This window comes from Dromiciops gliroides, chromosome 4 (assembly GCF_019393635.1).
Source record: "Dromiciops gliroides isolate mDroGli1 chromosome 4, mDroGli1.pri, whole genome shotgun sequence".
NCBI classification, from domain to species: Eukaryota; Metazoa; Chordata; class Mammalia; order Microbiotheria; family Microbiotheriidae; genus Dromiciops; species Dromiciops gliroides.
Window position 1 is genome coordinate 454,925,610 of NC_057864.1, and position 69,360 is coordinate 454,994,969.

The 69,360-nt window shown below is 41.7% G+C and overlaps 6 protein-coding genes across 7 annotated transcripts; all 6 read right to left on the reverse strand.

Annotated features, from left to right (window-relative positions):
- Positions 1-6,822: 6,822 nt before the first annotated feature.
- On the reverse strand, positions 6,823-7,465 carry LOC122755266 (NADH dehydrogenase [ubiquinone] 1 alpha subcomplex subunit 3-like). The gene is made up of 2 exons (XM_044003586.1): positions 7,450-7,465; positions 6,823-7,080 (listed from the first exon to the last, which is right to left on the reverse strand). Exons 1-2 carry the CDS (start codon positions 7,463-7,465, stop codon positions 6,842-6,844), a joined length of 255 nt encoding a protein of 84 aa, XP_043859521.1. The 3' UTR covers positions 6,823-6,841.
- Positions 7,466-29,278: 21,813 nt separating this feature from the next.
- On the reverse strand, positions 29,279-30,971 carry LOC122755422 (C-C motif chemokine 4-like). Its single transcript, XM_044003849.1, has 3 exons — positions 30,723-30,971; positions 30,006-30,120; positions 29,279-29,615 (listed from the first exon to the last, which is right to left on the reverse strand). Exons 1-3 carry the CDS (start codon positions 30,793-30,795, stop codon positions 29,528-29,530), a joined length of 276 nt encoding a protein of 91 aa, XP_043859784.1. The 5' UTR covers positions 30,796-30,971; the 3' UTR covers positions 29,279-29,527.
- A 6,702-nt stretch (positions 30,972-37,673) lies between these two features.
- LOC122755421 (C-C motif chemokine 4-like) lies at positions 37,674-39,446 on the reverse strand. The gene is made up of 3 exons (XM_044003848.1): positions 39,255-39,446; positions 38,519-38,633; positions 37,674-38,089 (listed from the first exon to the last, which is right to left on the reverse strand). Exons 1-3 carry the CDS (start codon positions 39,325-39,327, stop codon positions 38,002-38,004), a joined length of 276 nt encoding a protein of 91 aa, XP_043859783.1. The 5' UTR covers positions 39,328-39,446; the 3' UTR covers positions 37,674-38,001.
- Positions 39,447-45,771: 6,325 nt separating this feature from the next.
- On the reverse strand, positions 45,772-47,140 carry LOC122756280 (C-C motif chemokine 4-like). 2 transcript variants are annotated; one of them, XM_044005475.1, is made up of 3 exons: positions 47,068-47,140; positions 46,324-46,438; positions 45,772-45,847 (listed from the first exon to the last, which is right to left on the reverse strand). In XM_044005475.1, exons 1-3 carry the CDS (start codon positions 47,138-47,140, stop codon positions 45,772-45,774), a joined length of 264 nt encoding a protein of 87 aa, XP_043861410.1. The 2 variants fall into 2 exon arrangements, with proteins under 2 accessions (XP_043861410.1, XP_043861409.1); XM_044005474.1 differs by having other exon boundaries at positions 45,772-45,859.
- Positions 47,141-51,702: 4,562 nt separating this feature from the next.
- Positions 51,703-53,119, reverse strand: LOC122756151 (C-C motif chemokine 4-like). The gene is made up of 3 exons (XM_044005296.1): positions 53,046-53,119; positions 52,263-52,377; positions 51,703-51,839 (listed from the first exon to the last, which is right to left on the reverse strand). Exons 1-3 carry the CDS (start codon positions 53,116-53,118, stop codon positions 51,752-51,754), a joined length of 276 nt encoding a protein of 91 aa, XP_043861231.1. The 5' UTR covers position 53,119; the 3' UTR covers positions 51,703-51,751.
- Positions 53,120-59,900: 6,781 nt separating this feature from the next.
- LOC122756103 (C-C motif chemokine 4-like) lies at positions 59,901-61,189 on the reverse strand. Its single transcript, XM_044005217.1, has 3 exons — positions 61,117-61,189; positions 60,408-60,522; positions 59,901-59,988 (listed from the first exon to the last, which is right to left on the reverse strand). The coding sequence occupies exons 1-3, from the start codon at positions 61,187-61,189 to the stop codon at positions 59,901-59,903; spliced, it is 276 nt and encodes a 91-aa protein (XP_043861152.1).
- Positions 61,190-69,360: the final 8,171 nt, after the last annotated feature.

Sequence of the window (69,360 nt, forward strand, 5' to 3'; positions counted from 1 at the left end):
CTTTTGAGGGGCGGGGGGCGGGGGGGAAAGGAGCATACCGTCACTTTATGTGCCTACCTGTAATTAAAAGGTCTGTGAATCCAGGAAGAACCAAAAAGTAGTTGAGTTTGATTGGAACATCTAGTTGGATATTTACAGTCTTGCAAAATAAAATAAATACTGATCAATTTTAAAGTCACTTTTAAAATTGGTGTACGTGTGTTAATTACATGACACTTATACATGTGTATCTCCTGGTAAACTTTTTTTGCTCATTACAACTCCATGAAAGTAGAAATTTGCTATTTAACAAAATATTATGGGACTGTAATTGATATCGTTTTGAGCTTTGAATTCAGATCTAGCTGTCTGAGGGATCATTAAGTCAGTAATCCTCCACTGGAGAGAATGCCACAAGTTATTCAAAGGGAATGAATGTCCAGCTATAGGTGAAGGTATCTGAGGAAAATGTAAGAGGAAGATCTTGTTCTCACCTAAGACAGGATCCTCAAAGAATTCTCCTGTGAAGGATGGAAAGGAGATTCCAGGCCTATTTGAGGCTGCCTCTATGAACTGCCCAGGGCACCAAGCTGTGAACTCCTCCATAGCACAAAGGGATCACAGGGTACTAATTTGGTTGCCAAGTCCATTCACCTGGTTCCCTTGCACCCTACTGTGCCCCCAAGGTATTTGCCCTTCCTATACCAAGGAGGAGACTAAATAGGCTAAAATTCAAGGTTTTGTTTCTGAGGATACAAGATGGTGGTCCTCTCCTTCTGGTTGGCTGCTTCTCCCCAGGAATAAGATGTGGAAATTTAAAGTAGGCCTCCACAATTCCAGTCACTTGGGCAGGGAAGCTCTAACCACTTTAGTAAAGTCTCTCTTTGCCAGTAAGAGCATCTCTAAGACTATCCAAGACGTCTTCGATCCCTGTGCCCTCTATGCTCAAACTAATACCAATGGTGGCCTCAAAACCTCCTGTCTCCTTAAACCAATCCACAGTCTATCAGGGGAAGACTGGCAGATAGATTGACTCTTTTGTTTGTTTGTTTGTTTGTTTTAGTTTTTTTTTTTTTTTAGTGAGGCAATTGGGGTTAAGTGACTTGCCCAGGGTCACACAGCTAGTAAGTATTAAGTGTCTGAAGCCGGATTTGAACTCAGGTACTCCTGACTCCAGGGCCAGTGCTCTATCTACTGCACCACCTAGCTGCCCCCAATAGATTGACTCTTACCAAACTCTGTGAGGAAGCAAAGATTGATTGGGTTTTTGGACTGCCCATTGTACTCACCCCAATTAGAATGACTCCCTCAGGGATCACACAAATCAACCCCCTCCTAAACTTTTACAGGAAGATGGGGAGGAACCTCAAAACCCAGCCAAGCCAGGGGACCTAGTGTTTCTGAAAACTTGGAAAGCTGAGGGGCAGAATCAACTAGTGCCTCAATGAGAAGGTCCCCATCTGGTCATCTTCTCAACAACCACAGCTGTAAAACGTAAGGGGCAGAATACACGGACTCATGTTTGTCACATTAAACTCTTTGTCCCTTCATAATCAAACAGTGGGAAACGGGGAAAAGGGATCTCAAGTTTCTCTTCTGCTGACAGACACCCTGGAATGAGGATTCTTTCTCCTTTGTAACCTCACTTTTTACTTTTGACCCTTCTGCTCCTTGCACCTATTATTGTAGGAATACTGCCTACTGCCTCAGGAATTGAACCATCCCACCTCACCATCCTCTGGGCTCTCCCATAACTTTTGAATTGTGTACTCTCTGCTACCTGGAGTAATAATGCCCTGATTCAATTAGGAGAAACAGTAGCCAAGGCAGGCCCTTTGGACTGCTGGGTGTGTAAGAGACAGGCACAGAGAGCAGAGAACTCTTAGCCCCTAGTTCTTGGCCTTAATGCCTCCAGGCCATATCTTATAACTGTACTTTCAGGGTGTTGAGGGTCCTGCAAACCTTCTGGTAAAGCTTTAGGAAGGGTTTGATTTGCTTAATCTCTGAGGGCTTGGTGAATGGACCCAAATTGTTTAGATATGAAGGAAGGACCATTATCATTCTGGGGTGACTCAGGAAGGCCAAACAAACCTAGGAATTATTACTCGAGAAGGCCTTTTTGTTACATCCCGTCCTTTTTCTGTTCTGCTGGGAAAGGCTTTGACCCATACAGATCTATACCTGACCCTTTTGCTCCCTTCACACTCTTTCTCTTCATCCCCTTGTAATCAAACATTTGCCCCATCATTCTACTGAAACTCTTCTCTCAAGGCTCTTAAAATCCGTCACCCTTGTTCCCTAGGGATGATTTTACTTGTTGGCTCATGTTTTGGCTTCTCTGTGAGTAGAATTTAAAAAGGTACTCAATATACAATATTAATCTCAAATAACTTAGTCTGATAATTTATTCCTATACACACATGAAATGCTAAACATAAAATATGCACAAATGCTCATCAATGGAATGGTATTGGCTCATTTAACTTATGTACATTGTTCCAGTCTGTAGGGAGGTTAATGCTCAAACTTCATCAGAGCACAAGGAAGTCTTCTAGAGTGCTAATTGGGTATTTCATATTTTACCTGGACTCTGTACTATCTAAACTACTAGTATGTCTGCTGGTAAAACATCTAACCTTGGGTTGACCCTCTTGTTGGTCAGAATCCTCTCCAGTGCATAAGGTTTTCCTGCTTGCTCCTGCCACTGGCATAATCATCTGCTCTTCTCATTGGGCTAGAAACCCTGGATCTGTCAGACTCACAAGGTTACCTCCAAGCCTAGACACAACCTCTTCAAGAATGATGTTTCCATCATCTTTTTTTTTTCTTTCTTTCTTTTTTTTTGTGGGGCAATGAGGGTTAAGTGACTTGCCCAGGGTCACACAGCTAGGAAGTGTTGTGCCACCTAGCTGCCCCTCCATCATCTTCAAGAAAGGAAAGTGGAACAGCAAGTCAGGGGCTGGGTGCAAGTTCATCTCACTGAATCCATATTCCCTGAGGGAAGCAGTACTAGGGTAGGGAGGATAAGCATTGCTGATTCCCCTACCCCTCTTCATGGGAGTCTAGAAATAAAGGACACTGCTTACCACCCAAAAGAGTCAAAACCAAAACACTGATGAAGAAACGGTTTCTTCTTTTAATTGGCATAGCCTTCTCTGATACTGTCACAGGGCTAGTGAACAGAGGGACCACTTGGGGTTTAATAGGTACTACTAAATCACAAAGCTCTTTCAGCACTGAACCACCACATACCCAGAAGCAGTCTCCAAAGTACTCATGTCACTAGGACCAGGAATTGCAATTCTGAACATAGGTGATCCGACGGTTATGACCCTTGCTAACCCTCTCATCTTCAAGGCTATGTGTTTGACCCATTTCTCTTGGCCATTCTATTGCTACGGCAACCTTATTTACTCTTGTCTTTTTATCTATCATCTCTATATAGATGATTCCCTAATCTGCATCTCCAAATCTGACTTCTCAAATTTCAGACCCTCATTTCTGCCTGTACTTGCTCCTTTTGAATGTTTCTTTCACATTGTCTGCTCAGAATAATTTTTCTTGCTCATCAATCATATCTGAGATGTTTGTGTCATTCTCTGCGTGTGTGTGTGTGTGTGTGTGTGTGTGTATCCAGAATGAAGCTCGAATTCCCATCTGGCATTTGAAGCCCTCCTCAATCCAAGCTATTCATTATCAGACCTAGTCTTCTAGATAGACATATCAATAGACAGATGGATAGATAATTGGATGGATGGATGGATAGGTAGTGTGAGGAAATGAGGGTTGGGCTCCTCTCAATCTGGACCTGTTTGAGGAAAAGGTCTGCCTCTCCTCTCCCCCCCCAACCCCCCAGCAAACAAAATCACATGATTCAGGGAAACCCTAGACTTGTCACAATTAGATCTGCTCCTGAGCTGTGTCCATGTGGGGGAGAAGTTGAAGGGTTGTCCCTGTATTGCCTCCCCCATTGGCTAAGGAATACTGTGTTCCCATTAGCTAGTTTGGGGCATGTGGATTATAATCCTTGAGTAATTGGTGAAGAAGTGGAGGGGCCAGTTGCGTTAAGAGATAAAAAGGCCTGTGAACCTCTATTTTGTTGTTCACTCCATGAGGAGTAATTCATTCTTGTGAGAATGACAATAAATGAGCCTTTGACACATCACCAGTGCTGAGTTCCAGAAGTTATTGGGGTGATATTTCTCACACGTAGTGTAAAAATATTTTTGATGACTAGGGCTAATTTTGGGGGGCTAAACTATGGATGACTAAACTGGGGACTTTTGACTATTTGGCTATCTGACTGCGTTTAATTTAATATGGGCCACTTATAAAGTTCCACCACACTGCTCCACTCCCAAATTGATAAGCAAAATATTAAGAAGCCTCTTAACTAAATAATCAAAGCAGAGTTTATTTATGAGATACTATTGAAAATTAAGAATACAGGGAAATAAAATGTACAACCTGACTGCTTTCCTGCATCTCTTTCCACTGCATCTCTTTCCCACCTGCTTCGAATCAAACTTCTTGAATACAATAAGGGCCTTAGCCACCTCCAGCCTCAGGGCACGTTACACTTTCCCTGGTTTGTAATAAGGCCTGTAACCTTGTCAGCCCTCCTAGTCCTGCCTTACTGTTTGTCTTGTCCCCCCCCCTTCTCCTTTCTAATCTTGTCAGCCGCCCTCTTGACCTCTTCTCAGCCCCCTGTCTCCTTGTCTGAACCTTGTCCGTGCTCCCCTCTAGTCCTATCTATCTAGTCTGTCCTCCTCTAGTCAGCCCCTCTCCTTTTAGTCCGTCCTCCCTTAGAGTCTAACTCCCAGGTCTATATATACCTTTTCTTCTCTCCACTCAAATCTCGGGGCTTCCTTCACCCCCACAGACCAAGCTAATCTGCCAGCCAGGGCTGCGGCAGGTTGGGGGGGGGGCGCGCACTCCCACTTCCCGTGCCTCAGCACAGGCTATCCGGGATCTTTCCGATAGCTCTGCTCAGGTCGGAGGGAGCTGGGGGCTTTTTATCCCCCCTGCTGTCTGACCTGGCGTATAGCCCACGGGACTTTTTCGCTCAGCTGAAGATGAGGAGGAGGGGGAGAAACCCTGAGGGCCTAAGTCTTTCTAATCTCAGCCTAAAGGTAGGGTCCCCAAATCAAAATAAATTTCCACAGTAGGTAGATAGATAAATGATAGACAGAGAGAGATGAGAGAGATGAGAGAGATGAGAGAGATAGAGATATTATTTACTAAACATAAAAAATCAAGAAAAAAGGCTATGCCCTGGGAATGGGGAATAAGGGTGGTAATCAGATTTAAAACAAAGAGAACTGCTTGTCTCCTGATCATTGTCTTCCTCACCCCCTGAAGATATTGATGCTATGACCAACCTAAGGGCATTCAGAAAAAACTAAGCTTTTGATCACAGGGAGGATACCCTTTCCATTCTTGATGGTAATGGTCTAGGAAGTAGTTTTAGTACAAGATTAAGTCATTATTGTTCCAGAATATTGACTTCCAAAATTGTGTTTTAATATGATGATTTTTCCTTCTTCCAAAATTCTTATATTATCTTGAACTGTCTTGGAGTAGAGATGTCCAAGGGCATGAAAGAACTCTACTGGTTTCGATAGCCATGTCTCTGTGCAAGAAATGCTTAGATTGATTGATTGATTGATTGATTGATTTTTTTTGATGAAATGCTTAGCTTTAGATTAATGTTAAGTTAATAAAGTAATACAAAATACAAATTAATTTTTAAAATTGTTTCTGGGGGGCAGCTAGATGGCGCAGTGGATAAAGCACCGGCCCTGGAGTCAGGAGGACCTGAGTTCAAATCCGGCCTCAGACACTTAACACTTACTAGCTGTGTGACCCTGGGCAAGTCACTTAACCCCAATTGCCTCACTAAAAAAAAAAATTTAAAAAAAAAATTGTTTCTGGAACACTTAAGCCTAAAATGTTGTAGACAGTATTAATATGTTTTTCCTTTGACATATGGGACCTATAATAAACTGGAGGAATTGGACTGGGAGGGCTCTGATGCCCCATGGCTACTAAGGAATTTGGCAATTGACCCAATTTCAGTAGAAATTGTCCAACTCTCAGGGTACAAAAAGTTGAACAGTTGACCTTATGACCCCAGCAAGGACTAGTGCCATTCATACAACAAACATTTGCCAGAATGGAAGATACCCTGTGGCTTCCTGACTGAGCTCTATAGCTGGTTTCCCTTATTTGCATTCCTAAGCTTAGCTGCTTTGCTGATGTGGCTACCAATTGACTTCTGAGGAAGCTATTTAGCTCATTACTCAACCACAATCTTTAACCCTGTGCCTAGAGCTTCTAGGAACTCTCGACTTAGAACTGAGATTTGCATTTATCAGTGTTCTAAGCAGCTGAGTCCAGAACAAACATACTGTCTTTGTCTGGTGTTAAATGTGCATCACCTGTCAGCCATTATAGGTCAAGCTGATTGGGCTTAGCCAAAATTGGCTGTTTATTGGTCAAGGGATACATGTAGGAACAATGTGCTAGTTTCTCTTGTCATGGTCCGTCTCTATGTTGCCACTGTCCTCTTTAAATCTGGGATCCACAGTGGCATGTATGTTACTGATTTCCTACTGACCTTGAAAAAGGCTAGGCATTTCTTGGCAAATGTGACTTCAGTTGAAGCCTATTGATTAGTTTTTAGCAGTGGGGGAGGGGAGGAAATAGATTAAACATTCTCTCTGTCTTTCTCTCTCTCTCTCTCACTCACACTCACACACACACACACACACACACCGACTCTCTGTCTCTGCTTTTTTTTGGGGGGGGGTGAGACAAAGACATTTAATTGGGGGAGGAAAGGGGAAAACAGATGGAAGATTCACAGATTCTTCAACCACTGGAGGGAAGGACCCTGAGGATCCTGAGGGTGGCTGGGGATGTCAGGCATGTTGCCATCATCTCGAGCAGGAACAGGGTAATTGTAAGGTGTAGCTTGGTTGATCATGATTGCATACTTGGTATAGGGGCTCAACGGAGGTAAGAGCAGAGCCATAGCTCCAATGGCAAAGGACACCATCAGCACTGGCTCCTTGGACCAGGCCTCCTTCAGGAACCAGCCTTAGTCTGCCCACCATGTTGGTGGCTGGGATTTGTCAGAAAAGGATATTTATAAAATAAATATTTTATATATTTATATATTATATTTTTATATAGGTATAAAAGAATAAACCTTATATAAAAGGATAATCTGAGAGGATGAACAAGAACAGAACAACAAACACACCTCCTTGAACCAAATACACACTCTTCTCTATCCCTGGGGAGAATGGGTTCAAACTTACAGAGGTTGTTACAAAGTATGCACTTTACCAAGTCTCCTTCCATATACAGCATAGCTGGTAGACAAAGCTGTTCCCTTCTTTGCAGAAAATGATGTCTCAGCTGTCTGGTGCAAACACTGCTGTACTCATTAAAGCTTAAGGCTACCGGCAAACTTTTGCATCGCCTCCTATTCTTAGACCTCAGGCAGTCTGTTCTTTCTACCTTTCAAAACTCACTAGGTCATTGTCATCTCCTTTACTATCACTTCAGGGCTACAAAGTGGGGGGAGAATAGGTTTATTGGGTGCTCATAGCTTCACAGCAACTCTAGGTGAGAGCAGGTTCTCCCCTACCTATGGGTGCAAGCAGTTTGTCCTCCACACTCAAATGTAACCAGGTAGAGAGAAGTGCCTAATCGAGGAATTATACTAAGGAAGTCCCCTAGATCAAGGCTTCTTAAATTTTTTCCACTTGTAACCCCTTTTTGCCTGAGAAATTTTTATACAACCCCATGTATATAGGTATATAAAATAAGTATTGTTAATATGCGTGTATGGATCACCTGGATTTGATGGAGGTACCTTATTATCCAAACGTATTTTAATTAACAGGTAAGTAAACAATTTGCTTTATCAAATGGAACAATAGTTAGAATTTTCCACAAACCCTTAAGGAATAATGTTCTTATTGTTGTTGTTGTTGTTGTTGTTCAATCACATCCAACTCATGACCCCATTTTGGGGTTTTCTTGGCAAAGATAAAGGAATGGGTTTTCTGTTTCCTTGTCCAGCTCATTTGACAGATGAGGACCCTAAGGCAAACAGGGTTAAATGACTTGCCAGGATCACACAGTGAGTATGTGTCTGAGGACAGATTTAAAGTCAGGAAGATCAGTCTTCCTGACTCCAGGCCCAGCACTATCCACTGAACCACCTAGGTATTCTATCATTTTCCTACCACCATTCAATCCTTCTTTCAGCATTCCCTTCAAGGGGTCTCCTCTCTAACTAGTCAAAGGTGAATCCAAGAGTATTTCTATTAACTGAACTAATCAAAGAAACTTATTCCTTCTGATCATTGCCCTAAAACATTTAGGGCATGGGGAGAGAGGTTACTGCTCTTAGGTGAACCAAGGAGGAACTCTTGTTCTTATCTGCAAATAGGCTTAGAGTCAAGAAGACCTGAGTTCAAATCCTGTATCAGATACTTACTAGCTGCATAAGTCACTTAACCTCTGTCTGCCTCAATTTCCTCAACTATAAAATGTATCCCCAGTTACATAATGGCATTGACCTCACAAAATTATTTTGAGCTTCAAATGAGATAATATTTATAAAGCACTTAGCACAATGCCTGGCACATAATAGGCACTTAGTAAATGCTTTTTCCCTTCCCTCATGATAGCTTGCCCCTACACCTGGTAATTGTCAGGCAGGCAGGCTATAATCAGTCAATAAGCATTTATTAATCACCTACTATATACCAGGTACTGTGCTAATCCCTGCCCTTAAGGAGTTCACAATCTAATGGGAGAGACAAGAGCAAACAAGTATGTACAAACAAGTTATAGACAGAATAGATGGGAAATCATCAATTGTCCTTCATTCTGGAAGAGGACCATGACTTCAGGGAGGTGATATGATTTGCAGTGAATTGGATATAAGTGAGGGAAGGCTGTGCAAAGTCACCAGCTTCACTCTCTCCTCCAAAGCCAGCTGGGTCCAGTGGAAAGATATACATCAGGACAACTGGAGATGGCCCCAGTACCTGGGGAGACTTTGGCCTTTTTAAGCTAAGGTCTTTCACAGGTCTCAGTTTGCCTATGGCGACACCCATTCAGTGATTAAGACTGGGTAAGAAATGAAGCAAAGAAAGGCCTCTTTTACTTAGTCTAAAAGAAAATAAATAAATAGATAAATTAGGGAAGGGAAAGACCCTCAGGGTTTCTAGGCAAAATAGAAGCAATTGCTCTTTAGGCCCATTCTAAGCCATCAAGAGGCCAAAGGATGGCCAAATGAGACCTGGGCTGGAACCTATTGTTGGCCAATCAATGAGGACCAAGAGTTATTTGAGTTTAAGGAGTGATCCTTAGAAGAAATCTTGGGGTAAACCCCCAGACATCTTGTGAGGTTTCAGCAAACAAACTCTGCCCAAAGGAGAGAAAGAAGAGAAGCATTTTGTTTCAGAATGGATAGTTTAAAAGAGACTGATGAGATTTCTTTTTCAGGTGAATGCAAAGGCTGCAGACTAGGAGCATATTAAAATGTTTTCTTAATATTTCTAAAAGAGAGAGCAGGAAGGCTTTTGTCTACTTCCATACTTGCTTTACCCTTATCCATACTGAGAAAGCCTCTACTAAAAAAAACCCAATCATTTCAGATATATGCTTTTGACCATATTAAAGAAAAAATGTTTTTAATTTATAGGGTTTTAACATAAATGAGTGAATTTTGTCAAAAGCCTTTTCTGCATATATTGAAATAATCACGTGGCTTTTTATCTTTGTTGTTTATATGATTAACTACCCTGGCATCCTTGGTATGACTCACACTTGGAAATAGTAGATTATTTTCTGGATAAATTTCTGTAGTCTGCTTATAAGGGATTTATTTATTTATCTATTGTATATCATTAATGTGGGAAAATATGGGCCGCCCTCAAAAGCTGATTGAAGTTGTCTGGGGAATGTCTGGGAGGTGAATTTCAGCTGGGAGAAGGGTGCTTACTAATGGCTCCTTTCCTTCCACTTCCCCCTCCCCAGCAATCAGGATCACATGATGAGAAAGACCCAGGTCTGGTCATGTGGGAGAGGAATTTAGAGAGCTGCCCCTTTGACTATACTGCATCCCATTGGCTAGCATTTGGCACCAGTGTCTTGATTCACAAATTGTAAATGAGGAAGAAGGGAGAAGCCAGCCAGTTGAGATAAAAGGGCTCCGGAGTCCCACACTCACTGCCATTTCCATTAGGGAGCTGGCCCATTTGCTTGAATGTATAAATAAAGACCTTTGTTACTTCTCCAACACTGTGTCCCAGAAATTTTTTTTTTTTGGCGGGGCAATGGGGGTTAAGTGACTTGCCCAGGGTCACACAGCTAGTAAGTGTCAAGTGTCTGAGGCCAGATTTGAACCCAGGTACTCCTGAATCCAAGGCTGGTGCTTTATCCACTGCACCACCTAGCTGCCCCTCCCAGAAATTTTTAAATGGGGTTTCTCACAATTTGTTTCTCACAATTAATAATCTATAGTTCTCTTTCTGTGTTTTGTCTTCCCCTTGTTTGTATATCACAACCATTTTGTCATATAAAAAAAATTTGTTAAAATGCTTTCTGTCTCCATTTTTGAGAGCAATTTTTATAGCTGTTGTTATAACTATACATTTATATAACTGTAAATATAAAATAAACTATAAATAACTATATATAGTTAATTGTTCCTTAAATGTTTCATAAATTCCATTTATAAATCCATCCGGCTCAGGATTTCCCCCCCTCTAATTAATTTATGGTTTACTCAATTTATCTTTCCAAGACTGTTAAAATATCTATTTCTTATAAGATTTTATTTCCCATGTATATTTTAGGCCCAAATTCAATGGTTCCTGAACTGAAATCTCATGATAAAAAAATATTGAAGGCTCACTCTACTTTCCAAGTCTTTAAACTGTTCACTTCTCTCCCTGCCTCTCAATTTCATCTTAATATTTTAAACATACTTACTGTATCGCAGTATCACATTTTCTTTATTTCAGTATCAAATTTTCTTCCTCTTCCCCTCCCCCTTTCTCACCCATTGAAAAGGCAAGAAAAACAAAACCTATTACAAATATGTATAGTCATGAAAAACAAATTCCTGCATTAGTCATGTGTTTGCTCCCATCCACCCTCAAAGAAAGAAAATTGCTTCAATCTGCTCTCTTGAGCATCAGCTCTTTGTCTGGAAGTACATAGCATCTTTTATTATTAGTCCTTTGGAATTGTGCTTGTCATGATATTGAGCAGAATCATCAAGTCTTTCAAAGTTGATTTACAATGTTGTTGTTATTGATACGTTTTTCTCCTGGTTCTGCCCACTGTATTTGGGATCAGTTCATACAAATCTTCCCATGTTTTACTGAAACTATTCACTTCATCATTTCTTATAGCACAATATTATTCCCTCACATTCATATATTATCACTTGTTCAGCTCTTCCCCAACTGATGGGTATCTCTTCTTTGACACCACAAAAAGAGTTGCTATAAATATTTTTATGCATATGAGTTTTTTCCTCTTTCTCTGATTTTTTTTCTTTTATATGATTATTTAAGCATTTTGTTTCCTCTTCTGGTCAATTTATATATTTTTATTAATATTTACCCATTTAATTTAGATTGTGAGTTTTATTGGCAAATAATGGATGAAATAGTTCCTATTTACTTTTATTTCTTCTTCACTGGTTGTGAATTCATCTTTTTCATTCTTTTATATTAGTAACTTGGTTTTCTTTCTTTTTTAAATCAAAGTAGTCAATGACATACAATTAATCTTCAACATTATTGCATTGGCAACCATACACATTCACTGCTATGCATAGTAGAGAAAAAAAGAGAGGTGTGATGCATGCAAGTCTGTGGAATAGCTGATATCCTACTGTTATGGGGTTAGAAAACTGGCCAGCTAACCTAAAGGACACAGGTCTGGGGCAACTCTCCTTAAGAAGCTAAACCTAAGGACAGAAGCAAAAGAGATAAGCAGCACCTGCTTGGGACTGAGTTAACTCCAAAACCACCACCCTTCATTCCAGTCTCCCCCATCCCTTGGGGAGATAATCCTATTAGGCATGGCTACTGTCTGAGTGGTGTCAAGGGAACAGATAACCCCAGAAGTCAAGATCACCTCCCCTCATTCCAGTTTCCCCCACCCCTAAAGGGAACTTTCCACAGTCAGATGATCACCCCATCTGTCCCTCTACCATCTGTTCTCTAAAAAAGCTTTTGCCTTTCTCCTGCTCAAGGAGATGGGTATCTCAGAGAACCATGTCTCTGGAACTATCTCCCCTCGAGACTCCTGTTGAGATTTACTTTCTCTAGCACTTAAATAAAAGATTATTTTATTCTAATTGGATTTGAGTGCAGAGGAATACCTAAGGACCCCTACACCAACAGTTTCCCCTGTGACTACCAGGTGCTTCACTGGTCTTGTTCACTCTATCCTTATAAGTAAAGAGTTTCCCTCCCCCACCCCCCCACCCCTGCAAGTATTCATTACATATTTTCATTCTTTGCCTTTAAAACTCAAGTTTTGTGTTGCAATTATCCCCCCAAAGTGTAGTGCAACTCCTTTGGGCTAAGCCCAAATGCGCAAAGTCAAAGATGTTAGATATACTTCATGCCCAAATGTCTGCAGCCACTGTTAGCCATGAGTCTGATGTTAACAAATTGACAAGTCATTGTATCCATAAAAAGGAGGAAAGTCTTTCAAGCTGGTGTGTTCTTCATGGTTCCCAAGGCCATCTGCCAGTTGGGAAGGACAGCGTCAGAGGTTATGTCGAGACCTCACTAGTTTTGGTGTCTTCTGACAGCAGCAACTAAAGTCCCATCAACCTTTCCCTTGGTTTTCAGAGGGTAGCCAAGGTAGAGAAGTTTAAAGCAGTCTGGTATGCTGTACAATGCCCTCACCCTGCCATTTAACACAGAAGGAGGCAAGATTCAGGTTAAAAATAGTTTTTGTTTTAAGAATTCAAGTATTTAAGTATTCATGGTTCTGTAGATTTCATGTACTATGAAAAGTGAATATTGTCCAAAATCCAAGTTTTGTGATTGGTTGGTTGGTTGAGATGTTAGCACAGTTGGGGCAACTAGGTGGCACAGTAGATAGAACACCAGCCCTGGATTCAAGAGGACCTGAGTTCAAATCCAGCCTCAGACACTTGACACTTACTAGCTGTATGGCCCTGGGCAAGTCACTTAACCCCAACTGCCTCACAAAAACAAACAAAACAAGGAAGATGTTAGCACAGAAGGACACAGAATTTGGGGGAAATTACTAACAAAAAATGTTTTGCATGTTAGCAATTTTATTTCGTATATGTCATTTTAGTGGCTATTTCATGGTTACTGTGTCAGGAAAAGTGTGTATTGTCAGAATTAGTGTTACCCCAGGCAAGGCAAGTTGCTTCACTTCCATTTGCCTCAGTTTTCTCAACTGTGAAATGGGAATAACACCAGCGCCTACCTCCCAAGGTTTTTGTGACAATCAATTTTTGGTCGTTAAACATTTATCAGCATGCCTCTGCCTATAGCCCTTGTTTCAGAGACTCTCTCATGACAGGAAAGGCCCAGGGACATGTTGAAAGATTTTTCATCTTTCTTACTTCATAGGCCTTACTCAAAAATCTGCACATTACCTTTCAGCATATTGAAGTGAATTTTCCACTTGTAGTAGTAGAGTTCATAACTATTTATATTTAAATGTCATAACTTTTAAGTTGCTTCCATTGGAATTCTTTGTTCATCCATCCATTCCCCTTTACTTCTTCTCTTGTGTGGTTGTAGATAGTTCCTTCCCTGTTCTTCTAGTTCTGCTTTTTTTTTTTTAGGATTTACATTATTTCATAAAGAACTTTCCATATTTCCCAATATTCCTCATACTTGTTGGTCTTTACTGATCTATAGAACTCTATGACATTAACATTCTTCAATTTATTTCCCATTCATCTCACTGGATATTTATGACCAAAGGATCAATGATTTAGAGCTGAAAGAGACATTAAAACCCGGTGAATCTAACCACCTCACTTTACAGAAGAGGAAACCAAGGTGCTTTGAGGTTAAGTGACTTGCCCAGGGTTACAGTGATTGAGCCAGGATTTAATCCTAGGTCTTTACGACTCCAAGTGCAGAGAAAACTGCAGTGAATAGATTGTTGGGCCTGGAGTCAAAAAGACCTGAGTACAAATCCACTTATTGGCTATGTGACCCTGGACAAGTCATTTAACCTCTATTTGCCTCAGTTTCCTTAACTGTAAAATGGGGATAATGATAACATCTACCCTGCAGAGTTGTTGTGAGGATCAAATGAGATAATATTTCTTTAAAAGCTCTTAGCACAGTGTATGGCACCTAGTAGGTATTCTGTGATGGCTCATTCCCTTCCCTTTCACCTTCTCCATCTACTATGCCACACTGCCCCTCCATCTGGTTGCTCTTGTGAAAATCATATTTTGCAAAATAATATGTGATTTGGGGATTTTATATATCAAAATTTAAAATGTTCCAGACTTACTAAAAAAAGTCAGTTCAAATGTTACATAAGGGTTTCTTTTCTTTCTTTTTTTTTAAAGTGAGGCAATTGGGGTTAAGTGACTTGCCCAGGGTCACACAGCTAGTAAGTGTTAAGTGTCTGAGACCTGATTTGAACTCAGGTACTCCTGACTCCAGGGCTGGTGCTCTATCCACTGTGCCACCTAGCTGCCCCTGGGGTTTATTTTTATATTATTGCAACTATTGAACTCAATAGTGTGGGCTTATTTTTGTAGAGATTCTTATTCTTTTGAAATTGTGCTTTAACTTGTATTAAAATATGTTCTGATTTTTCACAAAGGTAATTGTATACTTAGTAAAAAAAAGTTATTACTTGCAATTATTGCATAATTGTATATTATATTCCGAGTCAAAGCAAATTCACATTTTTTGCAGTCATCATTATCCTCAATTAAATCCATATGAGACTTGGATTATGGGAACTTACCATTTAAGACATTAATTGCCTTCATTCTGAGTTACCAGATGCCAGTTGGCCAAGATACCAGCCAATCACAAGAGGAAAACATACAAGAGCAGACACTGAACTGTCACAAAAGGGGAGACGCACAAAGTCCAGGTACTTCACTGCCTTGGGAAAGGTCGAGAGAACGGCTATTGGCAAGAGTTGAGGTTGGATTCTCTTGGTTTAATTTTCCTCCTACATGGCACCAGGTGGCCAGGCTATGCCATCTGCTGGGTCAGGGTAGCTAGGCTTCTTCTTTCTGAACTCCACATGTTCTTCCTCTCTCTTTTGCTAACTTCTAAATACTTTAATAAATGCTTAATGCTCAAAGCCTGGTGCTATAAGCTTCTAATTTAAGGTGACCACACATTAGATTTTAGTCATAACAGTTAGATTTTAACCATCACACTCTGAGGTGTGCTTTTGTGTGGGGTTTTTTGTTTGTTTGTTTGTTTTTGCAATGACAGATAACCCTCTGTAGAACTCCTGAAAGAGACTGTCCTTCCATTTAGCTATCTTTGGTAATGCTTCCCTGAGTGTATTGCCAACGTTGGAATTGTTCAGTTGCTCAAGTGTTCTGAGATAGTTTGGACACAGAGGCTGGAAAGTGGGTCCTGAAAAACCTCAAGTCATCAAGCACTCAGAAACCAAGAGGGAACTACAGATTCCAAATGACATGTTGACACCAGGGCCAGTGTTCTATGCACTGTGCCACCTAGCTGTCCCTGTTTCCTGTTCTATCTATGTCACTTTTTTTTAAAATTATTTTTTTTCATTTTTATAAATTTTTATTTTTTTAGAATTTTCCCCAAATTACATATAAAAACAAATTTACATATGTACAAAAAATTAATTATTAACTATAACTATATCCAACCTGGGAAAATTATATATAATTGGATTTATGAAAAATTATGATTATATGAAAAATGATAAGCTTAGGAAAATTATAATTGTGCTGTAAGTCCCTTCGTGGTTGCCATTCAAATGTAAGAATATTTTTTATGACTAGCCTAATTTGGGGGGGCTAATCTGACTGGAGGACTTAATCTGGGACTTTTGACTATCTGGCTATCTGACTGCTATTAATTTAATGTGGGCTGTTTATAAAGTTCCACCACACTACTCCACTCCCAAATTGATAAGCAAAATATTAAGAAGTCTCTTAACTAAATAATCAAAGCAGAGTTTATTTATGAGATACTATTTAAAATTAAGAATACAGGGAAATAAAATGTACAACCTGACTGCTTTCCTGTGGTCTCTTTCCACTGCACCTGCTGCGATTCAAACTTCTTGAATACAATAAGGGCATTAGCTGCCTCTCGCCTCAGGGTATGTACTTTCCCTGCTCAACTTCTTTCTTCTAACTCCTCTTAATCTTCACTTTCTCCAACCTGTACCCTGTGCTGACTGCTTCTGTGCTCTCCGCTGCCTCCTGTTCAGTCTGTCTTCTGCCGCCTTTGCTCCTAGTCCTGCGTTGCTATTCGTCTCGTCCCCCCATCTCTCCTTTCTAATCTCGTCAGCCACCCTCTTGACCTCTCCTCAGCCTCTCTCGTCCACCCCCTGGCTGACTGAACCCCTCCTTGTCTAACTCCCAGGTCTATATATACCTTTTCTTCTCTCCACTCAAATCTTGGGGCTTCCTGCACCCCCACAGACCAAGCTAATCTGCTAGCCAGGGCTGCGGCTGGTGAGGGGGGCAGTGTGCCTCAGCACAGGCTATCAGGATCTTTTGGATAGCTCCGCTCAGGTCAGAGGGAGCTGGGGCTTTTTTTCCCCCAGCTGTCTGACCTGGTGTCTTGTACAGCCCACGGGGCTTTTGGGCTCAGCTGAAGCAGAGGGGAAGGGGAAGAGACCCTGAGGGCCTAAGGCTTTCTAATCTCAGCCTAAAGGTAGGGTCCCCAAATCAAAATAAATTTCCACACATATCAATTTTTAAAAACTGTGTTCTACATTGTGCACAGTATCATCAACATTGTGTGTTGATCAACTGTGATAGACTAGATTCTTCTCACCAATCCAGTGATACAAGGAAGTTCCAAAGGACTCATGATGGAAAAGGCTCTCCAAATCCAGGGGAAAAAAAAGAAACTGTGGAGTATGGACACTGATTGGATCATACTATCTCTTTTGTTTTTGGTGCTGTTGTTTTCCTTTTTTTGAGGTTTTTCCTTCTTGCTCTGATTCTTGTTATATAACATGACTAATGCAGAAATATGTTTAATGTTATGTATCAGATTACCTGCTGTCTAGGGGAGGGGGGCAGGGAGGGGATGGAGAGAGAAAAAATTTTGAAATTGGATATCTGATCTAAACAAAGGTTGAAAACTTAAATAAATATATATTTTTTAAACTGTGTTCTAAATTTTCTTCCTCCTTCCGCACTCCTCCTTAAAAACTCAAGCAGTTCAATGTTATACATGTGCAGTTATGCAAAACATTTCCACATTAGAAGTAACCAAAAAAATCATACTTCAATTTGTATTCAGATACCATCAGTTCTTTCTCTGTAGATGGATTGCATTTTCCATAAGTCTTTGTGTGTTGGGGTGGGGGGGGCAGTGAGGGCTAAGAGACTTGCCCAGGGTCACACAGCAAGTAAGTGTCAAGTGTCTGAGATCAGATTTGAACTCAGGTCCTCCTGAATCCAGGGCCAGTGCTTTATCCACTGTGCCACCTAGCTGCCCCCCATAAGTCCTTCTGATAGCATCCTACTCATCATTTCTTATAGAACAATAGTGTCTCATCCTAATCTCATTTCATGTTTTGGTCAGCCATTCCCCAATTGATGGGCATCACCCCAATTTCAAATTCAACTTTTCTTTTAAAAATCTCTTTTAGGGTACCAACTTAGTAGTGGTATTGCTAGGTTGGATAGTATGCGTGGAGGGGCAGCTATGTGGCACAATGGATAGAGAGCTGGCCCTGGAGTCAGGAGGACCTGAGTTCAAATCCAGCCTCAGACACTTAACACTTACTAGCTGTGTGACCCTGGGCAAGTCACTTAACCCCAATTGCCTCACCAAAAAAAAAAAAAAAAAAAAAAGATAGTATGCATGGTTTTATAGTCCTTTGGCCGTAGTTCCAAAATGCTTTACATAATGTTTGAATCAGTTTACAACTTTATCAAGAGTGTATCTTGTTCTAAGTCAAACAAACATAAGCCTTGGATTGGAGACATCTTCATGCCAAAGGATGAGAGGGGCTTGTTGAAATGTCACACTTATACCCAGAAACCTAAAGAAGCCTCTTATCAGGCTGCACAGGGAGCCTGCATTAACACCCCCATACAATGGCCATGAGGTACCACAAGGAAGTTATCTCACCGGAAAAGTAAAGCAGAAACTCTTAGAAATTGTGTAACCAGTAAAGTCCCGAATTGCTTCATCATTCAATTTTCTTTAAAATGTTTATTTTTATTTTTTTAAAACAGTAAACATTTTTATTTAAAGTTTTGAGTTCCAGATTCTATCCCTCTTTCTCTCCCTCCTCTTTCCCCTCCCTGAGGCAGTAAGCAATCAGATATAGGTTATACATGTGCAATTATTTGCACATTATCATATTAGTCATTTTACATAAGAAAACTTGAAAAAAGAAAAAATGAAAGTAAAAATAGCATGCTTCAGTCTGAGTTTAATCAATGTCATTTCTCTCTTTGGAGGTGGATAGTATGCTTCATCATTAGTCCTTTGGGATTGTATTGCTGAGAATAGTTAAGTCATTCACAGTTCTTCATCAAAAAATACTGCTGTCTCCGTGTACAATGTTCTCTTGGTTCTGCTCACTATACATCAGTTCATATAAGCCTTTCCAGGAGTTTCTGAAAGCATCCTGCTTGTCATTTCTTATAGCACAATAATATTCCATCACCATCATATACCACAACTCATTTAGCCATTTTCCAATTGACAGGCATTCCTTTGATTTTCAGTTCTTAGTCACCACAAAAAAGAGCTGCTATAAATATTTTTGTACTGTAAGGAATTAATTGTGATTTGGGGTTTCTATGACCACATCTTTGCTTCATTATGGTCAAACTGAAAAGATGTAATCTTGAAAAGCCAGGTGGCTTTAGCTCCAGGAAGTGATGTTTGCTCATGGGACCTGTCAATCAAAGTTGCCAGCCAATTAGCTTGGGTGTGTGTGTGTGTGTGTGTGTGTGTGTGTGTGTGTGTGTGTGTGTGTGTGTGTGTGTGTGTGTGTGTATGGCCCTATTTTCCATTGTAACAGCAACATTGTAGCAATAATCAACTATGGGTGACTTCATTATTCTGACCAGTACAATGATCTAAAACAATTCCAAAGGACCTGTGATGAAAAATACTATCCTCCTCCAGAGAAAGAACTGATGGACTCAGTGCAGATTGAAGCTAATTATTCTCCCCCCACCTCAATTTCTTTATTTTGCTTACTTTTTAACTGTTGGGGGAGGGTTCAGTTGTTTCAGTTGTGTTTGATTCTTCATGACCTCATTTGGGGTTTCCTTGGCAAAGATACTGGAATGATTTGTCATTTCTTTCTCCAGCTCATTTTACAGATGACATAACTAAGGCAAACAGAGTTAAGAGATTTGCCCAGGGTCACACATCTAGTAAGTGTCTGAGGCTGGATTTGAACTCAGGGAGATGAATATTCCTGACTTCAGCCTGGTGCTCTATCCATTATACCACCTACCTGCCTTTTCAAAAAAAAATTTTGCAACATGGCTAATATTGAAATATGTATTTTTGCATGATTTCACATGTATAATTGAGATAACATTTCTTGCCTTCTCAATGGGTGGGAAAGGGGCAGGAAAGAGAGAGAGAAATCAGAACTCAAAAAAAATTTAATGGCTATTTAAAAATAAATAAGTTATAAATTTAAATGTTTTTTAAAAGGACATAGGGAGGGGCAGCTAGATGGCACAGTAGATAAAGCACCGGCCCTGGAGTCAGGAGGACCTGAGTTCAAATCCGGCCTCAGACACTTAACACTTACTAGCTGTGTGACCCTGGGCAAGTCACTTAACCCCAACTGCCTCACTTAAAAAAAAAAAGGACATAGGGAGAAAATATTCACATATCTGTGTATATGTGTATATATATATATATATATATATATGTGTGTGTGTATATATATATGTATATGTATATATACATAAATTCTAAAAAGCCTTTTTAAACTTGCACCCTTAGGAAGATGGGTTAGGTTAAAAACCAAAAACTTTTCTTTAAAAAATTGGATTGAGTGGAAACAAAATTTATTGATGAGAGTAGCTAAGTCTTTCACAGTTAATTATTGTTACAATATACTGGGGTGTTTTTTTTTTTTTGGTTTTGGTTTTTGTGGGACAATGGGGGTTAAGTGACTTGCTCAGGGTCATACAGCTAGTGTCAAGTGTCTGAGGTTAGATTTGAACTCAGGTCCTCCTGAATCCAGGGCCAGTGCTTTATCCGCTGTACCACCTAGCTCCCCCCCTACAATATACTGTTGCTGTGTACAGTGCTTCCCTCGTTCTTCCCATTTCACTTTGTATCAATTTATATGTCTTCCCAGATTTTTCTGAAACCATCCCCTTCATTATTTCTTATGATACAATAATATTTTATCACAATCATAAAATGCAACTTCTTCAGCAATTCTTCTCAGTTTCTAATTCCTTGCTACCACAAGGGCTGCTAAAAATATTTTTGTACATATGAGTCCTTTTCCCTTTCCTTTGACATCTTTAACATACAGACCTAATAGCCACATTGTTGGGTCAGAGGGTTTGCACAGTTTTATAGCCTTCTGGTTATAGGTTCATATTGTTCTCCAGAATGCTTGGAGCAGTACACAACTGCACATTACTGTCCCAATGTTTCCACATTCTCTTTTTGTGTCATATTAGCCAAAACCATGAGTCTTGATCAAGTCTTAACCTGCATTCTTTTCTTTCTATTTTTTTTTTTGCAGGGCAATGAGGGCTAAGTGACTTGCCTAGGGTCATACAGCTAATAAATGTCAAGTGTCTGAGGCTGGATTTGAACTCAGGTCCTCCTGACTCCAGGGCTGGTACTTTATCCACTGTGCCATCTTGCTGCCCCCTTTAACCTGCATTCTTAAGCTGGCAGGCTGGGAGGTCCTTCCCCTCAAAGTTTCCTCACCAACTTGCATCTATACCATTTCTGTTTGTGCTAGCCTCATCTGTCCCAGGACACTCAGAAGCTGGTTTCCCTGTGTTTTTCACCAAAAGCCCAGTGAGGAAACTCCCTCTAACAGTGAACACCAGCACCTGCTTTGGAATTTATAGTTTTAAAGAGTTGCCTTAGTCATTGAGAGGTTCAGAGGTTTACATAGGGTCACACAGCTGATATATGTCAGTCAGGACATATAGATTTAAAACTAGAAAGGACCTCAGAGTCCAGCCAAGGAATCTGTTCTTCATTGTTTTTCTTCCTATGGCCAGGAGAAAGGAAGACCCACCAACACTGTGGGTATCCTCCTCCTTTGCCTTGCCCCTTATCAATCTTCCCTCTGCCAGAGCTGCTCAGAGCCCACCCATACTTCTTGACTGCTCATACAGCTTTGATTAGGTAGGAGCCACCACATCTCTTCTTTCTGGGGAGATGGAAGGCCTGCATGCTCTACCACCTGCCCTATAAATTCCTCCTCAGGGCCTTCAGGCCTTACCATCTGCCCTGCTTCTCCTCTATGCAGACCTACTGGTGCAATCTAAGAACTCCTGCTCCAGAATATGTATTAACTCCCCCAGTTAGAGAGAGAACACCCTGAGGGCAGGAAATATCTTGTTTATTTGTTTTTTTCTATTTGTATCCCCAAGGTTTGGTATTGTGCTTAGCATATTGTAAGCACTTAACAAATGCTTTTTTTTCATTGATACATTCTTATAAAATCCATTGCAACAAAGTACAACTTAGAGAAACATTTGGGTCACCCATAGTTTTATAGATAAGGAAATCAAGGCCCAGATTAGTTAAATAATTTTCCCAAGGTCACACAGGCTGCAAAATTAGGATTTAAAGTCAGGTCTCTTACTCCAAATCCAGTTCTTTTTTTGCTGCCTCACTTTGCAAAGCAATGAAGTGACGTGAAGATTACACCTTTCTTACTCCTTTTCCCTCTTCTCTGTTTCACTTTCACCGGGGCTTTCCTTGATATATCACCGGTCTAGTCCCCCATTCTCTGACTATTCCCCAATGGCCTGATAATACCAGAATCTCATTTCCCCATCCCCTTGTCCCCTGACAAATTTGAAAGCATCATGAAAATGTATGTATTTAAAAAGGTTTATTTTGAAACTTGGGTCCAACAGAAGTTCATGGAATCTTGTTAGGTGGCCCCAGGACCAAGAAGAGCAGAGTCCTAGCTGCTGCTAGGGGTCCTTATAGGGACCACACATCCTCCATAAGTACAAAGGGTACCAATAAATAAGCAAAGCTGCTACCAAATAATTTACATAAATTACACTTCACTGATAAGAACAAATTATAAGGGGGCAAAGATTTTAGGAAGGCTGGAGACTAGGAAGATGGCATCCAATTATGGAATTCTTTGATATGGACTATATCCCTTTGAGCTTCATTGGTCAAGTTTCTTCCAGCTTGGTAGTGGATTATGCCAGTACTTCTGAACCCAGTGGTCATTGAAGTTGGCACAAAAACCCTCTGGTTTTCCTACAGTCTGGAACCTGTGGAGTGAGAAGAGAGATGAGAAGCCAAGAAGCTTGGTTACTCTGAACTGTATCCCCCATACCCAACATCTCCTTCATCTCCCTGGGAAGGCTTAAGGAATAATCGCCCACCTTTTGCAAACTCCATCAGGCCCTTTTGAGTGCCACTGTATTCCTGAAGCCCCCTTCAGGGATGAGGGCATTGGGGGTCAAGTAGAAGAGAGGCTTCTCTCTGGTAGCCTCTTTCCTGGCCTCAAACTTTCATCACCTCAAATTATGCTTCCCTCTTTGGTTTTTCTCCTGCCCCCAGGGAAATGTAGTGATTTTATTTAGCTAAATAAGATGTGGGAATATAGGAAAGAATTACATTTCAAAATGTCTATAAGAGGATATATATGTTATGCAGAACCATAAATGGTATCATACAGGGGATAGAGTGCCAGGCCTGGAGTTAGGAAGACTCATCTTCCTGAGTTTAAATCCAGCCTCAGACACATACTAGCTATGTTTCCCTGGGCGAGTCACTTAACCCTGTTTGCCTCAGTTTCCTCATCTGTCAAATGAGCTGGAGAAGGAAATGGCAAACCACTCCAGTATCTCTGCCAAGAAAATCCTAAATGGCATCACAGAGTTGGGCATGACTGAAAATGACGGAACAGCAAATCATACAGAATTTGTTATGAACTCGTTAGCTGACCAATGAAAATGGCTTTTAATGACCAAGCTTTTAGCTTTGTACCCAATACCCTGCCAGAGAGAATGCCCAAGCAATGCAAGTAAAGTTCTTGGAGTGTATACAGGGTGTGTTTATGTCACATACAAACTTTAGGAAGGCTAGAATACTAAGGAGACAAAGTGTGTGTGTGTGTGTGTGTGTGTGTGTGTGTGTGTGTGTGTGTGTGTGTGTGTAGATGATCATTGTGGTGGTTGAACATCTACTTGGTTTTGGAGTACCAAATGTTGGCCTGGGACCACTGGGCTTCTGTTCTCCAGGCCTCAACCTCCATCCCTGTTTTGGTCAGTTTCCTCTTTCTACCATCTTTCCCTCTATCTCCTAGAGAGGCACAATGAGTAGATACTCACACCACAGCAGGCTGGGAGCACAGGCTGCTAGTCCTATAATAGCTTGTCACATTGGCTTTGTGGATCTGTTTTGTGATAAAGTTGAAGCAGCAGGTGGTGGGAGTGCTGGAGCCCCCTGCAAAGGAAGGGGAAATGTGCAATTAGTAAATCCACATGTTCACACTCCATATTCCTGGGGTGCAAACTGTAACCCAGCAACAAGCTTTCCATCAGGCACCCCTGGAGATGTGATCCCTCATGTCTCTCTACCCTGATTCTTTCCAGCACCAGGTGTGATTCTCTGTGCCTGGAGGAGGGTTGGACCAGCTATTCTCCTCCCCAGAGAGGATCCTGGGGAAAACCTGAAAAATGAGAGCTAAAAGAAACGTCCTATCTTTTATTGAGGAAGCCACTTGCGGGAGATCACATGGGTAGTTAGTGTCGAAGCCAGAAATAGACCCTGGTTGGACTAGAACCCAGTCTAGTGCCCTTTCTTCTTTCTTCTCCTGCTTTGAACTTACATGTTACCCAGCAAATATTGCGTGTTAATGCTTTCAAGTCCAAAATGCATAGAAAGCCTCCCTTCCAGTCCTTCCCCTCCACACCCTCACTTTATTCCTATGGTCAGACTAGGCTTGTCCCTGGCCAGGGCTCTGTCTAGCTCATGACCAGAGACTGCGCACAGAAACAGAAGGAAGGAAGAAGCTCACTTACTTGGAACAGAGGATGCCAGAGAGCTGAAAGCCATGACCAGCAGAACAGAGAGGGCGACCACAGAGACCTTCATGATCCTGAGAGGAGAGAGGGGCCAGAGGAATAGAGCACAAGCTGGCAGACTCTGTGTCTGTTTCGAATTTGGGCCCTCTCTTTAAAAAAGTTTCTGGGAGTATGTGAAGAGATAGCATCAACAGAAAATGAGTAGAATTTCCAAGACAGAGATGATGTCATGGTGAGAGTGTGGAAACCAAAATGCAAAGTTAGTGTCAAGAGCTGATGTTTTCTTCCTCAGTGCAGTTTCCTCATGGGGGTTAAGGGGAAGGGAAGGAGAGATAAGGTTATGAGAAGTGAAGGAGGAGAGAAGGGGTGACGAGCTTAAGACAGTTGCAGAGACAGGCAAAAACAAATAGGAAGCACAGTAATGTTAACCACTGATTTGAAGGGAATATTCAGAATGAGTTTAATACTGATGTACTGACTCTACCTACCTACATCACAAGACTATAGATTCAGACTGAGAAGCAACCTGGCAGTCACCAAGCCCAAACTTTTCGCTTACTATTGCCCATGTGAGCCCCAGGGATCTTTATCCCAACACAATCCCACTGATAAGTTGAGTCCCTAGAACTCGGCTATGTAGATTCCTGCCCCCTCCCTCTTAGCATACTAGGTCTACTTCTTTTTTTTTTTTTTTGTACTAGGTCTACTTCTTCTTCTTCTTTATTTTCTTTTTGTACCAGTTCTACTTCTGAGGGTTTAGCAGTTATTCTTTCTTTCCTTTTTTTTTTTTTTTTTTTGGTGAGGCAATTGGGGTCAAGTGACTTGCCCAGGGTCACACAGCTAGTAAGTGTCAAAGGTCTGAGGCCAGATTTGAACTCAGGTACTAATGACTCTAGGGCCAGTGCTCTATCCACTGCGCCACCTAGCTGCCCTGGAGGTTATTCTTTAATTCCATAAATTGGAGCTCCCATTAGTTTGTTTTCCTCTAAGATGATCAGTTGAGAACCGAATCATTCAGATTTAAGTAGTTTTTACAAAGGAGTATTAGCTAAGGTGTTTACATAAAAACAGTTGGTTACAAAACATCATCTCAAAAGTCTGTGACATACTCCCAAAAGGACACCCAGAGTCCAGGGAAAAGTGGGCTCAAGCTTAGAGAGCATGGAGATGATTGCTGACTTGGTGACTGAGAGTTTATTTGTGACAAAGTTGTTAATCATAGTTCCTGGATGCTGGAAAGTTCTTCTCTCCCATTCATGGAGTGTTTAAGGAGTTCAATTAAGTATGATAAATTTTCTTGGCTTTTGATATACACACTGACACCAGATGAGACAGGTGCAGTGATAGGAAATAATGAATAGATAGGAAGTCCAAAATAATCCAGAACGATTACACCAATACATGGTGTGATCTACCAACACATGCAAGCATGTTATTCATCCAACCAAATCAAAGTGCCACAAGTTTTAAGCTAAGATCTCTCCCTAGACATTTCCTTGGGGTGGGCTGGGAAACCACATGACTCAATTTTTGGAATGTTTTCTATTCTCAACTCACTCGATAATTCATAGATGATCCTTGGGCTGAGTCTAAGTCTCCTTGACCTATCCTGTAAGTCCATTCCAGTTCAAAATACATTTAGCACCCAGCCTAGGGTCTGTGACCAATTGTGTGATCAATTGATTGAGAAATTATTTCACCTAAAGTACCAAGGCTAAAATGGGATGGGGTACTTTAGCCCTCATCTGACAAGTAATATATATTTATGTATATGTGTCTGTATGTATACACACAAAGAAAGGGAGGGGGAGGGGAGAGAGGAGAAATCCTCCCACCATTTTCTGTTTTTCCTATGTCAACCAACAGATCCCCAGGAGCTATGTGATAGATTATATATATATACTTCAAATTCAGACTCCAGGGTGAAAACTCCTAATAGAGAAGAAACAACTGGTTTTACCAGTAACTGTGGAGCAGACAACCCCTCCAGTTGTTGTATATGATGGTCATGAGCAGAAATAGGAAATGAGGACTCTGAGATCTTGGTCTATTCTTTTAAGTATCTTCTTACATGCTGATATTAACAGCACACATTTGCATAACATTTGTTTTTAGTGCATTTGTATAACATTTTAAGGTCACAAAGAACCTTGGCATCTATTGCCTCATTTCATCTTTGTTTTTTTTTAAGAGGCAATTGGGATTAAGTGACTTGTCCGGGGTCACACAGCCAGTAAGTAAATGTCTGAGGCCAGATTCTGAACTCAGCTTCTTCTGACTCCAGGGCCAGTATTCTATCCACTGCACCACCTAGCTACCCCACCTCATTTCATTTAAGCATGATGGATCTTCTTGGCTTATGAGATAGACAGGGTTATTATTATTATCCCCCTTTTATTCACAAGGAAATTGTGTCTTGAGGCATGTGGTGTGAGATGTTGATCTAAATCTATTTTTTTCCCAGACTGTTCTGTTTTTTCCAGAAGTCTGGTTAAAGAGAGTTCTTCCTCTAGTACATGATGTCCTTGGGTTTATCAAAGTCTGTGCTATCATTTTTATTTGCTTCTGTACCATAGTTAAGTGGAAAGAAGACTGGAGAAGAATTCTACAATGATGGTAATAATGTAGAAGGAAGCAACTTTGAAGTAACTGAGAATGCTGATCAGTGAGGTGACTAATGACACTTTTCAGAAGACTGATGAGAAAGCTTGTTTCCCATCTTTGGCAGAGAGTACATAGATGAGAGAAGACTATAAAGGGGCAAACATTTTCAGCCATGTTTGATGTTTTTGTTTTGTTTGATTATACTTATTTGTTACATTGGGCAAGTTTCTTTTGGGGAATAGAATGGAAGTTGGTGGGTAGTAATAGTGATGCACAAAAAGAAAAAGAAAAAAGAAAAGCGTATTTATGTTTAAAAAAAGGGAAATTTTAATACATAAAAGAGAGCAGAAGAAATAAGAATATTCAAAAGGGGAACCAGACAAGCAAGGGAGCTCCCTTACCATTGTGATAAGTTTGATATATACTTAATAGACCATATGTAGCAGTTCAGAAAGCTTAAGTGTTTCTCTGTGGCTTCTAAAATCACATATAAAACCATTTGTTTAGTATTTAATACTTTTCAACAATCAACAATCTTATCTGTCTCTGTTTGTTTGGATTTTTCTGTTTGACTCCCTCTGACTCCCTGTCTCTGTTTCTCTCTGACTTTCTGTATCTATTTCTCTATCTCTCTCTGTCTCCTTCCCTCCCCGACCCCTCCCTCCATCTCTCTCCCTCTGTCTCTGTGTCTGACTCTATCTGTCTGACTCTCCTCTCTCTGTCTCCTCTCTCTCTCTCTCTCTCTCTCTCTCTCTCTCTCTCTTTCTCTCTCTCTCTCTCTCACTCTCTCTTTCTCTCTCTCTCTCTCTCTCTCTCTCTCTCTAGCTCTCTCTCTGTCTTGCTCTGGCTCTCTGTCTGTCTATCTCACTGTCTCTCCTCTCTGTCTCTGTCTCTCTGTTGTTCTCTCACTTTACCTCTCTCTGTCTGGCTATGGCTCTCTGTCTGGTTCTATCTCCATCTTCACCTCCCCCCACCCTCCCCTTCATCCTCTCCCTTGCTGAAATCTTATTTGATAGGAAAATCACAAGACATAAAAAAATTGCCTCAGCCAATCCAACCTTTCTATCTTTACACCTGTTCATGCAATGATTTTTTCTCATTTAACATAAAATGTTGAATTGATTGGTTGCTTAAGGTTTGTTCTCATCTTATAATTACTTTAAGAGAGGTGGGGCCCGCTTGACTTTTTTTCTCAATGAACAGCCCTCTTTTTTTTTTTTTTTTTTTTGGTGAGGCAATTGGGGTTAAGTGACTTGCCCAGGGTCACACAGCTAGTAAATGTCAAGTGTCTGAGATCAGATTTGAACTCGGGTCCTCCTGACTCCAGGGCCTGTTCGCTATCCACTGAGTGACCTAGCTATCCCTGAACAACCCTCCTGTATAAAAAAAGATATATGCATGTATATTACAATTTATGTCTTTATAAGATTTTGTTTGAAAACTAATAAGTGTCAGAGCCAGGACAAGAATTCACATCTGCTGATTCCAAATCAAAATTAGCCAATTTAAGATAGATTCCTCCAACACTGAAACAAATACTTGTTAGATGACTGTTAAATGCCCTGAATTCATGTAGAAACCCAGCTTAGCTTAGCTAAGCTGTACATAGTCACTCACATAGTGAAAACAGGATTTGAACCCAGTTATCCTGACTCCAAATGCAGCATTTTCTTTTCTGCTGTCACATCATGTTAAAATAATTCCTGTTCTAACAGCCTCTTTCCTCATTCTCTTTCCCTCTGCTACACTGAATTTCCATAGTGCCCTTAGCATGTCTCTTACATAGTCACTATTTCCTGACTGTTCCCTGAATATTGCAGAAACATGGAGTTTGAGATCTGGAAAAAAAAAATACAGTAGCCGTCTAGTCCGAGATAGACTTGAAATAAACCTCTAATACAACTTCCTCTATACACAGTACTACAGGCCAGAATATGGAAGAATTAGGCACCCTTATTCCTGGAAGTTGTGTCTCAATGCAGAACATGATATTTGGGGGACACTCAAGGTGCTGACTCAAAATGAGATTGTTGTACACTTCAACCACCATTTTTTTTTTCTCCAAGAACAAATGCTGTCTGACCAACCTTCCCCCATCTGGTATAATAATACAGGAACTCCACCTTCACAATTCTATTTCCCCTGTGAAAACTAAAACCACACAAAAAACAAATGGCTTGAAAAAGTTTTATTCTGAAATCTTTATCCAACATCCAGCAGGTGACTCCAGGACTCAAAGGAACTGAGGTTTGGTTGCAAATAGAAGTCTCCATGAGGGACGGGCGTCCTCCAAAAGTGCAAGTAGTACCAATAAATATTCAAAGCTGCCACCAAATAATTTATATAAATTAAATTTCAATGATAAAAACATCTCAGGAAGGCTGGAGTCTGGGGAGATTGCTTCCTTAGCTTGGTCCATTTTCCTTTAAGATTCATTGTCCTAGGCCCCTGAGGCCCTCATTTCAGCTCTGGGTCATCCATGTACTTCTGAACCCAGTCCTCACTGGGGTTGGCACACACCTGCCGTCCCTTTTTGGTCTGGAACCTGTGGAGTGAGAAGAGAGGAGATGAGAAACCAAGTAGATTTTCAACTGGAGATGAAGGAAAGGTCTCTCTCCTCCCCTCTTCCCAACAAGGGAAACCTTCTGAAACCTTCATCAAGCCAATTGAGTCTATCTGTCTCTCTTGACATCCCCAGGAGAGATTATCTCTTGTTTCATTTATCCCTCCCCACTGGAAGGAGTTCCTCCCATCTTACTCCCTGGAGAACCAAACCTGGGCATGGGACTACATGGGTTACTGCTCTCCCTTTTATCCACAGTTTCACCAGAATTATCTGATCTAGTCATTTGGCCAAATTGCCAAATAGCTTCATTTTCTTTTTCCATCATCTCACCCTGTATCCCCTAAGGAAACTCAGTGGGCAGATACTCACACCACAGCTGGCTGGGAGCACAGGTTGCTGGTCTTATAATAATGTGTCACAAATTTTCTTTGGATCTGTTGTTGGACATAGGTGAAGCAGCAGGAGGTAGGAGTGTTGGAGGCCACTGTAAAAGAAAGACATGCCTGAAATTAGTAAGGTCATGCATTCACACTACACATTCCTCAAGTGTTGACATCATCTCAGAAATATTCTTTCCATCAGCCACACTGGGGATGTCATCTCTCACATGTCCCCTCAAGTACTAGATGTGATTCTCTGTGTATGGAGGAGGATGAGACCTACTGTTCCCATTCCCAGAGGGGATCCATGGGAAAAACATGAAGAGGTAGAACTTCAGGGGATTATCAGAGATCAACCCATCCCAAACCTGCCTTTTAGAGAGGAAGGCTCTTGTCACGAGGTATTTAGTGTCAGGGCCAGAACTAAAACCTAGGTAGACTAGTGCCCAGTCTAGTGCCCTTTCCATTCTCTTGCCCCATCTTGAGGTTATATGTTAACCTGCAAATACTGTTAAGGGCATGTTAATAGTTTCAAGTCCAAAGGCATAAAAACCCTACCTGATCCTGCCCCACCCTTTCAAACTTCCCCCTCCCCATCCTCATCAGATTCCTACAATCAGAGTAGGCTTGTCCCTGACCAGGACTCCATCCAGCTCATGACCAGAGCCTGGGAACAGCCACAGAGGGAAAGAGGAAGCTCACTTACTTGGAGCAGAAGATGTCAGAGAGCTGAAGGTCATAATCAGGAGGATGGAGAGGGCAGCCACAGAGATCTTCATGGTCCAGAGAGGAGAGAGGGGCTGGAGGAGCAAAGCGCAAGCTGAGAGACTCTGGAGGTCTGTGTCTCTGTCTCAGGCTTAGACACTCTTTTTATAGGGGCTTCTGGGGATACCCAGAGAGATGGATGCAACAGAAAAAAAGAGTGGAATTTCCAAGACAGAACTGATGTCATGGTGGAAGCTGGAAACTAAAAAGTGAGCCCGTGAAATGTAATGTTGGTGTCAAAGACTAAAGTTCTCTTCCCCAGGGCAATTTCATCATGGCGGAAAGAGGAGGGGGGATAGAGAGAGGAGAAATGTTCATGTGGTGAGGTAACAAGGGTGCTAAGGGGGAAGTGGTGAACTTGTGATAACAGCAGAGACAGATATAACAAACACAAAACCAAATGGGAGTTATGTTGACCATTGATTTAAAGGCATATTCAACATGACCTTCATACTGCTTTGATATCATAACTGCCTAGATCTTAGGATTGTAGATTTAAGACTAGAAGGGCATTTAGTCGCCTAGTCTCATTTTTCAGCTAAAGAAACTGGCCCAGAGAGAAGTGATTTGTCCAAAGTCACACTGGTAGTCAGAAGCAGATCCTGGCTATGGTCTCAGGTCTGCTGACTCCACATCTCTGCACTCAAGGAGACTAGTCCATCCATACAGAGGAACCACTTATGGTCTTATCAGGATCCTCACGGAAGATTTTTGCAAAATGGGGGCAGGGCAGCAATAGGCAATGATGATTTTTAGTCTTGGTCCATTCCTTTGTCTACCTTCTTATATGATACTATTTTTTTTTTTTTTTTTGCTGGGCAATGAGGGTTAATTGACGTGCCCAGGGTCACACAGCTAGTAAGTGTCAGGTGTCTGAGACCGGATTTGAACTCAGGTCCTCCTGAATCCAGGGCCAGTGCTTTATCCACTGTGCCACCTAGCTGCCCCTATATGATGCTATTAACAACATATAGTTGTATACCTTTTCAAGGGTACAAAAATTTTTGACATCGACTATTTAATCTTCACAATAACCCTGTGAAATAAACAGGATTGATTATTCTTATTCCCATTTTATTTATGAGAAAATGGAAATCATGTTTAATGGATAGAACTCTAGACTTAAAGTCAATAAAACCTGGGGTCAAGTGCTATCTCTAAAACATACTAGCTGTGTGATCTTTAACCTCACAGCCAACATTCTAATAAGAGGAATTGTAGAACAGTTGTTATAAAATTATTGGTTATTATTATGAAGTGTCTTGTCCAAACTTAAACAACTAGTGAGTAACAGATTCAGGATTCCATCTTGGGCTTTCTGACTTCAGGAGAGTTATAGAAACTGTGGGGAACACTCTTTCTTTCTTTCTTTCTTTCTTTCTTTCTTTCTTTCTTTCTTTCTTTCTCTCTTTCTTTTTTTTTTTCTGGTGAGGCAATCAGGGTTAAGTGACTTGCCCAGGGTTACACAGCTAGTTTCAAGTATCTGAGGCTGGATTTGAACTCAGGTCCTCCTGACTCCACAGCCAGTACTCCATCTACTGCTCCACCTAGCTGCCCCGGGAGACACTCTTAAGGGGGAGTAGGCAACTGTAGAAGGAGTGTAGGTATGAAATGACTAGAACTAAAAGATATTGTTTAATAAGTCATCATGAAAATGTCCTTTTTAAAAAGAATGAAAATAAAGTTCACTATAAATCAACAAAACAAGATGTGGGCAGATGATGAAGATGTGTATATAACAGACAATGTTGCCACTGGGGGAATTCAGGAATGGCTGTAATAGGAAAGGTATCTCCTTCCACTTTCCTCCAGTTTGCTTCTAATATAACCTTTCATATCTAGGTCTGGTATCTCTTTGGAGGATATTGCAGGATGTAGTGTAAAATGTTGGTCTAAACCTGATTTCTGTCCGACCACCTTCCAGTCTTCCCAGCAGATTAGGTCAAATTCAGAATCTTTCCTCAAGTGGGTGTTGTCCTAGAGTTTGCCAAATCTTTTGGTATACTTACAAGCTTCTGATTTAGAATGATATGAATGGAACTAAGAGAAGAAATGATGCAATGGCTATAATACTGTAGATGAAAGCAACTTTGAATGATTTCAGAATACTGATGACTGCAATGAATAATCATTCCATCAGAAGAGTGAAGATGAATAATATCTCCTCACTTTTAGCAGAGAAGTAATGGAGGAGAGATGCCCCAAAAGACAAGTGTCTTCAGCCATGACCAATGTTTTGGATTGCTTTCTTCTTCTTTTTTCTTTTTTTTGCAAGACAATGAGGGTTACACAGGTAGTAAGTGTCAAGTGTCTGAGGCCAGATTTGAATTCAGGTCCTCCTGAATCCAGCGCCAGTGTTTCATCCACTGCCCCACTTAGCTGTCCCACACTTATTTTTTTTTAAAGTATTTATCAAGTTTATTTTGATTCATACATTTCATAGAAAAACAATAGAAGACATCCATGGTGTATGAAAATAATTTAGGCCTGTAGAAATTCTTCTATTTACAGGCAAAGGGATGTGGGAACATCAATGGTAGCAGCTGCAAGTCTTCGTCTGGGGGTATTTGCAGACACAGCCCTGGGCACACTTGGCACATCCTGCTGGGCAGCAGGAGCAGCAGCTTTTCTTGGAGGAGGAGCACTAGCACAATCTGCATTTTCAGGAGCCCGAACAGGTGCAAGAGCCACCATTCTCACAGTTACATTTGGGGTCCTTGGCTGGCAGGTAAATATCAAACACGCAGTTGTCACAGGTGAAGGATGTTGTCACTTATTCTTTTTTTTTTTTGCAGGGCAACGAGGGTTAAGTGACTTGCCCAGGGTCACACAGCTAGTTGAGTGTCAAGTGTCTGAGGCTGGATTTGAACTCAGGTCCTCCTGAATCCAAGGCCAGTGCCTTATCCACTGCGCCACCTAGCTGCCCCGTTGTCACTTATTCTTAATCTGTTACATAAAAGGCTTCTTTTGGGAAATAATGGGAGTTAGTGGGTAAAAATAGAAATTAAAAAAAAAATTAAAAGTGCATGAATGAAAATTTTGTTAAAAACACAGAGGAGAGCAGAAAGAAGGGCAGAAGGAGATACAAAAAACAGGACAGTTTGCTTTTCATTGTGCTAAACTTCATATATACTTTAAAATAAACAAACTATTCAGTAAAAGTTTGCAGATTCACACACCTTCCTCTTTTCTGTACTTTTTCTATTCAAATGTGAGTGTTTATTGATATTTTAATGTTCACGATAAAAAGGGAAACACTTTATAAGACTCATGGGAATTTTTTTGGTACAACAGAAATTAGGAGATACTGTGACATAAGTTTGGAAATCATTCCCTTATGGTTAATGGTTTGGTTGGCAAAACTCTGCCTTGTATAGGCTCTTCCCTGTGGCTTCCTCCAGGTGCTGAGAGTCAAAAGTCACTCCCCCTCTCTCATTCTCAGCGTCTTGATGCCTAAACTGAGACATATGAGACGTGGAGAGATGCAAGTATGTGTAGGGATGCAATAAAGACTGCAGGCACAGAAAGAATGTTCTCAAAGAGAAAGGGAACAAAAGGTTTAATGTTAGAGTAAGCGCACAGAAACATCCTAGTCAGACCTCTTCTGCAAGGAACAATAAATAGTGTCGTCGGAGCCCTGGGAGAAGAAAAGACAAGAGAAAGAAAGACAGCTCACTACATTCTCCCAGAGCCGAGAACAAACAAGGAGGAGGAAACCAGACTGAGGGAAGGGGAGAATCCCACTCACATGACTAGTCAGGCCAGATTTTGTATATTTCCTGCCCTTTTCCCTTCCAGAAGAGGTAGTGTGGTATAGTAGATAGAGGGCTGAACTGAATTCAAATCTTGCCTCTGAAATTTACAAGCAAACAGTTTCCCCAGGGGGAAATGACTCAATCATGCTTATCATTAAACTACCTTCACTCTCCTCCTTAATCTTTAAACTCCTCAGATGTCATTCCTGAGTCATGCTTCCACATCAAAAAGCTTCTTTCCACAGAAAAGCTCATTCATTTTCCTTCTAAACTCACCTTCCTTTTCAGTTTCACTTTTCCTTTAAGGGTGCAGCTATCCTTTCAGGCACACTGGTTTGAAAAGTCAGAGTTCTCCTCAGCCCTTCACTCACTGTATCCAATCACTTGTCAAATCTTGTTAACTTTCCCTTCATAGATTCTTCTGGACTGTTCCTTTTCTCTACTTAAATGGTCAACAAACCAATCTGGTCCCTCCCCACCTCTCTCCTGGGATATTGGAATAGCTTTCTGGTTGGCCCCTTGTCCTCCCCAAACTCTAGTCTCCCCAATCCATCCTCCACAGAGCTGTGAAATTGATATTCTTCAAGCTTATATCTGACCCCATCACCCACCTCCTCAAGAAGCTCCATTATTTCCTGTACCATTCTGTATTTCTCTTCTGGTCCTTTGGAAAAACTAGGTGATAGAATGCATGGGGTGGGGGGCAGGGAGCGGAGATTAAAGTATGAGAAGATTGAGAAAGGAAGAAGAGGCCAAGTTGGGAAGGACTTTAAAAGCTGAACTGATTTGATATTTGATCCTGAAGGTAATAAGGAATTACTTTGAAAAGGAAGGAAGGAAGGAAAAGAAAGAGAAAGGAGAAAGAAGGAATGAAGGAAAAGAAAGAGAGAGAGAAGGAAAGAAGGAATTGAGAGAAGGAAGGGAAAGAAAGAGAGAGAAAGAAATAAAGAAAAAGAGCATCAATGACAATTATGTAAAAGACACAGAAGAAAATGTAAGAAATTCCAACAAGCAACAAAAGTTTGCCTACCATTGTACTCAACATGTACTTTTAAAAAATCTATATGCAGCTAAAATCCACAGATTCATATAATCTCTTCTCTCTATTCTTTGTATACTGAAAAGTTCATGTGTGTGTGTGTTGATATTTTAGTATTCAAAATAAAAAGGGAGAAAATTTTTAAGTTTAATGAAGGACGTGACAATTTTATATATATATCAGTGGAATTGGGGGAGAAACTACTGCATAAATTTGGAAACCACTCCATGTGGCCACTGGTTTGGCTTGCAGAACTCTGTGCTGTCTTGCTATAGGCCTCGAGCTTTTCTCTAGGCCCAAGACTTTCCCTTCCTCTCTGTACTAAGAGTTACAAGCCTCTCCCTCCCACTCTTAGTCTCAATGACCTCAATGAACTGAACTGCATAAAACCGAGAGATCCAAGTTTGGGTAAGGACCCGATAAAGACTGAAGCCACAGAGAGAATATCCTCAAAGAGACAGGGAATTAGGGTTAAATGTCAAAGCAAATCCTCCAGAAACATCTGAAGGCAAATATGAACTGGAGAAAACTTTGGTGCTGCTTACACTCTGGGAGAGGAAGGAGGGAGAGAAGGCAATAAAGTCTTCCGCTGAAATGTGCAGGAGGAAATGAGACTCTGGTCTTGGAGGCTCCCTTAGCAGTAGTAGGATGACAAGGCTTGGCCAAATTTTATGGATTTCCTGTGTTTTTTCCCTCCAGGACAAGTAGTGTGTCATCAACATGAGTAGAGGGCTAAGCTAGAGTTAGAATAATGGGGGAGACCAGACATCAGGCTATCACTTAGTTAGGGTAAGGTGACTTGACTGATTTTCTTAATCTTCAGCGTAACCTTACAAAAAATACAGAAACATTGAAAATATATGCTTTATCTTTTTTTTTTTTAATCTAAAGCTAGAATAAGGACTCTGGTCTTGTGATCTGAAATCCAAATTGCCCAGTTTGCTGTTAAACTAAATCTAGAGACCCAGAGTGAGGAAGTGACTTCTCTGTGGTCACACAGGTAATGAAACCAGGATTTGAACCTGATATTCTAACTCCAAAAAACACCACTTTTTTTTTTTTCTGGTGCTATGCCTTTTGAACTAATGCCCACTCAGGATACTTTTTTCCTGGTTTTCTCTACTTTCCTTGGTGGTTCCCTGGAAAAAGGCCTACGTGATAACTATTTTCTGTTTACACCCTGATAATATCAATGAATCACAGAATTTCAGTTTGGGGAGACATCATAGTCACCTAGTCCAAAAGGTCGCTAACCTGTCCCCCACCACACACGGTCACATCCTCTGTAGGTGGTCACCTAGCCTCTATTCAAAGACATCCAAGGGACCCCACCACAGCTTGAGGTAGTCCATTAAAATTTGGACTACTATAATTGTTAAGAAGTTTTTCCCAATGTCAGTCCCAAATTGAGGTCCTTCCAAATACCAGCTATTACCCCAGGTTCTGTCCTTGGGGCTCAAAGAGTACAAATCTATGTTCCTCCACAGGACAGACCTTCCAGTACTTGAAGACAGAAACCACATCTAAACTGGGTCTTCTCTTCTCCCCACTGACTATCCCTTGTTCCTTAAACTCATTAACTTGGGGTTCTAGCCACTTCACATCCTTGGTTGCCTACCTCTGGACATTGTCCAGCTTGCCAATGTTTTGGTTTTTTGGGGTTTTTTTGTGGGGCAATGACTTGCCCAGGGTCACGTAGCTAGTAAGTGTCAAGTGTCTGAGGCTGGATTTCAACTCAGGTCCTCCTGAATCCAGGGTTGGTGCTTTATCCACTGTGCCACCTTGCTGCCCCTCAATTTTTTTCTTAAGCACTGAAACCAAAACTGACCGCAAGACTCCAAATTTGGTCTGAGAGAGCAACAAACATTAGGACTATTACTTCTCTATTCCTGGAAGCTTGCTTCTCAGCACAAAAGAAGATTTGACTTTTGGCTTTCCCATCAACCTGCTGACTCAAAAAGAGATGGCAGTCCACTGAACCCTCAGAGCGTTTACAGAAATACTGTTGTCTAATGTTGCTGCCCCCATCTGGGATGATGATTACAGAACTTGATTCCCTAAATACCATTTCCCCAAACAATATTGAAAACACAGCAAAAAAAATAAAGCTTTAGAAAGATTTATTTTGAAATCTGAACAACACGTGTTCACGGAATCTAGCAAGTGACCTCAGGACTCTAAAGGACAGAGGCTAAGCTTCCAAGGTCCCCATAGGGGATAAGTGTCTTCCAGAAATGGAACAATAGGACTAATAAACATAATTGCCACCAAATAATTTACATAAATTATATAGACCAGATAAAAATGAAATACAATGGGGGAGAGGATCTCAGGAAGGTAGGAATTTGGGGAACTGCATCTGACTGTGGAATTCCTTGACTTGGTCCATTTCCCTTTAAGATGCATTGTCCAAGCCCCCTGAGCCCTCAGTTCATCTCTAGCTGTTCCACATAGCTCTGAACCCATTCCTCAGTGGGGTCGGCACACACCTGCTGGCCTCTTCTCAGCAGAAACCTGGGGAAGGAGAGGAGGAGAGATGAGAGGGGAAGGAAAGAGAGATGTTTCTTGGTGTTCCCCTCATGGACAATTTCCTGCACATCTCTTCAGGGCCTTAAGGGACAATCCTCACTTCTAGCACCATTAGAGAAGGCCTTTCTGAGTCAATCAGGTTCTCTCTAGAGGCCTATCCAGTGGGGAGTTTCACAGGAAGCATTATCTGGTCCCCCTCTCCCCGACAGATGCCCTTGGGTGAGCATCTCCCTCCTTGCTCCATGGAGAACCCAACTTTGGCCAGGGACTACCTGTGAGACTTCTTTCCCTTGTAACCATGATTTCCCCAAGTGTCCTGATTCATCTATTTGACCAAGTTGCCCAATGATCTCATGTCCTCTTCCCATTTCTCTCCATGTGCCCCCTCAAGAGATTCAATGTATAGATACTCACACCACAGCTGGCTGAGAACACTGGCTGCTGGTCTCATAATAGTCTGTCACAAATTTTTTTTGGATCTGTTGGCGGACATAGGAGAAGCAGCAGGAGGTGGGAGGGTCAGAGCCCACTGCAAAGAAAGGAGAGGCAGGAGATGAGTGAGGTCATATCTTCACAGTTGACATTGCTTAGCTGCTGACTCCATCCCAGGGACATACTTAGTACCAGGCTCACAGGAGAGGTGATCCCTCATGTCTCCCTTACCCTGCCTGCCTCCAGTACCAGGTGTAATTCTCATTGTGCCTGTAAGATGATCAGACCTTATGTTCCCGTCCCCATAGAGGATAGTTTGAGGAACCCTGAAGTGAGGGAATTAAAATGGATTTCAGATATCTGCCTATCCAATTTGTGCCTTTCCTGAGGAGACACTTACTGGCAATCACACGGGTAATTTAGCAGCAGAGCCACAATGAGAACTTAACCAAGCACAGGACCCAGTCAAGGACTCTTTCTGATCTCTTGTCCTATCTCCATCAAACACTCATATACTGTCAAGGGCATGTTAATGCCTTCAAGTCCAAAAGGCACAGGCATCCTCCCTGCTCCTGCCCTTGCCCCATCTTTTCGTCTCCCCCTTGCCAACGTCCACAGATCCCTAGGGTAAGACTAGGCTTATCTCCTCTTAGCCATCTATCCAACATATGACCAGGGCCTGGGCACAGCCACAGAAGGCAGCAGAAAGCTCACTTACTTGGTGCTGAAGAGGCCAAGGAGCTGAAGGCTATGAGCAGGAGGATGGAGAGGGCAGCCACAGAGACCTTCATGATCCTGAGAGGAGAGGAGCTGGAAGAGCAGAGCACAAGCTAAGAGACTCTGGAGGTCTGTGTCTCTGTCTCATGCTGGGACCCTCTTTTTATAGGGGCTTTGGGGAATACCCACAGAGAAAAAGGAACATAAAAGGAATGGAAATTCCGGTGCAGAGCTGATGTCATTGTAGAAGTTAGCTACTCAAAAGTAAACCCAGGAAATGTAAGGGTGTCAAGGACTGAGGTTGTCTCCCCCAGTGCAGCTTCATGATGAGGGAAAGAGGAGGGGGGATGGAGACAGAAGTGTGCATGTGGTGGGGTGGCAAGGTGCTAAGGGGGAAGTGGTGAACTTGTACTAGCAGCAGACACAGAAAAAACATGAGCAAAAACAGATAGAAAAGAGGGGCATGTTGAGCAATGATTTAAAGGAGTATTCAACATGACCTTCTTACTGCTTTGATATCATAACTGGCTGGACCTTAGCATTGTAGATTTAGAGTTAAAAGTTTCTTGTAGTCCAACACTCTCATTTTCCAGCTAATGAAACTGTGTCCCAGAAAGAAGTGACTTGTCCAAAGGCACAATAGTAGTCAGAAGCAAATCCTGGATATGCTCCCAGTTCTGCTGACTCCACACAGAGGAACCCCATATGGTCCTGCTAACCCACTCATGGACAATTTTTGTGCAAATGGTTGTCATGAATAGGTCCATGAAATGGGTACTCTTTCCCTTTGTCTGCTTTGTTCTGTGATGATTTTAGCAGCTTACATTGTATGACACTGACCAGAATTATGGGACATTCTTAAGAAAACAGCCATCATATGTATGTCCCTTTTTGTCCAATGAAAATGAAATTTATGTTAAAGAAGAAAAAACAAGGTGTATGGGGAAGATGGAGATGGCTGGGAATACAATGTAATTATTTAATGGGTACAGATAGAGAGGGATAGCACAGGCATCTCCTTCAATTGTCCTGAAATTTGTTGAGATGGAACTTTCTCATCCAGGTCTGGAGTCAGCTGACCTGGGACTGGAATCAGGATCTGCCTCTCACTACTGGAATGATGTTGAAGAAGGCCCCTCTCCCTAGCCCGCAGTTTTTTTTGTTTTAAGAAGAGTATATTGGACTAGACAACTAAGGGCCCTTCTACTTCTAAATCTATGCTCCTAGGGATCTAGGCAGTTATGATATCATGGTGGTATGGAGGTCATGCTGAAGAATCCTTGAAATCAACAGTGAACATAATTCTCCTTCCTATTTAGTTTGCCATTGGTTTTATCAGTCTCTGCTGATGTCTCAAGTTTATTACTTCCCCCTCAGCACCCTAGTCACCCAGGACCCACAGAATTTCCCTCTCTCCATTCACTCTCCTCTTTCCCCCATAATGAAACTGCACTGAGAATCAAAACTTCAGCTCTTGACACAGTTTTACATTTCCTGGCTTCCTTTTTCAGTTTCCAACTCCCACTCTGACAAATGCAGCTTCTTGTGGTAGATGGTGTGAGATGTTGGTCTAAGCCTGGTTTCTGTCTGGCTACTTTCCAGTTTTTCCAGTAATTTTGGTCACATACAAAATGTTGACCCAAGTGGGTATTCCTTGGGTTGGCTACACACTCTGCGGCTATGTTTACTTGCTTCTACTTCAGAACGAAAAAAAAAAAACAGAACCTGGAGAAGGGATAATTAAATGACTGGAGTATTGTCAATGAAAACAAATTCCAATGGCTGGAGAAGGCTGACTACTGTAATGAGTAATCACAGAATTAGAAGACTGAAAATGGGAGCCAAGATGGTGGAGGAGAGGCTGTGACTCCCACAAGCTCCAGATAAACCCATCCACTCACACCCAAATAATGCGGTTAAAAAAAAAAAAAAAACCAACCCAGAGGAGCCTAATGTACATAAGAACAGATTGAGACTATTTTTCAGTAAAAGAGGGCAATTGAGATCACCTCCTGATCAGGATGAACAGCTCAGCTTGCAGTCCAGACCCAGCCAGGAACAGACAGTGCTTCTAACTCCTGTCAGAGTCTTCAGCACCAGCAGCTTTTGAGACTCCAATCACAGACTTGGTAAGGGGGTTCAGTGGTAGGCTGGGGTGAAGTGGAGGCAGTCTCTGCTGGAGTTGGGGCGAAGCACCCTGGTTCTGAACCAGTGGGCTGAATCGAGTGGTGGTAGCCTAGTAGGGGAGGGGCACAGGCATGCCAAGCTTCCAATCATAGAGAATCAGAGTTCAATCAGACTTCTGTTTCCGGGTCAAAGAGAAAGTGGCCATGGTTACTCACAGACCAGGCAGGCTGAGAAGAAGCCCAATCACCCCTTGGGCCACACTGTAGCTTGAACAGTGCATCCTGGAAGCAGTGCTGCACTTTAAGAAGGAGTTAAAAGCCAAGAAATAGTCGGCCAAGATGAGTAGGCAGAGAAAATAACAGACTATCAAAAACTTTGGGGGAAAGACAGACCACAATACACCCTCAGAAGATGAAGATAATAACAAAGTCAAAGCTCCAACATTCAAAGCTTCCAAGAAAAATATCAATTAGTCTCAGGCCATGAAAGCACTCAAAAGGGACTTTGAAGAGAAAGTAGGAGAGATAGAAGGAAGATTTAGAGAGATGGAGGAAAGAATGGAAAGAGAAATGAGAGTAATGCAGGAAAGTCATGAGAAAAAAGTGAACAGTTTGAAAAGCCAAATGGGAAAAGAAATAGAAAAGTTCTCTCAAGAAAAAAATTGCTTAAGAATTAGGATTGAACAAATGGAAGCTAGTTACCTTATGTGAAACCAAGACACAGTAAAGCAAATCCAACTGAATAAAAAAATAGAGGGCGATATGAAATATCTCCTTGGGAAAACAGCTGACCTGAAAAACAGATCCAGGAGAGATAATTTGAAAATCATTGGATTACCTGAAAACCATGACCAAAATAAGAACTTAGAAACCATCCTCCAAGAGATTGTCAGGGAAAATTGCCCTGGTATTCTAGAAGCAGAAGGCAAAATAGAAATTGAAAGAATCCACCAATCACCTCCTGAAAGAGATCCCAAAAGGAAAAGCTCCAGGAATACTATAGCCAAATTCCAGAGCCCCCAGGTCAAGGAGAAAATATTGCAAGCAGCTAGAAAAAAAAAAGGAATTCAAATACCATGGAGCTCCAATAAGGCTAAAACAAGATCTAGCAGCATCTACATTAAAGGACCAGAGGGCATGGAATATGATATTCCAGAGGGCAAAGGAACTGGGACTACAGCCAAGAATCACCCAGAAAAACTGTGTATAATCTTTCAGAGGAAAAAATGGGACTTCAATGAAAAAGAGGACTTTCAGACATTTGTGATGAAAAGACCTGAACTGAATGGAAAATTTGACTTTCAAATACAAGACCCTGGAGGAGTACAAAAAGGTAAATAGGAAAAAGACTTCATGAGGGGTATTAAAAGATCAAACTGTTTACATTCCTACATAGGAAGATAATACTTCAAACCCATAAGGACTTTCTCAGTAAGGAATCCACAGAAGACACAGGTCTGAACTGAATATGAAGGGATGATATCTGTAAAGCACTTATATTTTGCTCTTTGTGAGGCAAACAGGGTGGAGTGTTTTATGTCTGGGGCTGGATTTGGGCTTGGGGCCTCCTGGGTCCAGCGTTGGTGCTTTGTCCTCTGTGCCACCTAACTAACCCATGATGACATCTTTAAAATAGGGTTGAGGTGTAGGAGGAATAGACTGTGGGAGGGGGAAGGGGAGAGATGGTCTGGAGAGAGGTAGTTCACATGAAGGAAACAAGAAAAAAGCTTATGGAGGGGAGGGGAAGAGGGGAAGGAGTTGGGGAGTGAGCAAACTTTAATATCATAAGAATTGGCTCAAAGAAGGACTAACATACATACTCAAGTAGGTATAGTAATATATTTTTGTCCTGAGGGAGGGGAGGGAGATGGTGAGAGAGGAGAAGAGGGGAAGGAGGAAAGGGCATATTGGGGGAGAGAGCAATAAAAAGCAAAACACTTTCAAGGAAGGTGAAGATGTTCTGCATTACTGCACAAGTATGACATATTGAATTGCTTTATTTCATATGGAGGATTGAGGAAGGAGGGAGGAAGAAAAATATAGAACACAAAATTAGCTCAAAGACCTTAATCTCATCAGACTGGGCTCAAGGAGGAAATAACATTGACACCCAATTGAGAGGAGTAATCTATTTAACCCTACAGGAAAGTAGGAGGGGAAGAAGATAAAGAGGGAAGGGTAAAAAAAGGGAGTGCAGAGTGGGGAAGGGGACAGTCAGAACTAAAACACTTTTGAGGAGGAGTAGGTTAAAAAAAGTGGGAAATAGTTATGAGGTACTATATGCAGGTTATGATGAACAGGATACTATCAGAAAAACCTGGAAAGACCTACATGAACTGAAGCAGAGTGAAATGTACTGTATACAAAATAACAGCAATAGTGTAAGATGATCTGCTGGGAAGCATGTGGTTATTTTCAGCAAGGCAATGATACAATATAACCCTGAAGGACTTATGAAAATTGAAATCCATCTACAGAAAAAGAACTGATAGTGTCTGAAAACAGATGGCAACACAATTTTTTAAGAAAATTTTCTCTTTGACTATTCCTTAATCTGAAGTTTTGGTTTTTGACTGTTTTCTCTCACAACCTAGCTAATGTGGGAATGTTTTCCATGACTACTCTTGTATAACTTATTTTGAATTGCTTGAGTTCTTGTGGGTGGGGGGTAGGAAGTGAGGCAGGAAGAGAAGTTGGAACACAAAGTTTTAAAAAATTGATGTCAAAATCTGTTTTTACATATATTTTGGAAAATAAAATTCTATTCAATTTAAAAAAAGAAGAAGATAAAGCATGGTTCTCAGCTTTTGATGGTGACTGGATGAACTAGAGGTGGCAAGTGAGACATTTTCAGCTATGGACAACACTTTTGTTTGAAAATACACAATCTGTTCTATAGGATGACTTCTTTGGGACAACTGACAGCAATGCAAAAATAGGAGAAATAAAGGAAGGACTAACAATGAAAAACTGAGAGGTAAAAAGAGATTCTAGAAGGGGAAACAAGGAAGTAATGGAGCTGATTTACCATTAGAATAAAAAATAGATATATAAAACCACCAAACTAGAATAGAAGTTCACAGATTCATAGACCCTCTTCTATTCTTGTTTATATGTAGAAATATTCACATTTGTTAATATTTTGAGGTTCATAACAATAAAAAATAAATTTATAATGTATGAGGGTCAGGGTGATTTGGAAGACACTCTGACATATGTTTGAATATCACTTTCTTAAGGTCAGCAGTTGGGTTTGCAGAGCCTAACCTTGCCTCAGTATAGGTTTTCACAGTGGCTTTTCTCTGGGCTCAGGACTTCCTCTTCCTCCCTGTGGTCAGTCATAAGTCACTCTCCCTCTTTCTTCCTCAGTGTCCTACTACCTAAACTGAATCACATGGGACATAGAGAGAACCAAGAGATTGTGGAGACCCAATATGGAAATGCCACAGGAGTATGTCCTCCAAAAGCGAGAGTTCAAGTTTCAATGCTACAGTATAGTCACAGAAACATTTGAGTCAGACTTCCACTGGATGATTGGAGAATTGGGAGTGGGACAGAAGAGAAAAGGAAAGGGACCCTCACTACATTCTCCTGATGCAAAAAGGAAGAGGGAAGAGGAAAGCTGAAGGGGGTGTTGAATTCCCTTTTATTCAGTAGGAAGCAAAAGATAACTTCTTTTCCCCTTGAGTTTCAGGCAGAAATGAGGATCCCACTCAGACTATAAGTCAGGTCAGGTCTTGTGGAATTCCCATCAACCTGCTGACTCAAAGTGAGGAGTCCCCTGAAGCCACAGAGCTATTATAGAAACTTTGTTCTCCAATGATGCTGCACCAATTTGTAGGATAAGAGTAGAACTTCCCTTTCTGAACCTCTCATCCCTGAAGAACATTGAAACCACAGCAAAAAGATACAGCTTTTGAGGACATCTAGGTGGCGCAGTGGGTAGAGCACTGGCCCTGGATTCAGGAGGACCTGAGTTCAAATCCAGCCTCAGACACTTAACACTTACTAGGTGTGTGACCCTAGGCAAGTCACTTAACCCCAATTGCCTCACAAAAAAGATAGCTTTCAAAAGTTTTATTATGAATTCTTTGTCCTGCAGCTGTTCATAGAATCCAGGAGGTGACCCAGAGGATTCTAAAGAAGAGGGGCCAGGCTACTAACACAGGTTCCCATTGGATACAGATGTCTTCCAGAAGAGCAAGTAGTAAAAACAAATACACAAAAATGGCCACCAAATAATTTACGTAAGTTAAATCTCATAGATAAGAATAAATTATAATAGGAGAGATCTCAGGAAGGCTGAAATCTGGAGAGATTGAATCTGACTGTGGAATTCCTTGGCTTGGTCCATTTCCCTTTAAAATTAATTGTCCAAGGTCCCTGAGCCTTTCAGTTCAGTTCCAGGTGTTCCACATAGCTCTGAACCCAGGCCTCACTGGGGTTGGCACAGACCTGCTGGCCTTTTCTCAGGAGGAACCTGAGGAATGAGAAGAGGAGAGGTGAGTTCATGAAGGGAGAGATGTTTCTGAGTGTCACACCATGTCCCCACTGCCCACTTCCTGCACATCTCTTGAGGCCTTAAGGAGTAATCCTCACCTCTAGCACCATCTCTCAGGCCTTTCTGAGTAATCAGAAAGGTTCTCTCTAGAGGGCTATCCATTGGGGAGTCTCTCAGCAAGCATTGTCTGGTCATAGAATTCCTGTTGCTTCCTTTTCTCCCCCTTCCTCCCCACAGACCCCTTGGGTGAGCAGCTTCCTGCTTGCTCCATGGAGAACACAACCTTGGCCAGGGACCACCTGTGGGGCTCCTTTCCCTTCTAACCACAGTTTCCCCTAAGTGGCCTGATTCATCTATTTGACCAAGTTGCTCAATGATCCCCTTTCTTCTTCCCATACTCATTCCCTCCATCCCCTCAAGAGATTTAGTGGGTAGATACTCACACCACACCTGGTTGGGAACACAGGCTGCTGGTCTCATAATAGTCTGCCACAAATTTTCTGTTTATCTGTTGACGAATATAAGAGAAGCAGCAGGAGGTGGGAGGGTCAGAGCCCACTGCAAAGAAAGGGGAGGGAGGAGATGAGTAAGGTCATATCTTCACAGCTGACATTGCTTAGCTGCTGACTCCATCCCAGGGACATGCTCAGTACCAGGCACACAGGAGAGGTGATGCCTCATGCCTCCCTTACCCTGCCTGCTTCCAGTACCAGGTGTGATTCTCATTGTGCCTGTAAGATGATCAGACCTTATGTTCCCGTCCCCAGAGAGGATAGTTTGAGGAACCCTGAAGTGAGGGACTTCAAATGGATTTCAGATACCTGCCTATCCAATTTGTGCCTTTCCTGAAGGAGACACTTGCTGGCAATCACATGGAGAGCTAGCAGCAGAGCCAGAATGAGAACTTAGCCAGGCACAGAACCCATTCTAGGGCTCTTTCTGTTCTCTTGTCTGATCTCCATGTAACTTTTAACCTGCACATACTGTCAAGGACAGGTTAATTCCTTCAAATCCAAAAGGCACAGACATCTTTCCTTCTCCTACTCCTGTCCCTCCCTTTAATATCTCCCCCTTCCCATCCTCACATATCCCTTTGATCAGACTAGGCTTATCTCTTCTCATCCATCTATCCAACATATGACCAGAGCCTGGGCACAGCCACAGAGGGCAGGAGGAAGCTCACTTACTTGGTGCTGTAGAGGCCAGGGAGCTGAAGGCTATGAGCAGGAGGATGGAGAGGGCAGCCACACAGACCTTCATGATCCTGAGAGGAGAGAGGGGCTGGAGGAGCGGAGAACAAGCTAAGAGACTCTGGAGGTCTGTGTCTGTCTCATGCTTGGACCCTATTTTTATAGGGAATTCTGGGAGTCCCCAGAGAGAAAGAAGGAACATAAAAAGAGTGGAAATTCCAGTGTGGAGCTCATGTCATGGTAGGAATTGGAAACTCAAAAGTGAGCCCAGGAAATGTAAGGCTGATGTCAAAGACTGTGGTTGTCTCCCCCAGTGCACCTTCATCATGGCGGAAAGAAGATGGGGGATATACAGAGGAGAAGTGTGCATGTGGTGAGGTGGTGAGGTGATAAGGGGGAAGTGGTGAACTCAAGCTAGCAGCAGAGACAGAAGAAACATGAGCAAAAATCAATAAGAAAGAGACTTTTGTTGACCAACGATATGAAGTGTTCAACATGATCTTCATCCTGCTTTGATATTTTAACTGCCTTCAACCTAGGATTGTAGATTTAGGCTGAGAAGGGTCCTTGCTGGTTTAGTCCAATGCTCTCATGTGCCTGCTAAAGAAACTGCAGCCCAGAGAGAAGTGACTTGTCCAAGCAGATCCTAGATATGGTCCCAGGTCTGTTATCTTCTCATCTTTATACTCACAGAGAAGGAGCCCCATTGGGTCCTTCTAAGGCAGTCATGGATAATTTTTGTACAATTGGTGGCCATGAAAAGATCCATGAAATGAGGTTCCCTGGTTTGGGCTGTCCCCATATCCTCATTCTTATGTGGTTATTTTAACAGCTTAGATTGTATGACACTTTGAGAAAACCCAAAATTTTGACATTGATTATCTCATATCACCTTCACAACAACATTATGAAATCGGCAAGGTTGGGATTCTTATCTCTAGTCTCTTTGGGAGACTTGATATAAAGTGGATGGAGTCCTAGGCTTGAAGTCAGGAAGATCTGGGCTCAAGTACCATCTCTGAAACTTATTAGCCATGTGACCTTTAACCTCACAGTGCCTCTAGCCAACACTCCAAATCAGAGCATCTGTAGAATAGTTGCTATTTAATCACCAATTTTTATTAAATGGCTTGTCCAAGTTGTAATAACATGAAAGGGACTGATTCAGAATTCAACTTTAGGCCTTCTGACTTCAGATAGGGTTTGACAAAATTCTAGAGCTTATGGGAAAGGAGGCAACATGAGACTCTCTGGGGAAGACCAGAATTATGGGACATTCTTAAGAACACAGCCATCATATGTAAGTTCCTTTTTGTCCAATGGAAATGAAATTCATGTTAATGAAGAAAAACAAGAAAAAACCAATAAAGAATTTAGAGGTAAAAAAGTTCTAGAAGGGGAAACAAGGAAGTAAGGGAGATGATTTACCATTGGATAAACTTAATAGATATATAAAACCACAAAACTACATTCAGTAGAATTAACAGATTCATACACACACTTTGTTTCTGTTCTTTGTATGTTGAAATGTTCACATTTGTTGATATTTTTTGAAGTTCATAGTAAAAAAAAAGTATAAATTTATAATGTATTAGGGTCATGGTGATTTGGAAGACACTCTGATGTATGTTTCGATATCACTTTCTTAAGGTCAACAGTTGGGTTTGCAGAGCCTAATCTTGCTTCAGTATAGGTTTTCACTGTGGCTCTTCTCTGGGCTCAGGGTTTCCTTTTTCTGCTTGTGGTCAGTCATAAGTTACTTTCCCTCTTTCTTCCTCAGTTTCCTACTACCTAAACTGAGTCACATGGGACATGGAGAGAACCAAGGGAATGTGGGGACCCAATATGGAAATGCCACAGGAGTATGTCCTCCAAAAGAGAGAATTCAAGGTGTAGTGCTACAGTACAGCCACAGAAACATCCAAGTCAGACTTCCACTGTAAGAATGGAGCCCTAGGAGAGGAAGAGAAGAGAGACAGAAAGGGGGTCTCACTACATTCTCCTGAAGCAAGAAGGAAGAGGCAAGAGGAAACCAGAGAGGGGTATTGCATTCCCTTTTACTCAGAAGGAAGCAAAAGAAAACTTCTTTCCCCTTGGGTTTCAGGCAGAAATCAGGATGCCCCTCAGATAACAAACCAGGTCAGGTCTTGTACATGTCCTACCCTTTTCCCCTCCAGCACAGGTGGTATGGCATAGTGGTAAGAGCACTGAACTTAGAGTCAGGAAGGCTGAGGTAGCAATCCTGCCCCTGATACTGACTAGCAAGTCACTCAATTATCCTCATCCTTTAGACCTAGATCATTTCCTTTCCTAATCCTTCAAATACCCTGAGTTTGACTCAACTATTTAACCCCTTAATTTTAACATCTTTTTTTTCAAGTTATGAGGGTAAGAGACATTCAGAAATGCATAGTGTAAGATACCCATTGACAAAAAAGAAAATTAAATTGTAAAAGGAGACCAAGAAACGGACAGGGACATCTTAGGGCTTCTCTGGTATTTTCCCCTGGGGCCATCCTCTCAGTTTCTAGGGATAAAAAAGGAGTGATTCACTCTCATTCATTTTGGGAACTATTCCAGCCTTGCCTGCTAGTGTAGCCAGTATACTGCTATCAGTGGGGGAACCCCACCTTGGATGCTTCCTAGCCAAATGCTCATAGGAATATCAGTGAATCTCTCAGACCCTCACTTTCCTCACCCATCAAAAGAGGATGATAATATTCCCTCTACCTACTTCAAAGGGCTGTTGAGAGAAAAGTCAGTCCTTTGGTGACTTGAAAACCCCCTAAGAATGAGAATTCTGGACAGCAGGATCAAGGATTTGGAGGTAGAAGGAAAGTTAGAGTGCATGAAGTCCAACACAGACTAATTTTCCTTCCCAGTCCCTTTCAACTCTCTCTTGGGATTTCACCTCCTCAGCAGCCCTGTGCTGTAGGCAGTGTAGAGAAAATGGTAACACTGGCCACCAACATCCACCACTGACTAACACAAAACATGAAAGAAGAAACAGCCTTTGCCTCACTGAGGCTCTTTACACCTCTTAAAACATATTCTGGGGGCAGCTAGGTGGCGCAGTGGATAGAGCACTGGCCCTGGAGTTGGGAGGACCTGAGTTCAAATCCAGCCTCAGACACTTAACACTTACTAGCTGTGTGACCCTAGGCAAGTCACTTAACCCCAATTGCCTCACCAAAAATATATATATATATATATATATATATATATATATATATTCTGCTACCCCTGTTATCTAAGGTAGCCTCAGGGCAGCCTTGAGTGAATGGCCCAAGATCACAGAGGTAATGTGTAATAGAGTCCAAGTGGGAATGCCAAGAAGGACTGGATACTTTTGAGGAACTTATATATACATTAGTGCATAGGATGCTCAGCCTGAAGTCAGGAAGACTCATATTCCTGAGTTTAAATCTGACCTCAAACGCTAGCTGTGTTATTCTGAGCAAGTCACTTAACTCTGCCTCACTTTCCTCCTCTGTCAAATGACCTGTAAAAGAAAATAGCAAACCACACCAGTATTTTTGCCAAGAAAAACTCTAACTGGATCACAAATAGTCAGATGCAACTGAAATGACTGAAATGACAAAGATAATATAATAATCTACACAAGGTGTTGGGAAAAAAATCCCAAATTATCACACTCCTAGCAACTGTATAATGACCTCTATAGGAGAGGGAACCCACCAGAGCCTGACACAGTCCCTTCCAATTTGAACAGCTGTAATTGTTAAGAAGTTTTTCCTAATGTCATGCCCAAATTTAGGTCCTGACAAATTTCACCCTTTGCCCTTGATTCTATTTTTGGGCCCCAAAGAGAACAAATCTCAACTCTTCCAAAGGACAGACTCTCAAATACCTAAAGATACAAATCATATCAATACTGGGTCTTCTTCCTACTGACCATCCCTAATTCCTCTTGGGACTGTGAGCACTTCATGTCCTTGGTTGCCTTCCTCTGAACATTCTCCAGCTTCCTAATGTTCTTCAGAAACTGGTTACCAAGACTGACCCAAAGATTCCCTGTGTGGTCATAGCAGACCAGAACAGTAGGGATGTTGTCTCCCTATTCCTGATAGTTTGCTTCCCAACATTGGAGAAGGTAGGATGTTTGGAATCCCCATCAACCTTCTGGCTCATAGGGAGATGTCAGTCGAGTTTTTATTACTAATCTAGGGGAAGGAGTTTTTAGGTTTAAGCTAAACTCCGGGATGCTCTTCCTTTAGGCAGAGAGCTATTAGAGGAAGTTTGTTAGCTAATGGTGCTTCACCAATCTCATAGGATAAGAGCAGAACTCCAATTTCTGAGCCCCTCATCCCCAAAGAACATTGAAACCACAGAAGAAAGATACAGCTTTAAAAGTTTTATTCTGAAATCTTTGTCATGCAGGTGTTCATGGCATCCAGCAGGTGACCCACAGGAGTTTAAGGAAAAAAGGGGAGAAGTCCCCATGGGAAATTGTTGTGTCCCAGAAGTGGAAATAGCAAGAACAAATGCCCAATGTCATCACCAAATAATTTACATAAATTAAATCTCATAAATAAGAATAAATTATAATGGGGGAGATGATCTGAGGAGGCAGGAATTTGGGGATCCTGCATCTGACAGTGGAATTCCTTGTCTTGGTTCATTTTTCTTTAAGATTAATTGTGCAGGGCCACTGAGCCCCTCAGTTCAGCTCCAGGTCTTCCACATAGCTCTGAACCCAGGCCTCACTGGGGTTGGCACACACCTGCTTGCCTTTTTTCATCTGGAATCTAGGGAGAGAAAGAAGGAGAGATGAGAGGTCATGGAGGGAGAGTTGTTGTTCTGTGTTCCAGCCATTTCCAGGACTGACCACTTCTGTACATCTCTCAAGGACCTGAAGGAACGAACAATCCTCATTCTCCAGCAACATCTCTCAGGCTTTTCTGAGTCAATCAGGTTCTCTCTAGAGGCTTGTCCAGTGGGGAATCTCTCAGAAAATCTCATGGGGCCATAGAATTCCTGTTGCTTCAGTTTCTCTCTCCCCCTTGGGTCAGCACCTCCCACTTTGCTCCATGGAGAACCTAACATTTGTAACCAGGGTTTCCCTTGAGTGCACTGATTTATCTATTAGACCAGGTTCCCAATGGGCCCATTTCCTCTTCCCATCCTCTCTCCCTCTATCCCCTCAAGAAATTCAGTGGGTTGATACTCACACCACACCTGGCTGGGAACACAGGCTGCTGGTCTCATAATAGTCTGCCACAAATTTTCTGTTTATCTGTTGACGAACATAGGAGAAGCAGCAGGAGATGGGAGGGTCAGAGCCCACTGCAAAGAAAGGGTTAGGGTTAGGGAGGCAACAGATGAGTGAGGTCATATGTTCACAGCTGACATTGCTTAGCTGCTGACTCCATCCCAGGGACATGCTCAGTACCAGGCACACAGGAGAGGTGATACCTCATGCCTCCCTTACTCAGCCTGCCTCCAGTACCAGGTGTGATTCTCATTGTTCCTGGGGGAGGATCAGACCTGATGTTCCCATCCCCATAGGGGATGATTTGAAGAACCCTAAAGTGAGTGTGTGTATATGGAGGCTTGGGGTGTTGAAGTGGATTTCAGATCTCTGCCTATCCAGTTCTTGCCTCCTGTTGGGGAAGCCATTTACTGGAAATCACATGAGTAATTAGCAGCAGAGACAAAATGACAAGGTAGCCAGACGCAGCCCCCAGCCTAGGGTTCTTTCTGATCCCTTGTCCTAGCTCCATCTCACATTTAACTCTCATGTACTGTCAAGGGCAGGTTAATGCCTTCAAGTGCACAAGGCACAGACATCCTCCCTGCTCCTGCCCCTGCCCCTGCCCCATCTTTTCAGTCTCTCACTTCCCAATCTCCACAGATCCCTAGGATCAGACTAGGCTTGTCTCCTCTCAGCCATCTATCCAACATATGACCAGAGCCTGGGCACAGCCACAGAGGGCAGGAGGAAGCTCACTTACTTGGTGCTGAAGAGGCCAGGGAGCTGAAGGCTATGAGCAGGAGGATGGAGAGGGCAGCCACAGAGACCTTCATGATCCTGAGAGGAGAGAGGGGCTGGAGGAGCAGAGCACAAGCTAAGAGACTCTGGAGGTCTGTGTCTCTGTCTCATGCTGGGACCCTATTTTTATAGGGAATTCTGGGAGTCCCCAGAGAGAAAGAAGGAACATAAAACAAGTGGAAATTCCAGTGTGGAGCTCATGTCATGGTAGGAGTTGGAAACTCAAAGTGAACCCAGGAAATACAAAGTTAGTGTCAAGAACTGTGGTTGTCTCCCCCAGTGCACCTTCATCATGGGGGAAAGAAGATGGGGGATGTACAGAGAAGTGTGCATGTGGTGAAGTGGCAAGGTGATAAGGGGGAAGTGGTGAACTCAAGCTAGCAGCATAGACAGAAGAAACATGAGCAAAAATCAGTAAGAAATAGGCTTTTGTTGACTATTGATATGAAGAAGTATTCGACATGATCTTCATACTGCTTTGATATTGTAACTGCCTTCATCCTAGGATCATAGATTTGGATGGAGAAGGGTCCTTGCTGGTTTAGTCCAACACTCTCACATGCTTCCTAAAGAAACTGCAGTCCAGAGAGAAGTGATTTGTCCAAGCAGATCTTGGATATGGTCCCAGGTCTGTTATCTTCACATCTTTATACTCACATAGAATGTTTCATACAAAGGAACCTCTCTGGGTACTTCCATGGCCACTCATGGATCATTTTTGTATAAATGGTAGCCATGAGCAGGTCCATGAAATGAGGATCTCTGATTTTGTGTTGTCCCTACATCTTATTTATTATGTGATGATTTTGGCAGCTTGCATTGTATGACATTTTTAGGACACATGAAAGATTTTTATATATATTATCTCATATCACCATCACTACAACCTTATGAAGAAGGCAGGATTGGGGTTCTTATTAGCTGTGTGATCTTTAACCTCACAGTGCCTCTAACCAACACTCTAATTAGATCATTTATAGAATAGTTGCTATAGAATGACCAGTTTCTATTATATGGGTGGTCCACGTTGTAATGACATGGAAGTGATAGATGGAGAATTCAGCCTTACACCTTCTGACTTTAGGCACGGTTTGAAAAAATTCTGTGGCACACCTTCATGGGAGAGAAGGCACCATGAGAATCTCAAAGTCTGAGAAGCTGGGGAAGAATGTAGGTATAAAACACTGGCTAGAATTATGGGACATCCTTATGGGACATCACTTCTTATCCAATGGAAATTAAATTCATGGTAAAAGAGAAAAAAAAAACAAGATGTAGGGGAAGCTGGAGATGACTGGGAATAGAATATGACTATTGATAGGTGCAGAAGTGATGGAGTAGCACAGGCATCTCCTTCATTTGTCCTGACATTTCCTTGAGAAGGAACTTTCCCATCCATTTGTGGAGTCAGCTGACCTGGGACTACACCCAGGATCTGCCTCTTTCTACTGGAACAGTGTTGAACAAGGACCCTCTCCCTGGCCCACAGATTTTTAGTTTTAAGAAGATTGTATTGGACTAGACAACCAAGGGCCCTTCTAGGTCTAAATCTATGCTCCTAAGATATAGGCAGTTATGAAATCATTTTGGTATGGAAGTCATGCCTTATATTCTTTCAAACCAGTGGTGAAGATAATTCTTTTTGAGATTTGTGTCATCAGTCTCTACTGCGGTCTCAAGTTTTTTACTTCTCCATCAATGCCCTAGTCACCCAGGACACAAACAACTCTCTCTTCATGCATTCTCCACTCTCCCCATGATGAAACTGCACTGAAAAGCAAAACCTCAGCACTTGACACAACCTTACATTTCCTGCGTTCCTTTTCCAGTTTCCAACTCCCACTGTGACTTTTGCAGCTTCTTGTGGTAAATGGCGTGAGATGTTGGTCTAAGCTTGATTTCTGTCTGGCTGCTTTCCATATTTCCCAGTTGTCTTTTTCACTTACAAAATTGACCCAAGTGGGTGATTTCCTTAGGTGGACTACACACTCTGCTGCTATGTTCACTAGCTTCTATTTCTGAATGAAATTAACAGAACTTGGAGAAGAGCTGATGAAATGACTGCAGTATTGTCTGGGTTTTTTTGGGGGGGGGTTGATGAGGCAATTGGGGTTAAGTGACTTGCCCAGGGTCACACAGCTAGTAAGTGTAAAGTGTCTGAGCCTGATTTAAACTCAGTTTCTCCTGAATCCAGGGCCAGCGTTCTATCCACTGTACTGTCTAGCTGCCCCATGACTGTAATACTGTCAATGAAAATCAATTCAAATGCTTGGAGAATGCTGACCACTGAAATGAGTAAAGACTGAAGATAAAGCATGTTTCCCACTTTTTGATGGTAAGGTGGCAGACTAGAAGTAGCAAATGGATAAAACACATTTTCAGGTATGACCAATGTGTTGTCCTATTTTGTTTATAAAGGATGGCTTTTTTAGGACAACTCAAAGAAATGCAAGTGTAAAAGAAATGAAGAAAGGGGAATAATGAAAAATGGAGTGGAAATGAGACAGTCTGGAAGGGGTCACAAACTAGTAAGAGTATTTACCAAGTAATCTTCTAAATATGAAGTATATTTTTTATTATTTACCATTGTTCAAAACCTTAAAATGAACCTAAAAGGCCATACATTCAATATAAGTTCAAACATTAAACACACTCCTTTTTTCTGTTATTCTTTGTATGTTGAAATGTTCACATTTGTTGATATTTTGAGATTGAGAACAATAAGAGCATAAATTTATAATGTGATGATGATTTGGGAGACACTCTGACATATGAGACATATGTCTGACATATGACACTCTGTCTTAAGGTCAGTGGTTGGGTTTGCAGAGCCTAATCTTGCCTCAATATGGGTTTGCACAGTGGTTCTTCTCTGGGCTCAAGGCTTCCTCTTCCTGCCTGCGCTCAGAGTCATAAGTCACTCTCCCTCTTTCTTCCTCAGTGTCCTAAACTGAGTCATATGGGACATGGAGAGAACCAAGGGAATGAGGGGACCCAATATGCCAATGCCAGAGCAGTATGTCCCCCAAAAAAGAAAGCGTTCAAGGTTTGATGCTATACTACAGCCACAAAAACACCTGAGTAAGACTTCCACTGCAAGACTGGAGGCCTAGGAGAGGAAGAGAAGAGAGACGAAAGGGGGTCTCACTACATTCTCCTGAACCAAGAAGGAAGAGGGAAGAAGAAACCAGACAGGGGTGTTGCATTCCCTTTTATTCAGTAGGAAACCAAAGAGAACTTCTTTCCCTTGAGTTTCAGGCAGAAAACAGGATCCTCCTCAGATAACAAGTCAGGTCAGGTCTAGTATATGTCTTGTCCTTTTCCCACCTCTGTGGGAAAAGGACACCTCTGTGACTCTGAGCAAGTCACTTAACTCTTCCTCAGTTTCCTCCTCTGTCAAATAAGCTCAAGAAGGAAATGGTAAACCACACCAGTATCTTTGCCAAGAAATCCTCTAATGGTGTCACAAAGAGTCAGATGTGATTAAAATGACTGAACAACCATGAAAACATAGTCATCTTTTTCAAAAGAAGATTGAAAAAACTTTCCAACCCATCACATATCTTGTGGGTGGTCATCTAGCAATTGTTTAAAGACCCCCACATGAGAGGAAACCCACCACAGCTTGACCCAGTCCCTTCCAATCTAAGCAGCTGTAATTGTGGAGTTTTCCTAATGTCATGCCAAAATTGAGGTCCTGACAATTTCTACCTCTTTCCTTAGTTATATACTTGGACCCAAAAGAGCACAAATCTCAACGCTATGCAAGGACAGACTTTCCAATACTTGAAGACAAAAATCATGGCTAAACTGGGTCTTGACTTCTCCACACTGACCATCCCTTATTCCTTCATCTTATCCTCTTGGGACTGTGGGCACTTCATGTCCTTGGTTGCCTTCCTCTGAACGTTCTTCAGCTTCCTAATGTTCTTCTGAAACTATGAATACCAAGAAGCTATTGCTCAAAGATGGCAGAGAGAAGCCAGGAAGTGGCTTGAGCTTTCCCAAGTTTCCCTCAGAAACAACAGTAAATCAAACCTCTAAACAGATTCTGGAACTACAGAACCTCCAAAAAGACAGAGAGACACAATGCTCCTACTTGAGATAATTTAGAAGACTTCAGGAAAGATCTGTCTCACCTGGGGGAAAGGGGAGGGTGGTTCAGCACAGTTCAATATAGCAGGCAACTCAACACAGCTGGGAGTGGGGCAACTGAGAGCAGTAAGAAGCTTGCAACAGTGACCCCTGTGCCCCAGGAGCAGACCTCAACTTTATAAGTTTAAAAATAGGCTACAACATGAGTAAGAAACAAAAAAGGACCCTGACCATTGTCAGCTTCTATGGTGAAAGGAACACCAAAACTCAAACTCAGATGAGTTTGTCAAAATGCCTACAAGTGAAGACCCAAGTGGGAAGGTGATCTTGTCTGAAGACCAAAAAGCCTTCTTTGAAGAGCTCAAAACCAAATGAGAGAGGTAGAAGAAAAAATGGGAAAAGAAATGAGAGAAATGAGAGTTACACTGCAAAAAGAAGCATAAAAATTGACTGAGGAAAACAATTTCTTAAAAAACACAATTGGCCAAATTGAAAAGGAGGTGCAAAAGCTTACAGAGGAAAATAATACCTTAAAAATCAAAACTGGGCAAATGGAAGCTAATGACTCCATGAAACACCAAGAATCTGTCAAGCAGAATCAAAAGACTGAAAAAATAGAAGAAAATGTGAAATACCTCATTGGAAAAACAACTGACCTGGAAAATAGATCCAGGAGAGATAATCTAAGAATTGCTGGACTACCTGAAAGCCATGGTCAAGAAAAGAGTCTAGACACCATATTCCAGGAAACTATCAAGGAGAACTGCACTGAAATTGTAGAATCAGAGGATAAAATCATCACTGAAAGATTCCATCCTCCTGAAAGAGACCCCAAAAGGAAAACTTCAAGGAATATTGTAGCCAAACTCCAGAATTATCAAGTGAAGGAGAAAATACTCCAAACAGCCAGAAAGAAACAAATTAAATAACATGGAGCTGGGGCAGCTAGGTGGTACAGTGGATAAAGCACCTGCCCTGGAGTCAGGAGGACCTGAGTTCAAATCTGGCCTCAGACATTTGACACTTACTAGCTGTGTGACCTTGGGCAAGTCACTTAACCCCCAATGCCCCACAAAACAAAAAACAAACAAAATAAATATCATAGAGCCACAGTCAGGATTGCACAGGACTTATCTGCTTTAACATTAAAGGATAGCAGGGCTTGGAATATGATATTCCAGAAGCCAAAGGAACTTGGATTCCAACTAATAATCAACCACCCAGCAAAACTGATCATTCTCTTTCAGGGGAAAAGATAGACATTCAATGAAATAGGGGACTTCGAAGGTTTCAGGAAAAAAAAAGATCAGAACTGAATTTGATCTCCAAATACAGGACTCAAGAGAAGTATAAAGAGCTAAACAAGGGTGGGGGTGGGGGGGTGGGGAGGTTGTTCAAAGAGGTTAAACTGTTTACATCCCTATGAGGGAGGATAATACTTTTATCTCTTGGGATCTGTATCTCTATTAAGGTATTGTTATTAAATTGACTTTGATGTGATGATATAAAGAAACTAAAAGGACAGAATAAAAGGAGACTAGGAAGAGGAGAGGAAGGGGGGAGGTGGAATGGGATCAATTATATCATGTTAAGACACACAAAAAGAACCCACCACAATAGAGAGAAAGAAGGGAGGGGTGAGCATTGTTTCAACCTTACTCTCATCAGATTTGGTTCAGGGAGGGAACAATATACACTCCCATTTGTATAAAGAAACTTAGCTTACTCATTAAGAAAGCAAAAGAAGAAGGGTGGTACTGATAGAAGGGATGGCTGAAGCAGGGGAAAAGAGGGCAAGAAAAGGAAGGGTGGCTGATAAAAGAGAGGACAGATTGAGGGAGGACGTTGTCAGAAGAAACTATGGGTACCAAGACTGATCCAAATATTCCCTATGTAGTCATACCAGCCCGGCACAGTAGGGATGTTTTCTCTATATTCCTGGAAGTTTGCTTCTCAACATTGGAGAAGATGGGGTGTTTGGAATCCCCATTAACCCTCCTACTCATAAAGAGATGTCAGTTCAGTTTTTTATTATTAATGGAGGGGAAGCAATTTTTATGTTTAGCTAAACTCCTGGATGCTCTTCCTTTAGGCAGAGAGCTATTAGAGGAAGTTTGTTAGGTAATGGTGCTTCACCAATCTCATTGGATAAGAGCAGAACTCCAATTTCTGAGCCCCTCATCCCCAAAGAACATTGAAACCACAGAAGAAAGATACAGCTTTCAAAAATTTTATTCTTAAATCCTTGTCCTGCAGGTGTTCATGGCATCTAGCAGGTGACCCACAGGAGTTTAAGGAAAAAAGGGGAGAAGTCCCCATGGGAAATTGTTGTGTCCCAGAAGTGGAAATAGCAAGAACAAATGCCCAATGTCATCACCAAATAATTTACATAAATTAAATCTCATAAATAAGAATAAATTAGGGGCAGCTAGGTGGCGCAGTGGATAAAGCACCGGCTCTGGAGTCAGGAGTACCTGAGTTCAAATCCGGCCTCAGACACTTGACACTTAACTAGCTGTGTGACCCTGGGCAAGTCACTTAATCCCCATTGCCCCGCAAAAAACAAAACAAACAAAAAAAAACAAACGAAAAAAAAAGAATAAATTATAATGGGGGAGATGATCTCAGGAGGCAGGAATTTGGGGATCCTGCATCTGACAGTGGAATTCCTTGTCTTGGTTCATTTTTCTTTAAGATTAATTCTGCAGGGCCACTGAGCCCCTCAGTTCAGCTCCAGGTCTTCCACATAGCTCTGAACCCAGGCCTCACTGGGGTTGGCACACACCTGCTTGCCTTTTTTCATCTGGAATCTAGAGAGAGAAAGAAGGAGAGATGAGAGGTCATGGAAGGGGAGATGTTGTTCTGTGTCCCAGTCATTTCCAGGACTGACCACTTCTGTACATCTCTCAAGGACCTGAAGGAACAATCCTCATTCTCCAGCAACATCTCTCAGGCTCTTCTGAGTCAATCAGGTTCTCTCTAGAGGCCTGTCAAGTGGGGAGTCTCTCAGGAAGCCTTGTCTCCTCATAGAATTCCTATTGCTTCAGTTTCTCTCTCCCCCTTGGGTCAGCACCTCCCACTTTGCTCCATGGAGAACCCAACATTTGTAACCAGGGTTTCCCTTGAGTGCACTGATTTATCTATTAGACCAGGTTCCCAATGGGCCCATTTCCTCTTCCCATCCTCTCTCCCTCTATCCCCTCAAGAAATTCAGTGGGTTGATACTCACACCACACCTGGCTGGGAACACAGGCTGCTGGTCTCATAATAGTCTGCCACAAATTTTCTGTTTATCTGTTGACGAACATAGGAGAAGCAGCAGGAGATGGGAGGGTCAGAGCCCACTGCAAGAAAGGAGAGGCAGGAGATGAGTGAGGTCATATGTTCACAGCTGACATTGCTTAGCTGCTGACTCCATCCCAGGGACATGCTCAGTACCAGGCACACAGGAGAGGTGATGCCTCATGCCTCCCTTACTCAGCCTGCCTCTAATACCAGGTGTGATTCTCATTGTTCCTGGGGGAGGATCAGACCTGATGTTCCCATCCCCATAGGGGATGATTTGAGGAACCCTGAAGTGTGTGCATATGTATGGGGGGTGGAGTGTTGAAGTGGATTTCAGATCACTGCCTATCCAGTCCTTGCCTCCTGCTGGGGAAGCCATTTGCTGGACATCACATGAGTAATTAGCAGCAGAGACAGATGAGAAGGTAGCCAGACACAGCCCCCAGCCTAGGGTTCTTTCTGATCCCTTGTCCTAGCTCCATCTCACATTTAACTCTTATATACTGTCAAGGGCAGGTTAATGCCTTCAAGTTCAAAAGGCACAGGTATCCTCCTTCCTTCTGCACCTTCTCCATCTTTTCAGTCTCTCACTTCCCAACCTTCACAAATCCCTAGGATCAGACTAGCCTTATCTCAGGAGGAAGCTCACTTACTTGGTGCTGAAGAGGCCAGAGAGCTAAAGGCTATGAGCAGGAGGATGGAGAGGGCAGCCACAGAGACCTTCATGATCCTGAGAGGAGAGAGGGGCTGGAGGAGCAGAGCACAAGCTAAGAGACTCTGGAGGTCTGTGTCTCTGTCTCATGGTGGGACCCTCTTTTATAGGGGTTGCTGGGAGTACCCAGAGAGAAAGAAGGAACATAAAATGAGTGGAAATTCCAGTGTGGAGCTCATGTCATGGTAGGAGATGGAAACTCAAAAGTGAACCCAGGAAATACAAAGTTAGTGTCAAGGACTGTGGTTGTTTCCCCTAGTGAAACTTCATCGTGGGGGAAAGAAGACAGGGGATATACAGAGGAGAAGTGTCCATGTGGTGAGGTGGCAAGGCTGCTAAGGGGGAAGTGGTGAACTCAAGCTAGCAGCAGAGACAGAAGAAACATGAGCAAAAATCAATAAGAAAGAGGCTTTTATTTACCGTTGATATGAAGAAGTATTCAACATGACCTTCATACTGCCTTGATATCATAACTGCCTCCATCCTAATATTGTAGATTTGGACTGAGAATGGTCCAAATCCAACACTCTCACATGCTTGCTAAAGAAACTGCAGCCCAGAGAGAAGTGACTTGTCCAAGAAGATACTGAATATGGTCCTAAGTTTTTATATTCACAGAGAATGGATCATACAAAGGAACCCCTTTGAGTATTTCCAAGGCCACTCATGGACCATTTTTTTTTATAAATGGTAGCCATGAGCAGGTCCATGAAATGAGGATCCCTGGTTTTCTATTGCCCCTACATCTTCTTTCTTATGTGATGATTTTAGAAGCTTGCATTGTATGACATTTTAAGGACACAAAAGATTTTTATATACATTATCTCATATCATCATCACTACAACCTTATGAAGTAGGCAGGATTGGCATTATCTCTATTCTCTTTTTTATGTTTAGAATTTTATTTTCCTAATTACATGTAAAAACAAATTTTAACATCAATTTCTTTAAAGCTCTGTGTTCCAACTTCTCTTCCTCCATCTCTTCCCACCCCCAACCCCCAAGAGCTCAAGCAAATCAATACAAGTTATACATATGTAGTCATGGAAAACATCTTCACATTAGCTTGGTTGTGGGAGAAAACAGATTAAGGAACTGTCAAAAAATTATGCTTCAATCTATTTTCAGATACCATCAGTTCTTTCTCTGTAGATGGATTGCAATTTTCACAAGTCCTTCAGAGTTATATTGGATCATTGCATTGCTGAAAATAACCATGTCTTCCCAGCAAATCATCTTACCTTATCTCTATTCTCTTTAGGAGACTTGACATAGAGTGGATGGAGTCCTAGGCTTGAAGTCAGGAAGACCTGGGCTCAAGTCCCATCTCTGAAATTTATTAGCTCTGTGCTCTTTAACCTCACAGTTCCTCTAGCCAACACTCTGATCAGATCATTTACATAAGAGTTGCTATACAATCACCAGTTTCTATTATATGGCTTATCTAGTTGTGATAACATAGAAGGGATATATTCAGAATTCAACCTTACATGTTCTGACTTTAGGCAGGGTTTGACAAAATTCTGGGGCATACCTCCACAGGAGAGAAGACAATGTGAGAATCTCAAAGTCTAAGAAGTTGGAGGAAAAAAAGGAAAGAAAAAAAAGAATTTGGGGAAGAATGTAGGTATAAAACACTGACTAGAATTATGGGACATTCTTAAAAATACAGTCATCATGTGTACATCACTTCTCATCCGGTATAAATGAAATTCATGTTAAAAAAGAAAAAAAAAAGACAAGACGTGGAGGGAAGATGGAGATGACTGAAAATAGAATGTGACTATTTAATGGGTGCAGAAGCGGTGGGCTAGAATTAGCTATCTCTTTCAGTTGTGCTGACATTTCTTTGAGAAGGAACTTTCCCATCCATTTCTAGAGTCAAGTGATCTGGGACTGGACCCAGGATCTGCCTCTTACTGCTGGAATGATGTTGAACAAGACCCTTCTCCATGGTCCACTGTTTTTTTAGTTTTAAGAAGATTGTATTGGACTAGACAGTTAAAGGCCCTTCTATTTCTAAATCTATACTCCTAAGATCTAAACAGTTATGATATTATTGTGGTATGGAAGTCATACTGTATATTCTTTCAAATCAGTAGTGAAGATAACTCAATGTGATATTTAATTTTCTATTTCTTTAATCAGTCTTTACTGCTGGCAAAAGTTTATTACTTCCCCCTCAATGCCCTAGTCATCCCAGGACACACACATTTCTCCTCTACTCATCCATTCTCCACTCTCCCCTGTGATGAAATTGCACTGAAAAGCAAAACCTCAGACCTTAACACAGATGACCATTTCTTGCCTTCCATTTCCAGTTGCAAACTCCCACCATGATACACACAGCTTCTTGTGGTAGATGGTGTGAGATGCTGATCTAAGCTTGATTTCTGTCTGGCTGCTTTCCAAATTTCCCAGTTGTCTTTTTCACTTACAAAATGTTGACCCAAATGGGTGATTTCCTTAGGTGGGCTACACACTCTGCTGCTATGTTCACTAGCTTCTATTTCTGAATGAAATTAACAGAATCTGGAGAAGAGCTAATGAAATGACTGCAGTCTTGTCAGTGAAAACAAATTCAAATGATTGGAGAATGCTGACCACTGAAATGAGTAATCATTCCATCAGAAGACTGAAGATAAAGCATTTCCCCCACCTTTTGATGGTGAGGTGACAGACTAGAGGTGGCAAATGGATAAAACACATTTTCAGTTACGGCCAACCTGTTTTTTGTTTTGTTTATAAAGGATGGCATTTTTAGGACACCTGACAGCAAGGCAAATGTAAAAGGAACAAAGGAAAGGGGAACAATGAAAAACGGAGTAGAAATGAGACATTCTGGAAGGGGTCACAAACTAGTAAGAGTATTTACCAAGTAATTTTTAAATTCTTCTTAATATGAAGTATATTTATGATAATTTACCATTGTTCAAAACCTTAAAATGAACCTAAAAAGCCCTACATTCAATATAAGTTCAAACACTAAACACACTCCTCTTTTCTGTTATTCTTTGTATGTTGAAATGTTCACATTTGTTGATATTTTGAGATTCAGAACAATAAGAACATAAATTTATAATGTGATGGTAATTTGGAGACACTCTGACATATGTTTGAATATCACTGTCTTCAGGTCAGTGGCTGGGTTTGCAGAGCCTAATCTTGCCTCAATATGGGTTTGCACAGTGGTTCTTCTCTGGGTTCAGGGCTTCCTCTTCCTGCCTGTGCTCAGAGTCATAAGTCACTCTCCCTCTTTCTTCCTTGGTGTCCTACTACCCAAACTGAGTCACATGGGACATGGAGAGAACCAAGGGAATGAGGGGACCCAATATGCCAATGCCAGAGCAATATGCCCTCCAAAAAAGAAAGAGTTCAAGGTTCAAAGCTATACTACAGCCACAGAAACACCTGAGTCAGGCTTCCACTGCAAGACTGGAGGCCTAGGAGAGGAAGAGAAGAGAGACAGAAAGGGGGGTCTCACTACATTCTCCTGAACCAAGAAGGAAGAGGGAAGAAGAAACCAGACAGGGGTGTTGCATTCCCTTTTATTCAGTAGGAAACCAAAGAGAACTTCTTTCCCTTGAGTTTCAGGCAGAAAAACAGGATCCTCCTCAGATGACAAGTCAGGTCAGGTCTAGTATATGTCTTGTCCTTTTCCCTTCCAGCATGAGTAGTGTGGAATAGTGGCAAGAGCACTGAACTTAGAGTTAGGAAGGCTGAGCTACAAATCCTGCCCCTAATACTGATTAACAAACAGGCAGAGTGTCCCTGGGCAAGTCATTCAATCATCCTCATCCTTTAGACACAGATTCTTTCCTTTCCTAATACTTCAAGTACCCTGAGTTTTGTTCAACTAATTACCTGCTTGGTTTTAACACCTTTTTTAAAGGAATGATGTTCAGAGACATTCAGAAATATAGTGTAAGCTATGATAGAAATAAAATTAAAATATAAATGGAGACCAAAAAAAGGAGAGGCACATCTTTGGGGCCATGTTGAGGGACTCTCAGCTCTTAGTGATTAAAAAGGGAGTGATTCACTCTAATTCACTTTGAGGAGTATTCCAGACTTGCCTGTTAGAGTAGACAGTATGTTGGTATCAGTGTGGGAACCTCACCTTGGACACTTCCTAGCTGTATACTCATGGCACAATCAATTAAACTCCCAGAGCCTCAGTTCCCTCACCCATTAAATGAGGACAATAATACATCCTCTGCCTATTTCAAAGGGTTATTGAGAGAAATGTCAGTTCCTTGGAGACTTCAAACCCCCCTAAGAATGAGAATTCTGAAGAACAGATCAGGGATTTGAAGCTGAAAGGAAACCTATAGAGCATAAAGTCCAACACAGACAAATTTCTTTCCCAATCCCTTTCAAAACTCCATTGAGATTTTATCTCCCCAGCAGCCCTGTGGTGTAGACAGTGAAGAAAGAATGACAACACTGCCTACCCCAAACCACCACTAACACAAAACAAGAAAGAAGAAACAACCTTTGTCTCACTGATGCTCTTTATAGCTCTTAAAGTATGTTCTGCTGCCCCTCTTATCTCATGTGAGCTTCAGACCAGGATGAAGAGATAACCAGGAGAGAAGGTTTGAATGAATTCCCCAAGAACACACAGATAATGTCTATCAGAGTCCAAGTGGGAATGCCAAGAAGGACTGGAAACATTTGAGGAGCTTTCACATACATTAGTGCATAGGATGCTCAGCCTGAAGCCAGGAAGACTCATATTCCTGAATTTAAATCTGGCCTCAAACACTTATTAGCTCTGTGACTCTGAGCAAGTCACTTAACTCTGACTCAGTTTCCTCCTCTGTCAAACTCAAAAAAGAAATGGTAAACCACACCACTATTTTAGCCAAGAAATCATCACAAAGAGTCAGATACGATTAAAATGACTGAACAACCATGAAAACATAGTCATCATTTTCAAAATGTGATTGAGGAGGCAGCTATGTGGCTCAGTGGATAAAGCACAGACACAGGATTCAAGAGGACCTGAGTTCAAACCTGGCCTCAGACACTTGACACTTACTAGCTGTGTGACCCTGGAAAAGTCATGTAACCTTCATTGCCCCTCAAAAAGAACCCAAAAAACCACAAACAAAAAAAGGTGATTAAAAAACTTCCCAACTCATCACATATCTTGTGGGTGGTCATCTAGCAACTGTTTAAAGACCCCCACATGAGAGGAAACCCACCACAGCTTGACCCAGTCCCTTCCAATCTAAGCAGCTGTAATTGTGGAGTTTTCCTAATGTCATGCCAAAATTGAGGTCCTGACAAATTCTACCCCTTTCCCTTAATTATATTCTTGGACCCAAAAGAGCACAAATTTCAACGCTATGCAAGGACAGACTTTCCAATACTTGAAGACAAAAATCATGGCTAAACTGGGTCTTGACTTCTCCACACTGACCATCCCTTATTCCTTCATCTTATCCTCTTGGGACTGTGGGCACTTCATGTCCTTGGTTGTCTTCCTCTGAACGTTCTTCAGCTTCCTAATGTTCTTCTGAAACTATGAATACCAAGAAGCTATTGCTCAAAGATGGCAGAGAGAAGCCAGGAAGTGGCTTGAGCTTTCCCAAGTTTCCCTCAGAAACAACAGTAAATCAAACCTCTAAACAGATTCTGGAACTACAGAACCTCCAAAAAGACAGAGAGACACAATGCTCCTACTTGAGATAATTTAGAAGACTTCAGGAAAGATCTGTCTCACCTGGGGGAAAGGGGAGGGTGGTTCAGCACAGTTCAATATAGCAGGCAACTCAACACAGCTGGGAGTGGGGCAACTGAGAGCAGTAAGAAGCTTGCAACAGTGACCCCTGTGCCCCAGGAGCAGACCTCAACTTTATAAGTTTAAAAATAGGCTACAACATGAGTAAGAAACAAAAAAGGACCCTGACCATTGTCAGCTTCTATGGTGAAAGGAACACCAAAACTCAAACTCAGATGAGTTTGTCAAAATGCCTACAAGTGAAGACCCAAGTGGGAAGGTGATCTTGTCTGAAGACCAAAAAGCCTTCTTTGAAGAGCTCAAAACCAAATGAGAGAGGTAGAAGAAAAAATGGGAAAAGAAATGAGAGAAATGAGAGTTACACTGCAAAAAGAAGCATAAAAATTGACTGAGGAAAACAATTCCTTAAAATATACAATTGGGGGACAGCTAGGTGGCATAGTGGATAAAGCACCAGCCCTGTATTCAGGAGGACCTGAGTTCAAATCTGGCCTCAGACACTTGACACTTACTAGCTGTGTGACCCTGGGCAAGTCACTTAACCCTCATTGCCCCACAAAAAAAAAATACAATTGGCCAAATGGAAAAGGAGGTGCAAAAGCTTACTGAGGAAAATAATACCTTAAAAATTAAAACTGGGCAGATGGAAGCTAATGACTCCATGAGACACCAAGAATCTGTCAAGCAGAATCAAAAGACTGAAAAAATAGAAGAAAATGTGAAATACCTCATTGGAAAAACAACTGACCTGGAAAATAGATCCAGGAGAGATAATCTAAGAATTGCTGGACTACCTGAAAGCCATGGTCAAGAAAAGAGGCTAGACACCATATTCCAGGAAATTATCAAGGAGAACTGCACTGAAATTGTAGAATCAGAGGATAAAATCATCACTGAAAGATTCCATCCTCCTGAAAGAGACCCCAAAAGGAAAACTTCAAGGAATGTTGTAGCCAAACTCCAGAATTATCAAGTGAAGGAGAAAATACTCCAAACAGCCAGAAAGAAACAATTTCAATATAATGGAGCCACAGTCAAGATTGCACATGATATGACAGCTTCTATATTAAAGGATTTTAGGGCTTGGAGTATGATATTCCAGAAGCCAAAGGAGCTTGTATTCCAACCAATAATCAACTACCCAGCAAAACTGGTCATTCTCTTTCAGGGGAAAATATTGACATTCAATGAAATAAGGGATTTCCAAGGTTTCAGGGGAAAAAAGACCAGAACTGAATTTGATCTCCAAATACAGGACTCAAGAGAAGTATAAAGAGCTAAACAAGGGTGGGGGTGGGGTGGGGAGAGGTTGTTCAAAGAGGTTAAACTGTTTACATCCCTATGAGGGAGGGTAATACTTTTAACTCTTGGGATCTGTATCCCTATTAAGGCATTGTTATTAAATTGACTTTGATGTGATGATATAAAGAAACTAAAAGGACAGAATAAAAGGAGATTAGGAGAAGGAGAGGAAGGGGGGAGGTGGAATGGGATCAATTACATCATATTAAGAGGCATAAAAAGAACCCATTACAATAGAGAGAAAGAAGGGAGGGGTGAGCATTGTTTCAACCTTAGTCTCATCAGATTTGGTTCAGGGAGGGAATAATATACACTCCCATTTGTATAAAGAAACTTAGCTTACTCATTAAGAAAGCAAAAGAAGAAGGGGAAAAGGGTGGTACTGATAGAAGGGATGGCTGAAGCAGGGGAAAAGAGGGCAAGAAAAGGAAGGGTGACTGATAAAAGAGAGGACAGATTGAGGGAGGGAGTTGTCAGAAGAAACTATGGGTACCAAGACTGATCCAAAGATTCCCTGTGTGGTCATACCAGACCAGAACAGTAGGGATGTTTTCTCTATATTCCTGGAAGTTTGCTTCTCAGCATTGGAGAATATGGGGTGTTTGGAATCCCCATCAACCTTCTGATTCATAGGGAGATGTCAGTCAAGTTTTTATTATTAATCTAGGGGAAGGAGTTTTTAGGTTTAAGCTAAACTCCGGGATGCTCTTCCTTTAGGCAGAGAGCTATTAGAGGAAGTTTGTTAGCTAATGGTGCTTCACCAATCTCATTGGATAAGAGCAGAACTCCAATTTCTGAGCCCCTCATCCCCAAAGAACATTGAAACCACAGAAGAAAGATATAGCTTTCAAAAGTTTTATTCTGAAATCTTTGTCATGTATGTGTTCATGGCATCCAGCAGGTGACACACAGGAGTTTATGGAAGAAAGGGGAGAAGTCCCCATAGGGAACTGTTGTTTCCCAGAAGTGGAAATAGCAAGAACAAATGCCCAATGTCATCACCAAATAATTTACATAAATTAAATCTTATAGATAAGAATAAATTATAATGGGGGAGATGATCTCAGGAGGCAGGAATTTGGGGATCCTGCATCTGACAGTGGAATTCCTTGTCTTGGTTCATTTTTCTTTAA

Excerpts from the sequence above, each read along its gene's own strand:
- LOC122755422 (XM_044003849.1), bottom strand. The coding sequence starts at position 30,795 with ATGAAGATCTCTGTGGCTGCCCTCTCCATCCTCCTGATTATGACCTTC. Across the intron at positions 30,121-30,722 it reads TCTGACATCTTCTGCTCCAA|TGGCCTCCAACACTCCTACC; the intron begins GTAAGTGAGCTT and ends TTTCTTTTACAG. Across the intron at positions 29,616-30,005 it reads TGCTCCCAGCCAGCTGTGGT|GTTCCAGACCAAAAAGGGAC; the intron begins GTGAGTATCTGC and ends CTCACTCCACAG.
- LOC122755421 (XM_044003848.1), bottom strand. The coding sequence starts at position 39,327 with ATGAAGGTCTCTGTGGCTGCCCTCTCCATCCTCCTGCTCATAGCCTTC. Across the intron at positions 38,634-39,254 it reads CTTGGCCTCTTCAGCACCAA|TGGGCTCTGACCCTCCCACC; the intron begins GTAAGTGAGCTT and ends CTTTCTTTGCAG. Across the intron at positions 38,090-38,518 it reads TGTTCTCAGCCAGCTGTGGT|GTTTCTGCTGAGAAGAGGCC; the intron begins GTGAGTATCTAT and ends CTCCTTCCCCAG.
- LOC122756280 (XM_044005474.1), bottom strand. The coding sequence starts at position 47,140 with ATGAAGGTCTGTGTGGCTGCCCTCTCCATCCTCCTGCTCATAGCCTTC. Across the intron at positions 46,439-47,067 it reads CCTGGCCTCTACAGCACCAA|TGGGCTCTGACCCTCCCACC; the intron begins GTAAGTGAGCTT and ends CTTTCTTTGCAG. Across the intron at positions 45,860-46,323 it reads TGTTCCCAACCAGGTGTGGT|GTTCCTCCTGAGAAAAGGCC; the intron begins GTGAGTATCTAC and ends CTCATTCCTCAG.
- LOC122756151 (XM_044005296.1), bottom strand. The coding sequence starts at position 53,118 with ATGAAGGTCTCTGTGGCTGCCCTCTCCATCCTCCTGCTCATAGCCTTC. Across the intron at positions 52,378-53,045 it reads CCTGGCCTCTTCAGCACCAA|TGGGCTCTGACCCTCCCATC; the intron begins GTAAGTGAGCTT and ends CTTTCTTTGCAG. Across the intron at positions 51,840-52,262 it reads TGTTCCCAGCCAGGTGTGGT|ATTCCAGATGAAAAAAGGCA; the intron begins GTGAGTATCAAC and ends TTCTCTCCCTAG.
- LOC122756103 (XM_044005217.1), bottom strand. The coding sequence starts at position 61,189 with ATGAAGGTCTCTGTGGCTGCCCTCTCCATCCTCCTGCTCATAGCCTTT. Across the intron at positions 60,523-61,116 it reads TCTGGCCTCTTCAGCACCAA|TGGGCTCTGACCCTCCCATC; the intron begins GTAAGTGAGCTT and ends CCTTTCTTGCAG. Across the intron at positions 59,989-60,407 it reads TGTTCCCAGCCAGGTGTGGT|ATTCCAGATGAAAAAAGGCA; the intron begins GTGAGTATCAAC and ends TTCTCTCTCTAG.